The sequence below is a fragment of the Netta rufina genome (genome assembly GCF_964035555.1).
Source record: "Netta rufina genome assembly, chromosome: 5".
NCBI lineage: Eukaryota > Metazoa > Chordata > Aves > Anseriformes > Anatidae > Netta > Netta rufina.
Window position 1 is genome coordinate 53,521,204 of NC_140128.1, and position 72,089 is coordinate 53,593,292.

At 37.4% G+C, this 72,089-nt stretch overlaps 1 protein-coding gene across 1 annotated transcript; it reads left to right on the top strand.

Moving 5' to 3' along the window:
* Nucleotides 1-30,687: 30,687 nt before the first annotated feature.
* Nucleotides 30,688-39,262, top strand: DLK1 (delta like non-canonical Notch ligand 1; the record flags this gene model as incomplete). Its single annotated transcript, XM_084287225.1, has 5 exons — nucleotides 30,688-30,763; nucleotides 31,611-31,674; nucleotides 32,114-32,244; nucleotides 34,768-34,909; nucleotides 38,518-39,262. The coding sequence occupies 5 exons, from the start codon at nucleotides 30,688-30,690 to the stop codon at nucleotides 39,260-39,262; spliced, it is 1,158 nt and encodes a 385-aa protein (XP_084143351.1).
* Nucleotides 39,263-72,089: the final 32,827 nt, after the last annotated feature.

Below are 72,089 nucleotides of genomic sequence, written 5' to 3' on the forward strand. Positions count from 1 at the left end.
ATTTCTGTTACATATCTTATAGGTGGTCAAGCACTTTAATGTATATTGTTGCTTTTGAACAAACAATATGGTGGAGACTATAAATAGCTGTCTAAAGAATATATGATAATCACTGTATCATTATCAAATTGTTTACTTCAACAAAATACTAATGCTGGGATGAAAGCCAAATTAACTGTATTTAACAGTATTTACTATTCACACATTGTCTTAAATGTGTAAGATTAAAAATTGTTCTCGACTGAGCTATACTCCAAGTAGACACACTTGTATATGCAATCAAGTCCACTGCATCTGATTCATGAATGACTAAATTGGTGCTACTTACCATGAACACAGTCTCAGTGTTTTTCACATTTCATGGCTGTAAAACAGAAGAGCTTGCCACTGAAAATTCAACTAAACATCTTGATGGAGATGATGGAGAAAATGTATCCATAAGTTCAAAATTCCTGTCCAAACATTATCCTGACCAAAGGATTCTTAAGCACAGCAGAGCTCTGTCTCAGTTCCACCAGTGTTTGCTACTAAACTGTCTTGTAGAATCTGTTCATGGATCACTTTTTTTCCTTGCTTTGTTACCAGAGAAGCTTCCAGATAATGAAATATTGTGAAAACATAATGAAAAGTCTCTGACTGAAAGATATTATTCTGGTCTTGAAAATGTTGATTTCTCCACTTGATATGACAAATGCTGTGAGGTTACATCTAGCCAAGATATGAAAAAGAACAAGTCAAGTTCTCATCCTGAATAGCTAAACAATAGGAGAGCTTTAAAGTACATCTTTCACAGATGAGAGGAATTCAAAATTTGTTTGAGATGGCAAGACAGTAACCCTAGTGTCAGAAAGGACACAGCTGCTGATAGTCTAAGGATGAAGATGCATGATTACAGGCATGATTAATGTGATTATAATACATTTAATCTTAACATGCACTCAGCTGGAAGACTGAAATATATTTAGTGCATGTCAGGTTGTTTTCTATAAATGCTTGTCTTATATTTCTGTTGCTTAAATAAAATAATTAAAAAAAAAAAAAGTCATGATTTTTATGCTACAGTTAAAGATTCTTACCTTTCAACTGAAATAAATTAACATTAAATCCATGTCTAAAACGCACACACATTTAAATATGAAAATCGTAAGTTAAATATAAAGATAAAAAATATGACTTAAACCTCCAAATAGGTTTTTATGGGTGTTGTTTTATTTTTTTTTAAACTCCAGGGTCCTAACATTTTTAACTCAGCCACTAAATTTATATGACTAATTTATGGTCCAGCCTCAGCTTCAGCACACACTGATAAATATTTCCTTGACTTTAATATGTTTCAGATGAAACCCTTCTATGCTTTTTATGATTTTCTTAATATGAATAATAACTAATATATGTTATTAGTTCAGTGTTATTAAAATGTATGTGAAACAGCGAACAATTCATACCTTAATGGTTGTATTTTACTATAATCTGTTGTGTTTAATGTTATTCATTTTGTATCTTAGTTTTTAATCACGTTTGTTCGATGATATGCCCTGTTTTTCACAATAGGGATGGTTTAATTTTTGGATGTACTTATAAATTCCAGTGTCCACCATTGTTACAATTAACCTTAATCTAAGTGAGTATTTCTGAAAAATGGTTTGACCATGTGGCTACTATGTTAACATAGATGGTTTGTATTTATACTGCAGTTACCACTTTGTAAGTTGTCAGTGTAGGTTGTTTCCATATAACCACCATGCCCAGCACTTTGTGCTGTCCAAGGGACAGTAGCCCAGTTCTGAGGAATGGCTTGTTGGCAAGTCTGAGAGCAAGTAGAGAACACAAAACAGCTCCTCTTTCCAAGACAAAGAAAGTATTCATCGAAAGATCTCAACACACCAGCAGTCTAACCTTTTCATCTTTGTAATTATTGTGGGTGTTACAGAGCAGAACTGAACATTCCTTAATGAACACTCCCTTACTGACAAATGTGCCTGCCTCGTTCTTCTTGACTTTGACTCTGCCTTTTCTCTTGTATTTAGGGCAGTCTGCTTTTTGTGACAAGCCATGCATTTACTCCAGAGAAAGCTCAAGTATCAGTTAGACCTTTACGGAATGGAATAAAAGATATTCATTTGGACTAATAGCCACTTAGCATTTCTCAAGGTCTGCTATTAGCCTGGTGGGGTCCCCAGCCTACTGGGTTATGACCCTACTAGTAAAGCGCAGTCACAAGGTAACAATCAGCAGGGTTCAGGCACAGTTTAACCCCACTCTGTTCATCCACACTGCAGGGCCATTTTACGTTATCATGTTTGGTCTCAGTTCATCACTATTTGGATGTGTCACTTGAATACCTTTAGTCATGCTCTATTGTTTCTTCACCTGTAGTAATTTCTATTATGTTCTATAGCATTATGTGCTGACAAAACATGAGGAAAAAAAAAAAAAAAAAAGGCTTTTCTGAACACTGGGGAAAGCTGAAACCTGAGATTCTTTTCAGGTGATTAAAACTTCCTTCTTGTTGTACTGTGAATGAACTACTAACAAGAGTAACACTAGTACACATCTTTTCCACCTAAGAGAGCTGGTAAGTATCACTATATTTGTGAGAAAGTATTTTGCTGTAGACTTGGCAGGTTTTGCTGCGATGGTAATGCCTTCACTCTTGAGCACTGCTCCTTTTGTCAGCTCTCACTATCAGGTCCTGTAAGCAGCACAGGTACGAGTTGTGAGCTTCCTCATTCATGATGTAGTATGTACCTGTCTCCAGCAAGCCCATCCTTTACTGAGACAATAATCCACTATATTTCTTTTGTCAGTGTCTGAGAGAAGAGAATCTTTGCTCCACTGTAGCTTGGCAAGTTACCAGTTTAATCTAATAGGAAAGAGGAAAGGGAGTAAATGGAGAAGGGCGATGGCAAGCAATGGCCATCAGCAGGGCAGCAGACTTGGTTTTGTTGCTTGAACCTGGGTTTCTGGGTTTGGCTGAAGTCTGTAGTTTCAACCACTCCCTGCCTCCTGCTTCTTCCTTCTTGGCCAGAGGGCTCAATGTTCCCTCATGAACCACCTTCAGCCACACCCAAGTGCTAATTGTTTAGTAACGAAAGCATTAATTATCAGGTTATTACAATTTTAATTATTAGGAGATTGGCAGAGACTGAGGCCAGACTACCATAGATGTATTATTTTTTATAATCATGAAATCTACTTTTTGCTCATGTGAAAAGAAATAAGTTTACACGCATGATATTTAGAAGTTTTTATTTCTGTTCTAGGGAAGAGTTATGTGAAGAATCTAACATTTTCTATGCAGCCAACTTAGATTAAATATTGCATGAAAGATTTCATCTCCTGGTTTCCAAATTTGCAGGAGAAGGTCTTATCTTAACCTGTTTTTAAGATATATATGCTCAGACAAATCTTTGCCTGTAATCAAAAGATAGGCTTAGAAAATATGACTTTATAGTGGAAAAACTTATACATGGAGTAGATTTCTGTGAAGAGAAGGAGAATTGTCTGTTCTTTGTATCTACAGTGAACAGGACAAGAAGTAATGAGGCTAAATTAGATCAAAGGAGATTTAGGATAGACATTAGGGAAAACTCTCTAACAGTGATGATAATTAACCACTGAAATAGCTTACCTTGAGAGAACATGGACTCCCCATGGTTACAGCATTTTAAGGACAGATTGAAAAAGCATCTATGAGGAGTGGATTAGGTTTCCTCTTTCCTAGCTTATTGCAGGATAATGGATAATGACTTCCTGAGATCCTGCCTGGATCTGTACCAACCATTGGTCTGTGAACTCAGAATGAGATTATAAATTGATCAATGTGATTTTATAATGAATTAGATAAAGGATTAGTGATTCTGATACATTTATATACTGCAAATGATTTTACCAAATGGGTTTTTGAGCAAGGCTTGTATTGCTTATGTATCTGCTTAGGGCAGATTGCATAGAAACAAATGCACATGATGTTCTTCATTAAGATAGAACTTCTGTATTTGCAGGGGCACTAATAATCTAAAATAATAGGTGGGAAGGCTGAAATTTAGTTATCAACAATGAAAAAAAAAAACACTATTTTACAGAGATGTATCCAAGTGTATGGACAGAAGTGTTGAGTGTGATCTAGTCAGTTATATTGGGGAATATTCAGAGCAGTCATTAGCTTCCACACAAAAATCTTAGTAAGTTGTTTTAACTTCCAGAGTACTCTGGGATTTGGCTAAAGTAGATTGTCTCTTTCATACGTATTAAGACAATTTTTCCTGTTTATCTTTATAACTCTGTGGGGGATCAGTTGCACCTGCTCCCACTCACAAACAAAGCTTTTAACATTTTGCTGGTAAAATTATGTATTCATTGAATGGGAAAAAGAGCCTTTATTACAGAAAAATGTTACCTTCTGCAGAGGACAATGGATTTTCTGCCAGTAGGGCCTTTATGGCTTTGCAAAAGTAAAGTGAAGTCAGAAATAGAATGAGCTACTTTGGGGATCAGCAGTTATTATACAAGGTATGCAAGTGTGTGTGTCTAAATAATTCATTTGCAAAAAGATTGTTTAAAAGCTTTATGGAGCTGTCTTTTCAAAACAAAACAAAACAAAACAAAACAAACAAACAAACAAAAAAAAAACACTCAGCTGGAGTACAGGAGAAAGGATCCTCAGGGGTATGTAAAACTTCAAAGGAAAAGTGAAGACAAGTGGGCAGGCAGGGGAGGGAACAGTTGGCAAAAGGAAGTAGAAGGAAGAGAGTAGATGTATGTGAAAATAGAAATACAAGTGAAAAGCAGCTCCTAAGAATTCTTGAAAGAACAGATGCTCAAACTTGATGCCAAGGGTGAGTGCACGTCAGGAAGAAGTAATCCAGTAAGAATCAAGTGATTCTAAGACACAAAAACACAAAGCTAAATAGCTTAAAGAGCCAAGCCTTGAGAATGCCATTCCTTCTGGATATTTTTACAGTAGTTCTAGAAACCCTCTCCATTCAACATGTTAAACTCCAACAGGGCCGTGACTTGGGTCAATTGCAAGTGCACAATGACAGTTGCCTATAGTCATGAGAATGATTCCACTGTGGTGAACTCAACTCAAGGGAATTCCTGGCTATAGTAAGGTATTTTTCTAGCAACCCTTGTGAGGAAACTAGTTTATTTTAAGGCAGCTAGAGAGTCCAATACTGAAGTCTACGAGCTGTTTGTTGACCCTAGATATATCATTTCTATCCAAAGGCTGCATAAAATGTTAATAAGAATGTCTCTTATTTTCTGTGTAGACTAGGAAGCAGGGATTTAGGCAGCTATTTTTTTATTGCTTACTCCAGCATGCAAATGATTCCATCATTCTAAAAGCTTAAATTAAGAAATATCCATTAGAAAAAAAAAAAAAAAAAAAAAAAAAAAAAAAAAAGGAGAATCAGAATAATCAGAAAGAGACATGAAATAAACTATTCCTATGTATTTATGTGATTTCCCTCCAGGGAGTTTTTTAATTTTGAAAGATGTTTTGTGCACATAGTTTCAGGCATGTTGATATGTTTCCTTCTTTCTGTCCCTCTGGCTGGGAAGGTGTGAGCAGGAGAAGGCAAATGTAAGGATCAGGAAGAGTTGTTGGTGCTGGGCCAGAAAGGAGTGTCACAGGCTGTGTACTGAAAAATCTAACACACAAGTAGTGTCAAACAATGTGACTGCCTGAGTTCAAATAAGGGATCCAAAGTGATGTAAACATGAGGTCTCTTTGAATTATGATTTATATTGTAAAAAACCTGCTCTTAAAAATAGTCAAACACATGAGCATCGAACCCAGTAAATCTCTTGAATTGTTCTGCATCTTTTCTCACTGCTCCTTTGACCCATTGTGGCCCATGTTTTGTAAATCCCATGTCAGGATGGACTCTCAAGCAGGCTAATGGGAGACAAAGGGAAGGAGATACCAGTGGATTTTTGAAGAGGCTATGATATCATCCTAAACTACAATTAAAACATTATGTTGCCTCATCTGTCTTACAGATGCCTGGTCTTTATCTAATCCAAGTTGTAGGAGTTGACTCTGGGGAAATTTTGTGTGAACAGTAATGATGTTCAAGGTCATCCAGGCCTTGCATAAACTATGGCAAAGGTTTCTCTTTTTTCATAATCCAGCCAAACAATTACGGATGTTCTTTCTTCACTTGTATGTTAGGTCATAGGCTAAAGAAGGAATGAAATGTGTCCATCGGGTACCTCTGTTCCCGCCCTTCCTGCCATTAGTTGTACCCACTAGGACTCTTTTCCTCCCTTAGTCTTTGTATAGCTCAAAGAAGCTCCAGGTCATAGGGGAGGGCAACAGGAAATCCTAAAATAAGTTGCATACATGCATAACCCTATGCCTGCATTAAACATAAGACTATAGAGAGATATAGTAGGAAGTCATCTAATTTTCTGTGTGGACCTGATTTTAAGACATCTGTTTTTCTGCAAAGCAAATAAATTGTTAAGCATAAAGTAATTCAACTTTTCCACCCTCAATATCCCCCACTAAGAATGTGTGGAATTAATAGTTCAGTTGTTAACCATCAAATGTATTTACAGTGTATTCTAGTTTAGGACCATCAACAGGATGTACAAAGTTTCATGACTCATGTGTCATGATGTAGTATTAATTTCTTTTGTCTCTTCATGACAGTTTTACAAAACTAGTTTATAGCCCAGTTCATTCCTTTCTTTGTATTTACTTTTATTTCTTTATCCTAGATAGATAGCTGAAAGTTAAATAACTGAGGGTTCTATTTCAGAAAAAGAATGGTAATGAGATTAGAAATATTTGACTTTGCTAACTCTTCAACAAATCTTTCAGTCAGTGTTCAGCCCAAAAACTAGCATTTTAAGTGTTCTGTTCTTGGACAAGCTCATAGGACTAACTTAGACTAAAACATAAGTCTTCTAGCAGCCTTCTCTCTGGCTTGGTTGCTCATCCCTTTTCTGGTGCTTCTACATGGACCTCCTCAAGCCAAATGGCAGTATAAATCCTTACAAGCCTTCAAGACAGACCAACAAGGATAACAGCTTAGGTACCGTAGTGAATTTGCACACAGTGACTCTTTCTGCTGTGTTATTTAGCTTGTTAAACTGAGCTTCATGTATCTTTACATGCTACTGCATCTTGTATTATATACAGTAAAAGGCTTAAATTTATAGTGGAGGAAACAAGTTTTTGGAGCAGGATCTTAACATGTTTTTGAACTTACCTTAAGGGCTTGTGGTTATAACAGTCCACACACTTCAGTGAGATTTAATGAAACCTATAACATTATTTTATGTTGTCCTGACGGTTCTTTTTGTTTTGCCTTGTTTTGTTTTTATTCTACAATTTGTATAATTGTTTTAGAGAATAGGGTTGAAGAAATCATAATAGGAAATTTTACTGAAGCTATTATCCCAGCGGTAACCCAAGCATGTTGCATTTTTAAACACCAGGGAATCCCATTTAGAGCATGTGCATGTGTTAAGAAGGATAAGAATGAATTTATAGTAAGAGGTTATAATTGTCTCATACTCCTCCTAAACTCTTTTTTTTTTTTTTTTTTGTTGCAGGTGTGAGATAATATCACCTTAGACTTGGATGCCACAAATTATTTGTTGTCATAATGAACTGAAATCATTGACTTCTATAGAATGACTGAAATTGCTTTCTTACTTTATAAGAAGTGTCTTGCTTAAAGTATTGTAAAGTTGAAAAATTGAAGAGTTATTGCAGACCACTTAGATCTTCTATTAATATAAACACACATGAATACTAAAAAGTATTTCAAATCTTGGCCAAAATAAATAAATAAATAAATAAATAAATAAATAAATCTATATATATATATAAAATAACTTTGGGCCATTTTGAGGTTTATAAAGGAAATAGAAAGTTTCTGAGAAACCAGATATTTTTACTTTGTAGAAACCCATCTTTTTCCACCTTTTTCAACTGAAACTTTTAGTCATCCATAAGAGAGCTGGTTTCAAAGGTTACTAATTTGACCCATCTATACATGTATGTATAGATAGAAGTATATTACACCTTCTTGGCTATGCAGTTTTGATGTCTGCCTGCCAATGCACAGAAAATATTATTATAAGCACAATGGATTTCCTCAGGAAAGAGAGTCTATATCCTCAACAGTTTTGTGTATTTTTTGAAAGATTGTACTGAGAATTGAGCTTCTGCATCATCAAAGATTGTACTGAGAATTGAGTTTCTGCATCATCCAAGCTTTACTGTTGTAAAGGTTCCTTTTTTTTTTTTTTTTCAGAAGAATAAGTCATTAGCTATTTATGTTTCTGCTCTTCATTTCTGCATCTTATTGTGTTCATGAGCACAGAATATAGGAATGCATTGCTATATCAGGTACCTGGAGAGGAGCATACAGTTGTCCAAAGTCAACCTTTTGAAATTTTCCATAGGTGCAATAGGTAAAAAAAAAAAAAAAAAAAAAAAAAAAAAAAAAAAAGTCTGTAAAAAAATATCTGTAAAAAGTATCTGTATCTTTCCCTTTCACCCCATACCAGGATGTGACATTTAGTGGTTGCTCTCACTTCCAGCCCAAACTTCCACAGTCTTTCTGATAAGATATCTCTCAGTCTTTTGTCACACCTGGGAATGAGAGGAGCAGAGCAATGGAGGGCACTAAACAAGAAATGCACACTGGTGGTGCCAGTGCTCTCCCATTAGCTGATGTCATGAAGACAAATCCTTCTCTTCTCAACAAAGCACATTGTCACATAAAGAAAACCCATCCCTGTCATCCATAGAGGCCTCCCCAAGGCAGCACTGAACTTTTTTTCATCTCCTATCAAGCTGCATACTTCTCACAGCAGAGCCCAGTTTCTTTCTTGAGCCTTTGCAGATCCACCCTTGGGTAATGATGGGGGAACAATGGGGCTGAAAGGGATAGGGCTGGCTTAGTCAGAGCTGCCTAAGGCAGTGAAATGATGCCTAGATAAGTTTTGGTAGTGGCAATGCTGTAGTCAAGATGGCCCCTTGCTCTCCTTGCTAACAAGGACAGCAGACATCTGGCATGGTGTTGTTCTCTGCATCCACCCGCAGCAGCAGAGCTAAGGCAGAACTTTCTCCCAGCCAGAAAAGAGCCTGAAGCACACTGCAATTACAGCTTTTCCCTTTATTTGCTCACTTTATCTGTATGCTCATCTATGTGTACCTCAGAAAAGCTGGCTGAAATCAAAAGTTCACTATTACTTCCTCCAGCCACACTGCATCAGCTGATCAAATTAAAGGACAAACCTGCTGTGAAATAGAAAGTGTTCCCCACCTTATGGAGATTTCTCATAAAGGTACTGTACCAATCAGTTCGATACCTGTGGCTTCCTACTAAAAGCAAATAATATTTCACAGCAGCTACCTGAGTGCACAGGAATGTATAAATTAAGCAAAATGCTTTTTATTCACCTTTTGCTTTTAAGTGATCACTTAGTGTGCACAGAAATACAAAGGGATTTTTTTTTTTTTCCTTTTTAATGATAGTCAATGAAAATACCTAGGTTTTAGCCCCAGTATATGTGAATCTTTCCAGTAATAAAACAGGGTTAGTTTTGTACTTAACATTCAGTTTTCTTTTTGAAACGAAATTTTGTTTTGTACCCAAATCTGTCCTTGGTAGTTAGTAAAGGAATGTACCCAGTGTGAAATCATAAGCCCACTGACATCACCACCAAGATACATATTTAGTAAAAATTATTTAAATTTATAGAGAAAAATTGGATATTGAGTCATTTGTACTTCAAGAATTCTTATATCCTAGTCTTTGAAAAATATCAATTCATGAACTGCTAAGTTAGATGGGAATTATCATTTCTGAGTCCCTCTAAGGGAATTAATCTCTACAACATGTGAAGGTGTTTTTCCACCAGGCAGCAACTGCTTGTACATTGGACTTGTCCAGGGACTTCCTTACAAATTTCATTGCATTGCAGTAGAAGTCCCAGAAAAATATCTATGCCCTTGCTTTCTCTAAAATAAAAGTTGAGCTGGTAAATGATTTGAAAATCTTTGTCTTACGTGTTGAGTTGACCTTATCGCTGGAGAACGCAAAAAACTTATATATGAACCACACTGAGTAGTGTGCTGCTAAAGGGTACTTGGATGCTACATAAGAGAGCGCTGCCAGTCTGATGTTCTGGTAAAGGGCAGGAGACTGCTCTGTTTCTGCAGACCTTTTATAGGATACATACGAATATTTCTCCTAAATTATGCTTTTCAGCTGAATGACCAGATGTATCCTTTGCATATTTCTGTTTATAAAAAGTACTTATTTATCCTTATAATTATTCTTATTGGAATATATTTCTCTCTACTTCCCTAGGGGGTCTTGTATTAGGACAGAAGTATGATAACAATTTTAGTGTACTCTTATGCTGTAATCAAGTGTCTGTTTACTTTTCCCGAACTTTCTTCAAGACTTTAATAAATATACCTATGCATTTGATGAACTCCATTTCCTCCAGTATTTCCTGTAAATATCTCAAGGTGTTTTTTTTTTTCTCTCTCTTTTATTTTTTTTCTCCTACATTACAGGTTAAGATTATCCTTTGTTTCTAGTTGATATATGTCTCTGGAGCAGCCCATCACCGAATTCCAAAGAACATGAGACAAAACCTCACGTTGTATAAATTGGCTTATCTCTATCATCTCTGAAGATCACCTTAAGACTCATCTCATACTTTTTTGAATATATAAGTTAAAAGAGAGAGAGGAAGAATAGAGAGGAAATTTTCACATAAATAGCATATTAAGAAAACAGCAACAACAAAAACCTAAATGTCATAATATTTATAAACATATATAGCTTGATTTTAGCACTGGCCAAAATATCAACAGAAGAATGATGATAAAATTATGTTTTCCTCCACCAACACACCTCAACCAGTTTGTTAGCTTTTTTTTCTTTTTTCTTTTTTTCTCCTAATGTCTTATAATCAATCAGGTGAAAGAGTCTTCTGTGGCATGTGGAAAAATCTGGAGAACTATACCTCTGTCTTATGGTCTATACTGCACAAATATACCACTTAAGAAATCCCTAAGCTACACATTGCTGAAAGATAAGAAGGGATGTGTCACCACATGATATTGCCTATCCCATTTCTTATCCTATTTCTTATCCTAATGTGAATCTCTAGGCTGATCCAGCATAGCTATTTTTAATTTAAACCGACTGCTGGATTGGGAATTCACTCATTTTTAACATTAAAACACCTGAGAACATCCATGATCACCAACAGTTTTTAGACAAAGCTAAAACTGCAAAATAAAATCTACAAAACAATGAAAGACAGTTCTATTTTCTCCTACAGGGAAGCAAAAGAACAAAAAAGTTTGAGCCCCACAATACCTGATACACTGAAGGCTCTGATGAGACTAGTGTGAATTTAAGAAATGAATGAGGAAAATCAGTATGCTTTAATGATGTAGTGTATCAATGGACAGCAAGAGAATAGCTGCAAACATCTGAACTAGGGAGATGATTAGAACAGCTGTGCTGAGAAATGAAGGTAATATATATCAATATGGCTAGCGTCATATAAACTCAGCTAACTCTAAACTGTCAGAAAGCCAAAGTGTCTAAATGAGCCATAAAATCTGGTAGATTCCCCTTGAAGACAAAAAGTGCTGGATTCTTTGTCACTACAAGATCTGCTCCATGGGGGAGCCCAACTGAAAGTCCCAAATTCTCAAGCTGCCCAGCCTTGAACGTTAGAAAAAAACTAACAGCTTTATTTATTTGTGGATGCCTAATCCCTAGAAGCATTTAAGACTGGGTTGACTGGGGATTTGAGCAACCTGGTATAGTGGAAAATGTCCCTGCCTGTGGCAGGGGGTTTGGAACAAGACGATCTTCAAGGTCCCTTCCAACCCAATTTTTTCTATGATTCTGTGATAATTGACCATGGTTATTGAAGAACATTCTTCAGTTGCTGATCAGTGTGTCCTTCTATTGTCTCCCAGAACATATCACTTTGTCTCATTCCCTGTTTTCCTAATATAACATCTGTTACGCCAAGATGTTTTATAGTACTTTGTGGCTTTAAGCCCACTAAGAATGTTTCCATTTGGGAGGTGACAGCAGGTGTTTCCAGACCTTTCCTGCTAATTAGGTTGCTTGTCAGTAGGGATAGCTGTGATGGACACACCAAAGCTGTGACAGACATTAGCCATAGCTGTGATGGACAAGCTCTATTTTAGCTGCCTGTTTCTGTTGTATCTTATGATCCTTGATGGAGCTAACTGGATGAGGTAGACCCCTCTAGAACCTCTAGAATGCAGAAGAGTCCTACTTCCCAGGTATTTGCTTATGGAAACGGATTTTGTGCAACACAGAACGTGCACTAGAGAGTTGAAAGTTTCAGCTCAGAGCAGGGAGCCTGCAGCTCATGCACAGAAATAAATAAATAAATAAATAAATGAAGATCAGAGGAGCAGAGGTGAAATCTGGGACTCTAATGTGATGAAAATATATACTATGGGACAAGAAAGGATTATTTTGTGTTAGCTGCAACTCAGAAGTGTGCTCTGTTGTCTGAAACCAGTCCCAGGAGCAACAGTGTACTTGCAAAGACACTATGGCCTGGAGTTATCTTGACTATGACACAAGAACTTTAATATAGGCATATTAAGCCAAAGGTTCATTCTGAGCTGTATCTTGTCTTTGTCAGTGAGCATTCCATGGCTTAGATCCAAAGCTAGAGTAAAAATCTTTGGTGACTGTCAAAATTATTCTGAATTTCTGAGAAGAATTTATCAATTGATCAGCCTTATCCACATTTTTATTAATCTCTCAAGAGAACTGTATAAAAATTTTTAATGAAGAGCTTCCCTTAAAAATAAATAAATAAATAAACAAAAGATATACTAACTTCACACACCCAACTCCCATACACAAAACAACAACAATTTAACAGGTTGGCCTTTGCCAGTTAAATTTGTTTCAGTAGATATCTATTAGTTCCATTCTTTATTACAGTTTCTACTAATTTCCTCTATATAGTTGTTATAGAATCATAGAATATCCTGAGTTGGAAGGGACCCATAAGGATCATCAAGTCCAACTTCTGGCACTACATAGGTCTACCCAAATGTTTAGACCATGTGACTAAGTGCACAGTCCAATCGCTTCTTAAATTCAGACAGGCTTGGTGCAGTGACTACTTCACTGGGGAGCCTGTTCCAGTGTGCAACCACCCTCTCAGTGAAGAACCTCTTCCTGATGTCAAGCCTAAACTTCCCCTGCCTCAGCTTAACATCATTCTCACGGGTCCTATCACTGGTGTTTACAGAGAATAGGTCACCTGCCTCTTCATTCCCCCTCACAAGGAAGTTGTAGAGGTCCTCCCTCAGCCTCCTCTTCTCCAGGCTGAACAGCCCCAGTGACCTCAGCCACTCCTCACATGTCTTCCCCTCTAGGCCCTTCACCATCTTTGTTGCCTTCCTCTGGACACTCCCCAACAGTTTAATGTCCTTTTTGTACTGTGGTGCCCTGAACTGCACACAGTACTCGAGGTGAGGCCGCACCAGTGCAGAGCAGAGCGGGACAATCACCTCCCTCAACTGACTAGCAATGGCATGCCTGATGCACCCCAGGATACAGTTGGCCCTCCCGGGTGCCAGGGCACACTGCTGGCTCATATTCAACTTGCTGTCAGCCACAACCCCCATATCCCTCTCTGCGGGGCTGCTCTCCAGCATCTCGTCGCCCAGTCTGTACATATAGCCAGGGTTGTCCCGTTATTAGGCTTTATATACAGGCTTGTTGATTCTCCCTAACTGCTCTGGAACCATTTTTTAAAGATTGACATCTTAATGTCCCCCCGGAGTCCTCAGGTACAAATGCAATTTAAGTCAGAGGTCATATGTTTATGACCATGATTAGTGATTTAACTATTTCATCCTTGGCTTCTTTTGGATTTCATGAGTGAATATACTCAGGTCCTGATGATGTATGACTCTTCATTTCTTCAGCCTGTTCTAGCATCACTTCAGTTTTGGATGAATCTCCCGTAAAGAATGATTTTCAATATGAATATCCCTCACTTCCTCTGCAGTGAACACTGTTGCATCATAATTCTCAACCACCTCTGGAACTGCTTTGTCATCTCTGAGTTTGCCATATCCTAATCATCAGTGTACCCTACAATTTTTCTGGCAGGCTTTTTGTTTCCAATGAACATTAATAAATACTTCTTAGTAGTTTTGATTACTTTGTTGGTTGTTTTTTCAGTGTATTTTTTTTTCTTCTTTTTTTTTTCTACTTTTGTTTCTAGGCATATAAGGGTGTGTGCGCATATCTATTCCTATTCTTTTCTACCCAATCTTTTCCATGTTTTTTATTTTAATACTAATTACTAATAGTTCAGTCAATGTTCTAATAAAATCTAGTTTATTAGAGTTTAAAATCATATCAGTCTTTGGAAGATTGCTCCAGAAGAAACTTCCACAGAGTTCTGTCCAATTTTGGTCCTTCCTTAATGCTGTTCTTCCCATACATCCTATTAAAGGCTCTAATTTGATTTTTTTGCTTCTCCCAAGCAGGAGTAACCCACAGACCATCATCTGCACAGACAAGAAGGAAAAGATATGTTTTAAAGGTGTTTCAGATATGTGTTTCACTTCAGTAGATCCTGGGCAATAGAGAACATTTCCAGAATGACTCTGACAGAATTTACTTTTAGGTAGTCATTACCATTTGTTTTCAAATTTGCAAGTGAATATTTATTTAACATTTTCAAGTACTTGTTCTTTTTCAGTACTGTATCTTTCCTGTCATTGATTCTTCCACCCACCAGCTTAAATCTCAGTATAGAACACTTGTTACTCAGTTTTCTGCATGTGAGCCCTGGATTTTCAGTTGAAGAAAGTTAGAAAATTAGAAAGAAAACACAGAAATTTAGACTCTACTTTCCATGTTGATTTTCATATGTAGCATTAACAATAAATAAAATGATAATAAGGTCTCACAGCTATAGAAGAATACCTCAAAACTGCGTCACATCTGAAAGCTTACTTCATGGAATAACTAAATAAGGATATGTTATTAACACGAGACAGGACAAGTTCCAGACTCCATCCACTTCAGAGCTAGTGGCTCTAATATTATAGCAGGACAAACCCTCTGTGAGAAAAAGTCCAAAAATCAGGCGGATCATCTTTGTGACCACTTCACATGTGGGTCAAGACACAAAGTGTAACCACTTTGTGACACATGACAGTGACCACTCATGATGGCTGTCCTATGAAACTGAAAAAGTGTAGGCTCATGAGTGTGTGAGCTCAAATGAGATGATGTTTTTGAAGCAGTTCTTGGAAATAAAATTAACTGTGAGTCTTCTAATTTTCGCATCCAAATGTAACACTCATTTAAATTATTTTGTTTCCCTTCAGTCATGTATTTATACACACACAATCCACCCTCTCTCACCCTATGCATGCAGACATAAACAAATTAATTAATTGTTTACTCCAACAGCTTTTAAAAGATAGAGTGAGAGATATTTTCTTTTTCTAAATATTTGGAAGCTAGTGCTATAGGATAATTACCAGAATGATAAGAAAGAAGTCAATCTTAAAATGGGAATAAAAAGCATCATATTTTCTTGGATCCAATTGTAGGATCTGCAATAGAAATTTAATCATTCTTCACATGAAGAATGAAGGCTATCAGGAGAAAGATTTATAACTATAAGACAAATCATATGCTAAGGATAGAGGCCAAGCACTAACAATTTTCAAAACTGTGGCTTTCTAAATGAAAACCAGTAGATGTCACTGATATCTGGATGCATTTCTGGACAAATCAAAGGTGTGTTGGTACTAATTATATTAGGGAAGTCCAGAGACCATCTAGAGGTTAAATTTAGATGGCAGTACTAGGAAAAAGAAATGCAGAAAGACTAACCCGGAAAATCAGTTCTGGTCCTCTAAGTCCCACCACCTTCACCAACTGCACCACAAGATCTTGTCATAAATATGTCAAGTAATCTGTTACAGATCCACTGTTACACTGTGGTCAAGTCCTTCTCCTCAGTATCATTCATGAGCTCCTGACTTTAAAAAGTTTCTTCATCTGAGTCCTCAACTGCACAAATCTGACATTTAATTGAACTACATCTCATTTCTATCCTATTAATCTATTCACTTCCCGATGTTCTAACTTATTTTAAGAAGAACTTATGAGATCCTGACCATTTGCAACATGAGGGATTTCCTCATCACATTTCTATTTTTTGTATCAAGACCATTGCTGAAAATATTAAACAAGGTTGATCTAGAAAAATACCCAAGAGGAGCTCCATTAATCTCCCTCCCTCCATCCAGAAACTTTCCCTTTCTACTCTTCCTATCACTCTCCTTTAACCAATTTCTCATCCAATTACAGTTCTTGCACTTTAACTCCTGACTTTTCCACTAAGCTAAATTCCCATGTGACACTGATTCGCTGATATCAAGATAGATGGTCTCATTCTACTTCTGGATTTCTAGAAAATCAGTTATATGAAATCCAGTTTTTCTATCATCATCAATTTTTGGTAAACACCTCTTATCACTTTCCATTTACAATTATATTCAAAATAGAAAATCCCTTTAATAAAGAATTCCCTTAAAAATGTGATAAGAAGCTCTGCATTCCTGTAGAACAAATCAAAACTGGTGAGCAAAAATGGTGATGCAGACTAGGAAGAAACCTGCATGCAAGCCTTCATCATTTCATCTCTTGTTCTGAGTTGAATGTGTGCACAATACATTTCTTTGATGTTCTTTTAGAGTTATGCACTTTAGGCAGAAATCCCAAGAAGAGCCAAACTTGTTCAGTTAACAACACATACACAGAGGGAAGGGAGAGATCCACTCCAAGAGGGAAATATCCTGTTGCTAAGAGCTGCTCTTGTCAAAGGCACAGAGATTTGAAAAACCCATATCTCCATATCTCTTGAGGAATAGGAACAAATTACATCTGGTCTAGGTGGACACATTATATACTTGCTGCTGATTGACATAAGTTCAGGAAGAAATTAGTATGAAAATGTATATAAGTGCAGGCAAGTAGATACAGAACCAGGTACGTTAAAGCAAGATTCTTAATTTTAATTCCTAAATTCTACAGCAGTATAAATTATTATTCTCTTCTTTAATGATAATAGTAATAATAATAGTAACATAAATGTCTATAGCAAACCTTCTTTGTCTTGTAGCAAGCTGCAAAGAATCAATATATCAAAAGATATATGCTTCAAGGCATATACATGTATCTTGGGTGATGTCAATTTGAGAAGCCAATTCTTCTTTAAAGGAATAAAGCCAACTTATCTCTGGGGATAATAAGCTAGTGATGAAGTATTTTTCTTACTGCACCAGCAGAGGTAATTCCTCACAGTAGGCAGAACAAGCACTGCCTGCCCTTCTCTGTGTTAGATACAGAACAGTTTTTATCCATTATTTTAAATAAGATCTCAGACACATCTTTGCATGTTTCTTACGCATACTCACAGATGTCAGCAGCTTCTACTCCAGAGAAAATGTTTTTATTTCTGCCACAATGTGAATGTAGGTCTGCCCCTGTGACTATAAGACACCATTGTTTTTCTGTATGCCCTGTGTTTGCATTATTACATTAGCATCAGACATTAAATGATCCATCTTGAAATTTCTAATAAATAACTAAATACTCATCTATTTCATCCAATCTCTCCTAAAAAAAAAAAAAAAAAAAGAAAGAGAAAGAAGAAGGAGGGAGGGAGGGAGGGAGGGAGGGAGGAAGGAAGGGAGGAAGGGAGGAAGGGAGGAAGGGAGGAAGGGAGGAAGGGAAGAAGGAAGGAAGGAAGGAAGGAAGGAAGGAAGGAAGGAAGGAAGGAAGGAAGGAAGGAAGGAAGGAAGGAAGGAAGGAAGGAAGGAAGGAAGGAAGGAAGGAAGGAAGGAAGGAAGGAAGGAAGGAAGGAAAACAATTATTTTCAAAGAAACATAATGCTTGCAGACCTCTGTCCTCTCAGATGAGTTGCCCCTTTCACCTTGCAGAGGACAAAGTGATGCAGTGTAATGACAATGGACAGCTCCCTTATATTATGTTTTTTTAGAGTACCATCAGCCCACAGTAACCAAGCAGCAAAGCTGCTTGGAGCAATGTTCTGTGCTCGGTAACCCATTGTCATGGCAACCGAACAAATGGGTCATCCCACTCCTGCTCAATTTCATTGTTGCATAGTGTGTAAGAGAAATCACAGCACAAGCGTGAATGTGTCTTTGAGCTTCTGTGAGACTGAGCCAAGTTCCTTTCCATATCTGCCCTTGGGCGCAGTACCTCTCAGGGAGGCTCTTGGCCTACAATGCCTGCTTGGGGACATGCAGATGCTCAGGTTCTTGAGCTCAGAGGGTGAAGACCAGGGCTTTGGAGTAAAAATAATTTGCCAGAAGCCAGTAGTGGTCCTCTTTTCAACAAATTGTTGGGGAGTAGTGGGAAACAGACTGTTAAAACAAAGACAACAAAGACAACAAAGCAGGAATGGTTGAGGAGAATACTGGTGGCAGAATAATTGGGAAATGTGGGGATGTAATGTGATAACTGAGTGAGCGAGTCCTTTGAGAAGTGTAGTCGGTCTGCTGAGCACTGATTCCTTCTGACTTCTTCTGTCCTGCAATTTCCTCACTGTTCCAGTCTCATTCTCCTTCTTCATGGTTTTTCTCATTCACATTCTTTCCTCCTTTCCTCTTTCCCATTATGTTCTGTATTCTGTAACATTCCTTCTAGTGTTTCCCCTCTACTCCCATGCTCCTATTAGCTTGCATCCACCCTCCCACTCTCCAAAGCTACTGGTAGGACAGTTTCACCTTAAAATTGCAAGATACGTTATATCAAGACACCTTGGTTTTGAACAAACTAGAGCTTAATCTAGTTTATAGATATTCCAGCTGGAATTTTATGTGTGAGACATCTTCATCAATTCCTTCATGGAATTCTTCCTGTTTTCCTTATAAACATTTGCTCTTTTCCATTTGAGATACAAGTCCCCCTCCCCCCTCCCCCCTCCCCCCCCCCCCAGAGTCTGGAAAAGATAAGTGGGCTCTGAGATGGAGTCTAGAACAACATGAAGACCAAGACTATTAGACAAGAAGATAATTTCAGATGATGATAAGAAAATGACTTAAAAGCCAGTGATTAGTTTTATTCAAAGACCAGATCTGTGAACAAACAAAAAGAGAGAGGAAGGGTTCTGGCTTTTATGATAGTCCAAGATACTGGAGAAAACCTGGGACTGGATGGGTAGGCAGAGAGTTTAGAGGGAGCATGTAATGACTACCAATGTATGAAAATGCACTGGGTGAAGCTTTTCAGATGAGGAACCACTAAGGCAAGGCACAGGGAGGAGACTAAGGAGATGGCTCAGCTTCTCAGAAAGAAGTGGTACAGCTAGAGGAAAAGAAGGAGCAGGACTGACTGCATGAGGGTTAGGAAAGGAGAAAACAGGACCAAACTAGCCTAAGGAGACTAGTGTGAGAAACCCAAGAAAGGGTAACAGAGCCTGAGACAGGACCAGATATAAAATACATGTACTCTAATGAGGAAACTTGAGGCTGAAGGAATTAGCGTATGGAGAAATGGTTGGAGCTGCATCTGGGATGGATTAAAAAAGCTATAAATCTCACCATTCCTCTGCTGTCAGCAAATATAGCTAAAATTCCTCTACAAAAGGTCTCACTGCCCCACAAAGAACTTGCCTTGGCCAGCAGTTACTTCACTAACTCAAGCTGATGAGTTCTGTGCAGTGCCTCTAGATATTGCCACTTCACAGGCGAACCATTAAGATGCCATAAAAATTATGCTATGTTATGGGATATTCTTCTGCTGTTTCTGATTTTAAAACAAACAAACCACCACCACACACACTATATATATATATATATATGTAAAATATTAGCCCCACACTGCTTTTAAAAGTACATAAAACTTGCAAAGCATCAGAAATACACTCCTCTGTGCAATCTTTCCTCCGTCTGCCTATATGACTTTATTATGATGTAAGGTTTACTTAGAGGTCATGTAATGTTATTGCCACTAGAACCAGGGCTAAGTTTTTATGGAACTGACCTGTTGTGAAAATGAGCTATGGCTGAGAAAGGTGCATGGTCTACAGGACCACAGGTCAGAAGGTGTGCACAGAGGCAAGCAGGAAGAGAAAGTCTGATTTCTGCATTATGCTTCTGCAGAATTATCCTCTACTTTGCCTCTCTCCATAATGTTGTTTACAATGTTAGGCAAGTCACCAGAGCCAAGCTATTCATGTGTGGTGATTAATTATGTTTTACTCATTATCTGGGTCTCTCACTTGAGCCTGAATTGAAAAGGTGTTGAGCTTTCACTATTGCCTTTCACATCTATGAGAGCTGTGCTTTGAATATCTGATGTGCTAATATGCACTGAAAAAATGTCTTCCATTGGCAACTAAAAATGAGCAGAAAATGTTTGTTTTAATTTCTTTTGTTCCTCAGTACTCCAGATATAAAATGTATATACAAGTACTGCCTTTTGTTACAGAGAATTCTGAAAATGTGTTCATTTATGTTTATATACCTATCGGGTGTTAATATGAACAGCATGAAAAGTCTGAGAGAAAATTCAATAGCAGTCTTTAGAACAGGTTTTGAGAATTGCAGGAGATAAGGCAAAGGAAGTACATGAATAAACAAAATATTGAAAAGCTATTTAGAAGGTATACTCAGTCAGGCAGATGTGCCTTGAAAAAACCTTATGTAATGATGAGATTGTTGGTGGAATTAGAAAGCATAAACACAAAGAGTCAAATTAAGTTTGCATACAGATCTTGATTCTTGCTTTTCAGTCTCAATAATAATATAATAATTGTGCAGGTTTTGTACATACTCATACATTCCTCAACAATGACAACAACAACAACAACAAAAATAAAAATATTGAAACAATAAGAGAATGCCATTCTTTTTAGGCATGGGGATAGTGCACTTTTTCTAAATCAGTGTGATTTTGTTATTTGGGTGTTGCTGTATCCTAGTCTGTTGTTCTGCCTTGATTTTTGTGTTCTTTCACATTCTGAGTAAGAGTGTACCTTATTATATATTTATAAAATTTTCTGTATTGTCAGATTCCAGTTCTGACAGCAGCTTCCAGATCTTTAATGCAATGCTAAGTTATCATTAAATTAAATATTAAATTATCTTTGTATTGTCAAAATGACTAGTCGCCCATCAGGGAGACTGGTATTATAGAAAGGCAAAGTAAAAAGGCAGTCATTGACCTAAGGAATTTATAAATTTAAAATAAGGCACAGCTATATTAATAAGTCAAAAGCAAACTACGTAATAATAAAAAGAAGCTGTCTTATCTACCAAAAAAAGAAAAAAAAAATTTACTGTTGCTTAGTTGCTTATGCATTTATGCAAATGTAATTGAGAGCACCGTTGTATGTTTCATATTTGGCATGCTCGCCACTGCTTTCCAGAGCTGAAGTTAAAGGGACACGTATTTATTCTCCATGTCATTAGAGGCTGTTACCTGTTGTAAGCAAGATGTAAACCAGTGATCAGTTAACATATAACAAATATTTTGTTTCAATTTCCCAAATCCCTGTTGTGTCAACTGTATGTCACCATCAAAAAATAAAAATATATATATATATATATATATAATTTCTTAAGGTATCAGAAAAAGAGAGAATAAAACAATATATATATTACAGTAGTGGTGTACAACTAAATGAGACAATGAAGTTATTCAGTGTTACTGCATTATGCAAGAGAGTAGGATGCAAAAGACACGACAAATTTCTGTTTGAAGATGGGAAGATTTTAGTGGGAAAATCACACTTTCATACAAAATTCCTAAAGACTATTGTACTTAGAAGAGAAATAACACATTTGTACATGTGTTCAACATTCACAACCAATATGTAGATAAAGAAAATAATAATTTATAAAAGTCCTGCAAGTGTGAACAATTTATAGCTATCATAATTCATGGTGGCAGTGAAAAAAGGGATGTTGAAAGACAAACACACAGAATGACTATTTCAAGAAAGTAAAAGCACCCTATAACAGAATATCCATACTTCATCTTAGTTTGGGAAACAGAAAATGTACCCACTTCTGGCACAAAGAACCAATATCTCCAATGCAAGGGCAACAGGACAGGAAATTCAGATTACAGAACTCTGTACTCAGTTGCAGTTTTTAACATCATCTGATGGAGCTCTATCTCCTTTTTTTCTCTTTAATTTCTTTCGTCCTCTTTCCAAGGCTGTGTTTCATTCCAAAGGTGGCAATATAGTAAGAAGAAACAAGGATGCAGGACCATGCATACATGACTTTGCCACAAGTATGCTGTGTGAGTTTGAGGTAGTTACTTTCCTTCTCTGTGCCTCAGCTTTTCTCTCTGTGAAATGAAGTCAACAACAAACTCCTGGGCAAAAGCAGGATCTCAGTGTACTCTGCAGTGAATAAAAATACTTGTTCTTGCATGTCAAGCTATTTGTCTTTATTTGATTTGCAAAACTTCATCAGTTACATCTGATTCAGGGAAAAACAAATCACAGCTAATTCAGTCTGGCCTCGGCCATCTTCTTAATCTTCACCAGAATAGAGGTGTTTCAGTCAACAATGACAACAGTGAGATACCTGCTTAATCCATTTATAATTTTGACCTCAAACCATGCTTTATAAAACCATTCCTTTTAGTGTGCATTCTACATTAATATCTATTAAGTAAAAAATCAATGGAAATCTATCTCGAAAAGTTATAAAATAAATCCCTAAAATATATCAGGGCTGATATAGGAACTACAGTGTAAAGAATATGCCTTTTATTGTTTGAGAACTCAGGCTTCTTGACTGCAGGTTTTTTTCCAGCTTTAACAATTTTAAATATATTATTGTGGTAACATTATTGAATGCTTTTCCTTCATTTGTAAATTCTTTCCCTTTAAGCTGAGACTAGAAAGAAGAAAGATTTCCTGGAAAATTTAGAGCTCAGACATAAATGAAACTAAGGGAAATAGGTTGCATATCTTTGTGAGGATATTACATTTATAAAGGGTTGATATTTTGCCAATCTCTATTTCTCTTGTCCTCAGTACTAGACTGAGGAAAAAGGCTTCTGGCTATGGAAAATAAGACTGCTTCTGCCATGTACTAGTTTATTACTCCCATTATATGTTCTTTCTGGTTTGTGTTCTTTTTATTTCTCAAATAATTATTTTATGGCACCAATTGTTACAAAACGTTAGCCTTACATTTACAACTGGAGAAATACTCCTGAGGCAGTTTCTTTATGTGTCCCTTACACAGAATGTAAAAATGCACTGATAGAGAACAGCAGAAATGTTATCAAAACTGATCATTTCTTTTGGTTATAGAATATTCTGTAACAATTTAAATAAACCTAGACAAAATGCAAAGTAAATACAGTAAAGCAAATAGAACTTAGATGGTGTATCATTTTATAGATAGCATTATCATTAAATGGGCAATGAAAAACATTATAAAAAAGAAGTTATAAAAAAAGTAGCAGGAGAGAAACCAATGGGAAACAGTACAGAAAAAGAAAGAATTTTAAAACTTAGCAATGTTCATAATGCTGGAGGGGGGAACCAGATAAAGAACTGTGAATTGACACTAACTGTATACAAAACAGACAAAAATTCAGACAAATAAACATATATCTAAAAAAAAAAAAAAAAGTGACCAGAGAAAGGGGTTCTGGTTTCTTTGTCAGAAGACAAACAAAGTAAAAATACTGGAAAGTTTTTGCATGTGACAAGAAACTGATAGCAGACAATAAATACCCATACATGGGTGTGTATAAATAACAGCAACAGAACTGTTTTGAGTCATATACAAGAGTAAACTTTTTTTAAACATCTTTCCATTAAAATGGCTTGAAACAAGAGAAAGTACTAAGTACTTATTTTCAGTACTAAGACTGAAAATAAGAGCTTGCATCTGCAGTTAGGAAGAAAAATAATATATCCTGCTGAGATTAAAACAAAATCAAAGATCAAACAACAGCTAGATTTCTAACCGCAATAATGAGTCTAGAAGGCATGTGGATTGGTTTTTATTTGTTATTTTGCCAATCACCAACTTCTCCCTAGGTTATTGCAAGCACCTAAAGCTTTCATCAAGACCAGTTCAAAGCATTAAAAACAGCAGGCACCTCTAAGGATCAGAGCTCAGTCTGAAACTGTTAGTAGCAAAAGACTCTAAAAATTTTATACGATAAAGTTTTTTCATTATCAGAGTACCTCTTTTTTATACTGATGTATATGTTTTTGTACTGATATATGGTTTTTATGCTTGTTCATGCATTAATTTTATGTATTTCCCTTGTATCTGTCTGTTTTCCTGTTCACTATTCATATCTAGACGCCATGTGTAGAGTTATATTGATATAAAATACAGAAATCATATATAGGTAGATTCTACACACACTCAGAAACATATGGAACTGTTTTCTCTTTCCGGATCATCCATATGTGGACAGTTCTCAAAAAACGTTTGTTGGTGACTCAATTTTGAATTCCCCGATCTCAGGCATTTAATCTTCAACGTCTCACCATCATTTCAAACTCACCATGATTAAAAAATAAGTTGTTCATTTGATATATATCTGTTTCACAGCAAACTGTCTGTTTTTCTTTATAAATATCCCTTTCAGACAGAAGACAGAATAATTTATTTCATCCATTCAGATAACCATAAGAATGTACTGCCTTAACACACAGACTGTTTCTCCTTTTCTTGTTTTCTTTCGTGTATATGTAGGCAGTCCCTTCCCTGAAATGAGCTCTCAGATCTAGCTAGGATTCATACAGGAAGTAAAATTACTTTACTATCCTCAGGAAAGTCTTTAAAAATACATTTTAAAGTATAATATCACTAACATAATAGCAAAATATTCTGTTTACTCATTGACTATTAAGAATCTATGTGCGTTTTCACTGCACCAAATGTTTCACATTGCAGGAAAAGAAAACGTAATAAGGTTGTGTAAATTACCAACTGAATATTGTCTTCATGTCAAAACAGGTAAAGAAAGTTGACAAATAATGATACAAAATTCCTGGCTATATTGAAATCTGTCAGACTGTTAGGCATCTTTTAAAAATCAGAAGGATTCAGGCTTTTTTAATAGCAGTCTGAGGGGAACATTTTCTAGATTGAAAGTTGTTATTTCGGGACCAAAAGTGATGGCTTTTGAAAGGGACGTCTTGGATGTCCCTTCAAGCATTGATGGCTTTATATTGAACTTCCCACAACTGTAGTTAGCCTTTCCTTAAAGACATCTAATTATTTTTGCTCTAATCTGTTTGGCAAACTGTCATGCTGTCTGATGAACCTCAATGTTAAAGAGGATGCTGGTGAAATTAATATTTCTTCCAATTATAGTTCTGGCCATTATATCTGCCCACTACAAATATTTGCTCCTTTCTCTTTCTTGATTTCACACATTATGATGGCTATATATTGTTTTTCTCTCTTTAAGCTAAAAAGGTCCTTCTACAATTTTCTCACTTCCTTTCAAGAAATCTATTTACACCATGCTATACTTAAGTTACAGATAGCCCAGTACAATATAAAATGACAGTGATACCTTCCTAGCTCTTTGAAAAATGCCTTTGTTTAAATTTATGTTTTATTTTTTGTAACACCATCAGATAAGATCTCAGTTTTTGTTTACATTGAGTACAGAATCATGTTCCCTGAATATATTTTATTTTGTTGTTTGTAAAATAGGTTTCTTCTCCATATTCTCATCTTTTGTGCTGTTGATAGCAGAATGGAAAACGGTCTTGTTTTGTGTTTTATGTAGCAGTTTCTCAACTCTGTATTTTAGTTGCTGGGTGTATACACCTGTCACTGGAATAACTTCAAATGTAGAGTCTTATTAAATATTTCAAATTTGTACATTTGGGGCTTTTTATTTACAATATCAAAGAAGGGCTACACTATGATATTGGGGAAGGCAAAATCTCTGACCTTCCTAACACCAGGAAAGAAAGAAATTGTATTAATTTCTTGATCAAGACTTTTACATTCAGTGCAAAGCTGTCCCAGTGATGAAACTTTTGCCTCAATCTTCAGTGTCCAAGATTTCATGTAATGTATTTTCTAAAACAGCTGACAGAATTCTCTGTGCAATGGTAATTGGCTGATGGACAGCGCTGACCTAGTGCTTTGTCAATAGAGGTTACAAGGATTTTGAGCGTTGAGCAAGGGAATAGGCTTGGCTTTAACTCTTGTAAATTACTGCTGTATATTTTAGCTCTGCACACTCTGGCTACTGTTCCAATGGGAAAAATTCACCACAGCTAAAAAATAAATATTTTGGCAATCTCCTGTTAATTGTTGACTGTTGCTACTTCTGTGTGTAGTAAAATTTGTTCTGTGGAGAAAATCTTTCTGGTTTATGTGCCCTGGTACAGAAGGTGCTGCACAAGATGCCTGTCTCCACAGAGAAGTCTACATACGTTCACCTACTGACTTTTGTGAAGGCAGAAATGCATACTTGAAGTGCACATGAAGACAGTAAAAATAATTTCATCTTTTTCTTGTCAGTCTTGTGCCAGCTCAGTGTGCTATCAGCTCACTGAAGAACAGAGGTAGCAGTAGTAAAGGTGGAATGAGGGGAGAACTGCAGATAGTTGTGTAGTTGGGACACAACAACAAAAAAACAAGATTAGGAGAAAAGCAGAAAAGGATTGCAATCTCTGTTCCAACAAGCTCCTAGGCTGGCTCAGCCCATCCTGTCCAGCCACGCACAAGGAAGGGATAGACTGACATAGAGTTTGAAATAGATGAAAGGTTCCTTTCTGCACTAATGAAGTCTGATGAGCTTATTTTTCTAAGCGACAAAGCTAACCACAGAGTACAGTATGGAGTACAAACTTGTAAAACCAGCTAATATACCTTAAAACTTTGTGCCTGTGTATGTCCATGGCTGAAGAGATTCTTTCAAGTGATAAAGGATACACCTATGCAAGGATGAAATTACTTTCTGATACTCCTATTCTATTGACAAAATATTTTTGCTCTGCCAAGGACATTGCACTGCCCTGTAACTGTTGTGTTGTTGTTGTTGTTGTTGTTTTGTTTTGTTTTGTTTTTCTCTCTCTAAAATATACATAAGGGTACCCCAAATTAATTATTTTTATGTCTTTCTCCCATATGAGGTCTCAGATATAGTTTCTGTGTGACTCTATTTTTTACCCTCAGATTTTAGCTACCAGGAGTTCTCAGGGAACTTTAGGAGCTGTCATACTGTTGACTTGTTCTGTGTTTCTCATCACCGAAGCAAATTTTCTGTCTTCAGATTCTTTCAATATTGAGTCTCTCTCTGGACAAAAGGTGTTAGATTAGTATGTAAACAAACACTTGGGAGTTATGAGTACTCCTATCCAGGACAGAACTTCAAGGATTCCTTGCTGCTTCAAGGATTTCTAGTCTTTGCAGAGCTGCTTGCAAGCTGCTGAAGGTTGAAGCACTCTGTTTCTGTGTTCAATAGACAAAAGGAATTTCTTACCAAGCTTAAATTCTTAATTTCAGTGTGCTTTTTCCAGTAGCCCAGTCCTTGAACCTGTTCATTATTCATGTCTCAGGATCCATGATAGTCATGTGTTTTCTTGGTAAAAAAAATAAAAATAAAAATTATGTATATATATATAGCATAATATCTCAAATTCTGTAAAAGAATCTATGAAGATTCTCTTCTTGATTCAATTTTTGCAGTCACTGTCTTTGATGCCCTGGTTCCTATAATGAATCTCGAAGAAAATCTCACAATGTCCCAAGATTTCAATGAAGCTGCATGTTTCCTGAGGATGACAAATTGTTGGGACCCACACTCCTTAGTCTGTACTCACCACTAAAGAATTTTTAGATGAAATAGTGAATACAGTTGTTAGCACTTTGAATGATCTTACACAAAAAAATGTATGGGGTTCTTTTCTTTCCAATTTCCAATGCAAATACTTAAACAAAACAAAAATAAAAAGATTTATTCTCTCAGAAGAAATCACTAAGATCTGCCAAAACCCAATCACTGTAATTTTCAGGGACTATTGCAATGCCTGTGGAGATTTGGATCAGAGTGCTTTTGGCAGCAAACAAGCTAAGTAAAAATTATTTGCAGTTTGGTTTTCTCAGGTAGAAGAAGTAGTGAAAAGATGATGAGTCTGGATTTGCACAATGATGAGGCTTCTGTTTCGAAATTGCTTTTGGAATAGCATCAGGGCAGGTTCTGTTCCAACAGGTTCTGGTTGGATATAATGGGTAGACTTCACTCTTACAAAAAGAATTCTGACTTCTTAAAAATAAAATTTGCCTCTTGCTTTTAGATGACCCTTGAAGTAAGTAGAAAAGATGGGAAAATGGAGAATCATCCTAATTTCAGCCATCCAAGATGCACCTCTGAGGCACAGAAATGAGAAAAGTAGAGTTGCTCTAACAATAGATTACTTTTGTTTAACAGTATATCCAGGCAAAAAATAATAATAAAATAAATTAAAATAAAATAAAATGTAAAAAACATGAAAACAAGCAAGAAAAACAGAGTACAAATACTAAAATTTGTAATGGTGATTATAACACATATCACAGAATCACAGAATGGACGAGGTTGGAAGGAACCTCTGAAGATCACCTAGTCCAAACCTCCTGCCAAGCAGGATCACCTAGAGCACATCGTGCAGGATGGCATCCAGGTGGGTTTTGAATATCTCCAGAGAAGGAGACTCCACAACATCTCTGAGTTATATATAGAGAGAGAATTGTGAGGACAAGATTTTTCTAGTGATTTTTTTCATAAGAAATCAGTTTTGGACAATGCAGGTAGTGAACTCAGAAAATAGAACAAATGTGTCACTGTATGTCACACTATTATATATACAGTGCAAATGAAAACAGATAATTTGACAGTGATTAGTGTATGGATAAAATCTATGAATTCTACAGACTCACTACTCTTAAGGTCTGAAGAATAAAGAATACAAGGAGTCATTTCTTCCAGCTAAAGCATCACAGAACTTTTGTAGCCATTTTACCTCCTCAAGTTACCTCTTGGTGAAAAATATGCAAACCAATATCTAACATAAAAAAAGTTTCTGCATCAAGCAAAGAAGTTATGATCTAAGGGAAGAATAAACAACCCTGGACCAACAGCTACCAGAGTCTGTAACAACTAACTAAGAAAGTCAGGATAAAAGTAAAGTGAACAAGACTGGTAAAGAACTGGAAAGAACTGCTGGTATTTATACTAGGAAAGCACAAATTCACAGAATAGCAAAGGACTGACTAGCCATTGTTACTGCTCCACATTTTCACTTTTCTGGTGCCTTTCTGTCATCCACGATTCCCCAGCTGTGGCTGGGCACGTGAACTACAGCAAAAGCTGTGGTGACAAAGTAACCTTTTTGAAACTTTGGTAGTGTTTCAGTAATAAAACGAAAGCAAGTGGAAAAGGTATGGAGGTATTCTGTGCCTGTAGAGCCAGATAGGCAGAGTGTATCTCATGTAGCCAAACTTCTGGAGAGACTTGAAGAAGCAGTGTCTGCCTCTCACACTTTACACTCAAGCACTGTTTTGTAAACCACCCCTCATTCTCCTCTTCCTGTTTTTATCCTTCAATTCCCCCATAAAATTAAAAACCTGCATTATTAGAAGCAAACTTTTGCAACCTAAGTGACATCATTATCTTCAAGTACCAGTAAATGGGCTTTCTGAAGCTAATGTGTGCTTTTCAGTTCGTATGTATTCAGGCAGATAATCTTGAATTAGCCAATTGTAATTCCAGAGAAAAAGCAGGTGGTTCTATAGTCTTCTTACCATATTATAGTGATCTCTACTTGCTTCACATAAATGTAGATAAATTGGTAAATGAGGTCTCATGGAAATAAGCACTACAGCAGAAGCAGAAGAAAACGGGTCCCTTAAGAATCCTAAAAAACAGGCATAACTTCTTTAAAAGAAGAAAAAAAAGAACAAGAAATACCCAGTCTAATTCCATAAGGGACTGCTCAAAGGAATAATAAAAAAGATAGACAAGAGAAAGGAGCAGCCACAGAATAAAGCACAGAATTTAAATTGCCTAGTGGTGGAAGTAACGCTTTTTTTTTCTTCTTGATCTGTTCAGTATATAAAAAAGAGATGTAGTTTTGGGGGTCTTTTTTATTATTTTTTTATTTATTTATTTTTAACTTTTTAGCCTCAAAAACAGAAGATGCTTTGCCTTCCTTGCTTTTGCTGGGGTCTTTCCTGAAAAAAAAATTGGAGCTCTGATGTGCCTGACTAAGGAGAGAAGTCTTCAGAAACCCGAAGCCCTGAATTAGCTGTTTGTGAACTGCCGGAGTAAGTTTCAACGAGGTAAGAGGCGTGTTTCAAACCCCCCTGCTAGACCTCCCTCCTCCCGGAGCCTTCCCAAAAGCCTTCCCAAAAGCCTTCCCTCGCCGCAATCGCACAGGGTGCGCAAGGTGCCGGCTCCTCTTTCAGCCCTCGGAGCGCCAGCATTGAGCAAGGGTCTGCCCTGGGCAGCCTTCCTCTTCCTTCTCCTTCTTCTCCTTTCTTCCTCCTCCTCCTCCCGCCCCTGCAGCGCTGCGGGCGGGGGTGCCTCCGCCTCCTCCTCCTCCTCTTCTTCCTCCCCGGCCATGGGGCTGCGTGCCGCCGGGCTCCTCGGCTGCTGCTGCTGCTGCTTGCTGCCCTTCGTCCTCCCTGCAGCCCCAGGTACCGGCCGGGGGGCGGCGGGGAGCGGGGTGGGAAACTTGGCGGAGTTTGCTGGGGCCGGGCTAAGGGCGGCGGGGGGAGCCCACCCGCGGCACCCCGAAGCACTCGGTGCTTCCCCTGAAGTTTGCTCCGGTTGAGGGTCCTGGCTCTTTGTAGGGAGCTCGTCCTCACTGCCCGTCTGAGGGGTATCTCCCCTGCCCCTCGTGGAGGGTGTCAGTGGTGGCATCATACCGCTGAACGCGCTTGGTGCTGATAGTTGGAAACGGCAAAAAAAAATAATGAGACTGAGACCTCTTCTTTGTAATTCAGTTATTCTTGTACTATTTAATCAAAGTGACGATTTCTTTTTTTCATCTGATGTAAGGTTGAAATGAATTTAACACAAGTAAGTTGTTTTACACGGATTTTTTTTTCTCTGACTAAAGATATTTCTGAGTTTTAAGTAGTTCTAAAATAATACAACTGGAGTTGCATGTTGTGAAATTGTATCTATAGATTTGCTCTGAAGTTTCTATTTTCAAGTAGTGTATAGCAGTGTTTTACTTCGCATATGCTACCATGTTTTACTATGAATCCTTTTGCAATCCATTCTCTACATCATTCCACTCACCCTATAGAAACACTATGTAACATGCTTCTGATTAGGTTCACTTAACATTTGGGAAACTTGAAATACATATTTTCATACCTGTAACAAAAACTATCAGAATACTATGCAGTCTGGTTTCTTTTAAAACACCAATAATGTGTAGAGGACACTATATATATATATATATATATATATATATATATATATATTTCTGAGTGCTGATTTTTCTATTTTGATATTAACAATCTCTTTTTCTAGGTGTGAACTGTAAAACTGGCTGCCACCCAGTGAATGGATTTTGTGAATTTCCCAGTGAATGCAGGTAAAAAAATCTGTCAGACATGCTTGTTAGCTCAGGAACAGACTTCTACATTAATTTATTGTCCTTGTAAAATAGACAGAAACTGAAACAATTTGTCCTCTGAAAATATGGTACTGTAGTGAAGCAGCACTCTATTAGCATACAGTAACTGGAGTTGTAGAGCTTAGACATCTAGATGCTTTTTTAGCCTAATTATTCTAGTAAGACTTTACATTGATTAACATTTATTAACTTTTTGTCGCTGAATTATACAGTTTTCTTCAGATGAACTGCTTCTAGTATCCTGGAAGCACTGAAGGTATCTTTTTGTTCCAATGTGCTGCATAGTCCAATTTTGTATCTGAAAGTTTATTTATTTTGCCTTGAAAAGCAGAACATCCTTGTAATTATGTTTATTAAAAATAAACTATGCCTCTATCTTGTCTTTTATCTCTTTCAGGTGTCAGCCTGGTTGGCAGGGTGCTTTTTGTAATCAGTGTGTACCTTTCCCTGGGTGTTTGCACGGCAGCTGTGCCAAACCCTGGCAGTGCATCTGTGAGGAGGGCTGGGTTGGCAGCCTCTGTGACATAGGTTTGCACGTCTTTTCTTATTCTTGAGCTACTGAGGTGAAACAGCCCCATCTGGTGATGGAGACTTGCAAAAGTCCTTCTGGATAACTATTAAAAAATACTCTGGACAGCAGCATGTAAACCTGGAGTTTCTATAATTTAGACAAAATAATGCAGTGTCTTTGGTAACTGGGCATATGTGCAAGCAGCACATAGCTTCATAATTTTTTAAATATTGACCATTGTGGACAATGTTCACCAAAAATAAAAATAAAAATAAAAAAAACAAACAAACAAACAAAAAAGAAACCTGCTCAGTCCGGAAACTATTACTTTTTGCAATGCTCAGTGTTACCTCAGAGTCTTCTTTGCCAATTTGCATTTAGATCCCCATGAAGATGTAGCAAGAATTCTCAGCCAAAAAGAAATAATCATCTTTTCATCTAGAGGCACAAATTATATTGGAAGTCTTTCATCTCAGTGGATTTATTTACTCTAAATAGAACAAGGTATCAAGAGTCCTAGTTTCCTTGCCACTGGAAGGTTGTTCTACTGACCCATGAAAGCACTTTAACCAAAAATGGGGTTAATTGCTCAACCACTGATCTCCACATCCTTTGCCAAAAGGTTGTGTTGGTTTTGGTTTCCTGGCTGTATAAAGTCATTACAGACTGCTATAACTCGTTAACAGGTATCACTAAATGAAACTTGATCAGGTTAGGAAAAAGGACAAAAGGACAAAATGATGGTTCCCATTCATTTGGCGACCATTGTTATATACACATAACTATCTTTTAAATATGGAAGTACAAACCTATCAATATTTACCATGCAATATGAGATTCCTTGCCTCCCTCTTCTAATACTGTATTTTTGTGTGTGATGACAGGAGGCCAAAACCATTATAATTTCACAAACAAGTGTCATTAATTGACATTTTGTAGCTACAGGAAACAATTTTTAGCTTCAGGTGTGTAATGAGATAAGCCTTGTTAGAAAGCTACATTTATATTGTTTCTGTGGAGGCTGACATAAGGTCATTAGTTTTGGGATTTGCTTGACATGCTTCATTTTTGCTGCTATAGAAAGAGTAATATTTGCCAGGGGGTTTCTGGCATAGCCACTGTTTTAATGTTGCCAGCTGTCAGCAAATACCAACGCACCAGGATAGCAAAACCCAGATATAGGTCCAAAATTCATTTGGCCACTGCTGTTAACTTCTGAAATTTCTGTAAAATATAGATACGGTCTCAGCACCTTATTTGCTTGCTAAACACTAGAGAAAAAGAGGTAACTTTGAATGGTGGTGTTCTCTTTCTCCATTTTCTAGGAGAGTTAGTGTATAATCTCCTTAGTATGGGTTATGGAACTTCCTTTCGGTAACTATTTGAGGTTATTGAGTGGTTTGCTAATGCCTCTGACTATGTAGCCTTTATATTTACCATAGGGTATCTGGTTTTCAGCTCAGATGAAGAATGACATACCTTATAATTTATAGGCTTGCAGATTATAGGTTGTGTTTGATCCACTGTAAATATGTAGACCAGGATTAGTGGTATCATTTATGACTATTATTGCAACCACTTGGACAGGCATGGCACTTAAAGAGAGAAATTGGTGTTGATGCTGATGATTAACCTCTTTGCCACGGGCTGCACCACCGGCCTGCCTGAAAGCCACGGTATCTTATCCTCTGGAGGTTGTCTTATAATGAGAACAGATGAACATATTAGAAAATAGAGTTCATTATCCAAGGAAGATTATATTTAAAAGCTAAGGTTATTGAAGTGTTTTGTTGTGGTTAAAATTTTGCAGTAGCTCATGATATCATCTACCTTTCATGTTATGCTATGGGAACTAGAATATAAATGCCCTTAAATCTTTTTCATCTTTTCAGAAAATGTGTTTGTGCACAGAAGTGTTAGAGACATCATATAACTTGCAGCCAGCTCCTCAGTGCAGCTGCTCCATTAGTTTGCTAAAATATGCACTTGTTTGTTTATTTAATTTTAATTATTTTAAAAAATTACTAATCGTTCAAGTGGGAAGTCGCTCAGCAGGGAAACAGTAAAGAAAATTAGATGTGTGACTTTGGGTGAAAACACACCATACAGCTCTCTATTCTGGTACAGTTATGTAAGGGTTAGATGCAGCCAAGCCAAAAGATGAACTCTTGAGAGACTTTGTAATCTGCTGATCTCTGTTGTTATGAAATGTTTGTTTATAAACACATAATGATGGGTTGTTGGGCAGGGAGAGGGGAGAATTCCCTGTTCCGTTTTACTTTATCAGAATTCTGTTTATGGATAAGCCAAGGCTGTAAGAGGATGACTATGCCCCTTAGAAGTTCTTTCTTCAATGCAGGATGAACGATAGATAAAGATACATGTACATTTTATTTAAACTATTCTTTACTATTTACAGATTCTTTCTCCTAACTTTATTTGAGCCCTGATTCTGGTCATCTGCTGACAGTTCAGCTTTCATTTTATTCAAAAGTGTTTTAATACAACTAAAAAAATATTTTTTGTTTGTTTTTAAACAGATATTCACCCATGTTCTGCAAAGCCCTGCACCAATAACTCAACATGCATAGAGACTGGTGATGGAGGATATATTTGTCTTTGTGCCCAGGGATTTACAGGAAAAAAATGCCATCTCAAAAAAGGACCTTGCATTATTAATGGGTAAATATTGATTTCTGGTGTGAATTTAAAATCTACATTCCTACTGAACATTCTTCAGATTTCGTAGCTAAGTGAAGATATCTCTACGCTAAAATATGTAGTTCTTCTGCTAGGACAATTATTTAGCTACTGATATTTTTAGCAAACTTTGCAAATCTGTTCTGTTATTCTGTAAAAAATTACACATTAAAAATATGAGTTCATGTGTATAATTTGAGTACTAAACGTGATAGTTTGCACGCTTTGTTGTGATGAATTTATGCCTTGCCATGATTTTAGTAAGTAGTAACCTGCCATCACATGTTCTCACCTCTAGTGAGATCACCTCTAGAGGGATAACTTTATGCAAAATCAAGGTACAGTAATACAAACCATAACCAACCCACAAGCTTTCTGCACAAAATCACCTAGTTCACCAGCCTGTCATTTTCTTACCATACATAAGATGGTATGTCAAGGGTTTACTGAGGGAGATAATCTCAATTCTATGAGAAGAGGATGTGGGAGGGGATTTCCTTCCATTCTCTAAGAGAAGTAAGATGTTAGAACAGTGTTGGGAGCAGGTTGAAGGTGATATTTCCCCTCTGCTCAACATTGGTGAGAAACATTTGGAGCACTGGGTTCAGTTCTGTTTTCCACTACGTGAGGATGAGGTCATACTGCAGAGAGTACAGCACAGGCCCGTGAAGATGATGAAGGGACTGGAGCACCCCTCCTATGAGGAGAGGCTGCGAGAGCTGGATAATTTAGCCTGGAGAAGAGCAGACTGTGGGATCTTCTCCATGTGGATAAATACCTTTGTGATAGTACTCTCAGTTCAAACTGAATACTCATTAAATAGTTTGGAAATCATGGAAAAAAAAATCATAACAAAACAACATTCTTGAAACAGCAATTCCTTTTCTCTAGGAAGTTGTGTCTTTATGAGGAAAATGAGCAGAAGACAGCTGTAGTGGAAAAAAAAAAATGTTCTCACTATAAGCAGTACATGTCTATTAATATTTTATAGTCTGCTGGAGAGTGCACCTCACATCCTGGGAAGAGACCTTATCATAAGAGGTCATCTCACTTTCATCCCACTTCTGTATCCTACCTCTCTGTATCAGTGGCATAGTTAAAAATGTTGATATTACTAAATACTGCCACTGGTTCCTAAGTTAATATTCATAGATAGCACCAAGCCAATTCACAAATCAAAGTAATTTTTCTGGTGTCTACAGAATCTACCAAGTGTATCTGTGTTAGAGATATCTGTGTGATGCTTTGAAGATCTGGTCTCAAGCAGAGAACCAGAAGGTGCTTTCTGAAATGAAGGCAGAGTATTTGGAAAGCAAAGAAGTGGTATGTCCATGTTTCCATAATAAGTCCTTCATGCACCACCCTTGCTGAACATGCCTTAAATGCATGTTAAATATAAATATTTTTATTATCAGTTATTTACAGTTTATTATCAGTTACTTAAATATGAAGTAACTGACTGTATTCAAGGAGATTACTAATATCATTCACTTAAACATATTAAAAAATAGGTAAATAATTAGTAAATTATTATTAGTAAATAAATAATTCATTTTCAAAATTTTTCATGTTTCCTCTAAGCAGTTTTTATTTTTTTATACTTATGAGAAAGTGTAAAAAAATCATTTTATATAAAAATTAGGCAAAAAATCATTTTGTGCTTACATTCTCCAGCAATTTCTTCCAATTTCCCTGCAAATTCCCTACATTTCTGCAATTTGACCTGCAAGTGAGGGTTCCAATTTCTGCATATTGCCAGATCCAAAACAGTTAGTCTGATTTTCCATGAAACCTCTAAAGCCGAGAGAGTGTGCTAGACTCTCCAAGATAGATCATAACCATTCAATAACTCAAGGACTGTACAGCTACAGGTTCCATATTTTTCTTATAGCATACAGAGAGGCTGGTGATTGTAGCAAAGCTTCTCATTTGCATGAGCACCTCGTGTTCTCACCAGACTGGCCCAGTAAGTGCTATATCAAAGTCTAGCGACAACTCATTTTGCTTTCATAATACAGTTTCCAGACTTCCAGTGCGATCTTTTGGTAACATTTTTTTCCAGGTAACAGTTACAGTGAAGGACAATATGAGAGGACAGAGAGGGGTTTGTGTGTGTGTGTGTGTGTGTGTTAGTAGTGAAAAAACAGGCAGATGACCTCTTTACCACAGTAGTCTATCTCTCCTTATGAGTGCCCACCAATTGTTTCAAACCGCAGAAAACCCGGAGTTGCTCAGGGTGGTCTGTACAATAGCTATTCCCATGGAAACAACTGGGCACTTGAGTAGCTCAGCCTTATCCCACCAGTGCTCAGGGGCCATTTGTAGTCAGGCGCTTATTTTCCTTTCACTGTTGCCTCACTCAAGGCATCAACAGATTTCTTAAACCTCTGTATCCCAATATAAGAATCTGTAATGGCCACTGACAAATGTGAAATGTCAGCTTTCACAAAGCTGTAGATGTTCAGTACCTCTAGGGCTTTCCCCTGGAAATGTAACATGTAAAAAATGCTTGGACTTTTCAGCTGTATCCTGGTACTGTGCTGTATGTCTTTAGAGATTTATAGTTGTTAGGAAAACTAGTCAAATAGGCTTGTAGTCAGCTTTGTCAAGTGTAATGCTGCCTCTCATTACCTCAGATCCATTTTTAAAAGGTAAGTTTTAAATGCTTTGTTCATGTACAGTGAATTGCCATGAAAGTGGCTTTGATCTTTACTTGTAAACACATGACCCCAGACCCTTTTTCAGCCAACAAGGCCAGTTAAAGGACTACATCTGCTTTGAATAGCTCCACTGAATTAGCAGCTTTTGTGCTTTTCTGTCAGTAGATGGCCCTATCTTTTGGCCATACACCTGGTAAGGCACAGTTACATTGCAAAGATGAAAAAAAAAAAGTGACTTGACATCACTTAAAACATAGTACCAGGCTATTCATAATTAAGTTCTCAAAAGGTTTGGAAACATTTGGTTTCCTCATCTTGTTCTCACATTACAGCTGCTTTGCTAATGCTGACACCATCTCATGTATATTTTTAATTTTTTTTTAATATTTTTTTCAAAATCCTTTGCTCAACAACAGTTTGCAAAAAATTATCTGTTTATCTTTGCATTTTTTGTATGTCATGGAGCAACATAGAGGCAATACAAAAAAAATCCACTCTGCCGATACAATATGGAGACTGTCTTAAGAATAATCAGGTGGAAAAGAAAATCTTGCTGCTAATGTCATTGTTCAGTCTTGTCCAAACAGTTGCTCAGCTAAATAGCTCTAAGCTTATGAAAATGTTAGGAAACATAATTTGGAAAAATATTTGAAATAACTTAAAATCACTTCACAGCTCTTCAGGTTGGATTTATACAGTGGTGTATTAATTCTGTCTGAAGGGTTGGCAGAAGATATTATAATCTGTATTGACAAAGCTGTTGAATAAATTCATTCTTGATTCAACTTGACCAATTTAGTAGATTTGCATTATTTTTTTGCTATTCTGAAGAAAACCATTTCCTTTTATTATACAAAGGGTGTCCTAATAGCTTCTTTCCTTGGACTGTGATTCAGTTCTGTGTATGTATGTGTTTGTTCTCTATTCTAGCTCACCCTGCCAGAATGGAGGAACATGCATCGATGACAATGGTTTTGCACCCCATGCTTCCTGTCTGTGCCCTTCTGGTTTTGCTGGCAACTTCTGTGAAATAGATAGAGATGACTGTGAATCCAACCCATGTGAAAATGGAGCAACGTGTACAGATATTGGTGCGGGTTTCAGCTGTTTTTGTCCCCATGGCTATACGGGAAAGCTCTGCAGCAGCCGTGTCATATTCTGTGCAAGTGGCCCATGTGAGAATGGAGGGACATGCAGCGAACACCCACAGGGAGGATTTGAATGTATCTGTAAGCCAGAATTTGTTGGTGCAACCTGCAAACATCACAGCAAAAACACAAGTCTCTTTGGAGTGAATACAGGCGCAAAGCATATGCAGAATTACAAGCTACCCCCAAAAGCTCATCACAGATCAGTGCATCATCAAGAACAAGAAATCCTGAAAATAACAATGAAAGAAACAATCCAAAATGCAGATCCCTTGCTCAGTAAAAGCCAAGTGGTATGTTTTGTTGTACTGGGCTTACTTACATGTCTTGTTGTCTTGGGTACAACTGGGATAGTATTTTTTTCAAAATGTGAAATGTGGCTTGCTAATGCGAAATATAGTCATCTCCTACGCAAGAAAAAGAACTTTTTTCTGAAGTCTAGCAATGGGGAAAACCTCTCTGTTAATATTATCTTCCCAGAGAAGATCAAATTGACTAATTACACTAAGAACTACACTGCCATCTAGGCCCTTGAAAACAAAAACAACTTGCAGCTTTTCATAGCAATATGAAAAATAGATTGAACTTGTTACCTGTGGTTGGCCTTAATATTTGTGGGTGCATTTGGTGTAACTTGTGCTGAGTGATAATGAAGAAAATTTTAATGTATATGTATTGCTAAGAATTTTTTCATTCCCCCAAATTAATGTAAAAAATAAAAAAAAAATAAAAATAAAAAAAGACTAAAAAGATCAGGGAATGTTAATCTGATTTACTTTCAAGGCAGCTATGTTTTGTAAAATAAAATGTAATATACCACTGGAACTGTTTTGCAGCTTTTTTGTCTTGTGCTTAGTTTATTTGGTAAATATAGTACCTGTAAATTAATCGATTATGCTTTATTATTTTATTATATTTTATTTTGAATAAACAGCAGATAAGGGCTCTACTGGTTTAATTATTGATCTGTAAATTCTATACTTCAGAAAACTTGTCATAACTGTCCCTGTCTAATTCTTCTTCCATCTATGATAAACAAAACATTAGCAATTGGGATCAACAGGAGCAAACTTGCGCTGGTATCTCACCTATCCAATCAGTTTTGTTAATTTTGCACACCTATAAGGTAAATTACTCTTCCTATAGAATCTAGTAAGTCTTTGTGATATTAATTTCAGGTTACAGGTCTCTATTGCTTTGGATGGTGCCTCCATAAATTGTTTATCTACCAACATATTAAAAATATGTTTAATATCTTCGGTCAAACTTTCTGTATAGAGCCCTGGTCAAGATTTAAAAGGATCTGATTCCGATCTTTCCAGACATACTTCTCAAAGAACTCTACCAAGAGAAGTATCTTTCATGCTGGTGTTGTGAGGAGAAATGAAAAGATAGATGTCACCTGAAAGAGGATGTTGCTTTAAATTCTTCATTTTTTCTTTTTTTGTATTATATTTCATGGAGTGGACAAGATTTCAAGAATGAAAAGCATCCCTGAGAACAAGGAAAAGACACAATATTTGCGTGGGCCTGAGGGCACTAATAGGTCTTAACATCCCTGAGCACTCCCACCTGGGGCCTCCACCCACTCCCTGCACATGGTCCTTTTTCAACTCAGCCCAGGGTTATTGGTCCTGGTTTGAGCTTTGTTGCAGGAGTGGGGGTCTCCACCTCTATTTCTGTTCCCGGATGAACCTCAGACTTGCCCTGTAGGTAGCCAGCCCATCTGTGGGATTGACCCCTTGTGCTTGTGTTGCAAATTGTCTCCAGATTTGCTTTCAGACCTATCCCCTGAATGGACCTTGGACCTTTGCTCCTCACATATCTCCTTTTGCTGTGTCTGTGACTGTCAATAGATTACAAGGACCAGTTCTGCCCATGTGTTTAGCACTGTTTGGACCTTAAAAAATAAAAAAAAAATTCACTTTGAATGTTGATACCTTCATATGTCTGTAGGTGCCCTTAAGGAATAATTTACTTCCTCAGCCACCCCAGATAAGAAGTTTCTTAGCAGATTCTAAGCTGTCTGGTAAGTAAGGTATTCCCAAATCCATAAATAGCTGCTCATACAGCTTGCCATTTTTTTCTCCCTATTTTCTCTCTCGCTCTCTTTTTTTTTTTTTTTTTTTTTTTTTTTAAATACATGCATTATTGAAGTACATGGCATAGGACATTACCATGGGTTTTTTTTTTTGGTGATACATCTCTCAATTGTTATGAGTAATAAAGCAAGTTTGCATCATTGCTGGTAATATTGGCTGGTATCATATCTTTGCAACATTTTGCAAAGAAGAGAGCTAGCAGGGAAAATGATATTGACATGCTTTTTTTGGAAAGTGCTGGCTTATAAATAACAAGATGAAAAATTTTTAAATAAACTGATACTCCCTCTCAAAACTATTGTTGGGAAGATGAATGTTCATCAAAACCAGGAACTTTTCAACCAATGATAGCAAAGATGAGTTAGAAATCCAGATGAAAGTGAAACCAGGTATGCAGTATCAAATTTGAAGCCATAAAACTTGAGCTAGTGGAATTTACAAGTTTCTTTTAAAGCAATATATTTTAAACTTGTATTTCAGGGTTTTATTGTTTGTTTTGTTTGTTTCTTGTGATCTATTCTGTGATAGAACTATTTTAGTATCAATTTGGATATAATCAGAAAAGTTGGATAACTTGAACCTCACAGCTTTGATTCAAAATCAGTCAAAACACTAGATATCCACTAGGAATCAGTGTTCAGATTCCAGACTGATGTCAAAATAGCAAAACTTTCAGTTTTATGTGTCTCTTACCCAGCTGCCTGGTCTAACAAGGCAGTAGCAGAAGTGTGGCTGAAGTATATCTGTTTTTTCCACCCTTAAACTTCTGTTGAGTAGTTGAAGCATATTTTTTGTGTCTTCTCTGTCCTGCAGTGCACCTACAGTTTGTCACTCCGCTGTCTTTTCCTGTTATTTCTGATGCCATAGCCGTCTGTTAAGGTACTCAGAAGTGTTGCGTTGTGGTTTTTTTTGTTTGTTTGTTTGTTGTTTGTTTAGTCCATTCAAGTTTTGTTAGAAGTTATTTAAAAGTTCTATTCACTATAAATGTCAAGCTCTCTGGGAGAAGGTAAAGAAAGTGTTCAAAGCATTTCACAGTTTGCATTGCAATATTAATATTTTTTTTGTTCAGCAGACTAACATGTTTTGTTCAGGATCCACTAGGGTGTTAGGCTAAGAGCAAAGGCAAAGAGCATACAGTCTTCAGTTATCTACATGTACAATAAAAAACAGAATACGAAAATATTTTGGTAGATCTGTGATACCTCAAGATTACCAACAACTGAGATTGAATCAGGAAATTTGGTTTAAGTGTAGCAAGCCCTTACCTCAGTCATAAGTCAATATTGTATTTACACTTATTCTTAAATCTTGAGCTATTTCTCTGAAAGCAAATGAGGTGCAGACAAAGCAAAGCAAAAGTAAATGTAGCATTCTGTTTGTTAAATTTTCCTACTATTCTACATGGGGAAAGTAAGTGTAGAGGCAATAATAGTGCAAACGTAACTATTCTTGCAGAGGTGCTGACTTGGTCACCTATGCCATCCTTTGGAAACTATGCCCAGTCATTTCTTGTGGAGTAGCTAGATAGCCATCTAACACCAGCTGTGATCCTCTGAACAGTTAACGAATAGCATTAGCTACTAAATTTAGAAAAAATACAGGTATGCTTGATCGAGTTGACAACATTCTCACTGAAAACACACTATACAAGAAAGTACTTCAGATACAAATGAATTATTACAACAAAAAAGATACAAAAAAGATAAGTTATTAAGTATTAATACTTAATAACTGTAATTAGAAGTTCTGATGTACCAAAACTGAACTGTATTGCAAATATTCAGAATTGCAAATTACATCTGAGCAAATACCAACTCTAGTGGTATGTTCTTACTGAAGCAATTTGACTGTTGAATATTTTCTCGTTTTCATGTCAATTCACTGATATGCTTACCTTTAAACTTTCTTCATCTAGCAATTTAGCATCTGTGATTAATTCTGACCTGTATATTACTTACCAGAATTCAGTAAAAAGAAAGAACTTAATGGTGTGAAGTGAAAACTTCATTAGTGCAAAAATAGTGATGGAAATTACTGTGCTTCAAAAATATGTTTCTCACCCTTAAGTCTAAGGGTGGCTTTCACATTAAGAAACCTAAATTTTGGAGTTTGCCAGCTAAACACCTAGGCTCCCGTTACAGTCCATAGAGAGCTAGTAACTGGTGTCTGTTGCAGGCTGGAGAACTATTCTGCTGAACAGAGAGTGTTTTGTGATTCAGCGTATAGGTACCCAGTAGCCTATACTTGCAGACCTAGAGGTATCTAGTGTTATTTGAAGCATTTTCAGGCTAGACACTTGACCTAACTGGGCAATGCACAGCAGAAAGACTCGTCATATCTGTCAGACTGGTCTGGATGCCTTAATGCACAACAGTTTATTGAATGTCTCTATACACCTAAGGGCTCAGTGAGCCAAGCAATTCTCTATACTCTGTGTCAGCTCTGTGTACCATGCCTATAATGGGAGCTTAAGCCCCTAGTACACATGTAAAATCCAGTCTTGTGTGTCTGCTTGCTCCGGAGGTGACCCATGAACCTAGAAAGCTCACAGAGCCAAACTTGTTGTGAAGGAGAGTGAAGCTAGTGCCATTTCAGTAAACAACTACCAAGGCACAGTTACATGCTGGGGAAGCATGTCAGAGTCCAATGAAAAAGATGGCTCAAGCTGCAGGGGGCTCCTGGGCAGAGGTACCCTAGGGGACAGGATCTAAGCAGGGCAGATTTGTGCATATTTGTATGACATTATGCCAATGCATTGTGAAAATAAACTGTGAAGGCAATACCTTATTTCCTCATTTAGCCCAATCATCCTGGGTTTAGCTTTGCCTTAGGTATTAATGGGGTTCTCATGTCACCCTTGCTGTGAGCAGCTTTGCTGTGGTTGTCACCTATGCAGCTGTGCACCTTTCCACTCCTTGTCAACAGAGGCTTCATCAGCCCTTAACAACTCACTCCACTTAAGGCTACAACAAAGCTTCAAGTAACTAGCCTTGTGTTTAAAATACAGGATGCAGGAAATTATAATAATTCATATTTATGAACTGCCACATGATGTTTCGCCACGGTAACCTTGTTGGCAGCTCTCCCAGCACAGTATATATCCTCATTTATAGACAGGAGATCCTCTTTGAAGAGGTCAGTAGCTCACCATGTAAAAAACTGATTTCAGCTCCTGGCATCCTTTTTATCATTGGTAGTGAAGCAGTATAAGAGGCTGCTCTTGTCCTGCTATATTCTCTGAAGTAGAAAAGTCTTATCTAAAACATGAAAGGCTGGAAAAAAATAATAACTGTAATTATTTTCTGGAATGGAGAAGATAAACATATGTATGGGAATCTGTCACATGCATATAATGAATAGCTCTAAGGTCTGCTCACTACAAAAGTGACGGAGACCTGGAGTGATAAGGGAGATTTAAGTTTAAGAAAGCTACAGTATTTGCAACAAGAGCCTGCAGGTCTCTAAAGAAAGAATTTTAAAATAAACTTTCCTCAGAAGCACTGATATGGAGACAAAGAGCACTGATATCACTTCGATTTTGTGTTTATTCTACATATTTGTCATTAATGAGACACAGAACAATGTGTCTATGAAGCCTGTTGCCAGAGGCACCAACCTGTATTGCTGTGTCTCACCCTTGTGATTTCTTAATGCTCTGCCTTAGTCAAGTAATGATGTCTATGAGCCTCAGACCCTGCTTCTGCCTTATTGCCTATAAATAAATAAATAAGGAAAACTAGGCTGAGGGACAGGATAGGAGAGTTTGCACTCATCAGTTAAGGACAGTGGCTTCCTCTTCTCCCTAGCCTATAGCTGAATACAGTAAAAAGTATTTTCATTTTGTTTATCTCTTTTTAAAAAATCTTAGCCTTTGTTCCTGATAAATTAACAAAAAAGACCCATAGATGCTCCACAAAGATAAGGCTCTTAGAGCCAGGTTGGGAACGTTTGTTTGTTTTCTGTTTGTTTTCTGTTTGTTTTTTGGTTTCTTCTTCTCTCTCTCTCTTTTTTCTTTTTTTTTTTCTTTTTTTTTTTTTTTTTTTGTGTGTGTGTGTGTGGCCATGGAGTGGGAGAAATCTTGTTGCTGTATAAGTAGAATTTATGAAGTAGCAACCACCAAACTCTGGACCAGGTTGTCTGACAGATAATACATACATGGCTTGTCTTTTTACTGCTGTTTTTGATATCTGTTCATGAACCAATAAAGTATGTATTGCTTTTGATTAATAAGTATTCTATTTGTAAATACTAAACCATTTGCTGATGATATCTCCACAACAGTACAGTTGGTCTTTTCTTGGCTGATGATCTGAGCTCTGTTTTTAAATAAATATTTAGATCCAGATGGACCACGGTATTCCTACTTAAAGCAGATTTTCAGATTTTGAAGGTAAAGAAGTGTTTATGACCTGGCTGTAGGAATGTATACAAACCATCACAGAAGACAGTGATCCATATTGCACTGCTTGAATAAGATAATTTTCAAAATTACGTCCTTCCCTCCTTCCCTCTCCAGGTTCTTAAATTTGTCTGTGCCTTGGCAAAATTTATTTACCATTGCAGCCTTAAGGGCAAAACAACTTGCTGCAGATATAGGTCTCCTTCCCCCTCTCTCCCCCCAGGGCTTTCCTGGCAGGACTATGTGTATATGCATCCAAAGCACACTAAATTATTGCACACGTACTATGCATACACTGTTGATTTTCCAAAACACATCTCATTTGCTACGCATTTCTTGTGAATGAGCCATGGACAAATCTTGCATTCCTGAATGTCACACAGCCTAGGAAAATATCCAGTTCTGCCTGGCTTAGGTGAAAGAAGAGTCTTGAGAGAAGACTTGTGGTTGCTCAACCCAGATTGGAGCCAACACTTGAGGCTCATGAAGACAATCCAGCTTTGCTGCATCTCTGTAGCCATAATTGAGACCAAGCCCAGAATCCGTACTGTATATCAGATTTTTCTCTTATAACATCAAGAAATATTTTGATTTTTTCCTAATTTTCTTGTAGAAAATGAGGATATGTTTGTTTAAAAGCTTTGCAATAGGAAAAACAATGCTATATAAAGAGGAGTATCTCAATTTCAAATACAAACTGAACTGTTCCTCTGGGATTTGAAGAAAAATACTAATCAATTTTGGTCACTATCTCTAAATCTCAAAAAGAAAGCCTTTTTGCCTTTGGTAAGGCAGCAGGCCTTACCCATTTCCTAAGTCTCACATCTGAGTCAAGATTTCAGACAAATTAATGGGAATACAATGCAATTTATAGTCCTTATCCTTAGAAAGCCAGACAAATTTTGCAGGCACAGGGCAAAACTCTTATCATTGTGGTCTATCACAGGCAAGTCTGAGATTCAAAGAAGCTGGAACAGGGAAGTGGTATAATAATAATAATAATAATAATAATAATAATAATAATAATAATAATAATAATAATAATAATTAAAAACAAAACAAAACCAACAAACAAACAAAAAAAAAAAACGGACTAAACCAGCCTTAAACAGAAGTTTTGGTTAGACCAAAAATGTTATAATAATTTGCCTCATTAAACTTGCAAAAACAACAGCAAACTGATTTAATCTTGATCTCTGTATCTACCTTCCTCTTTCAGAATAATATCCTCACTATTAGTTGTCACCTTCTGCTATGTATATCCACTTGATGGCAGCATTTGAACACAGAACCACCCAAAGCTCTTCAAGAATGTCTGCATTTTGCATCAGGAAGTTCATAACTCAACTCCAGTGACTGGTGATGGGAAAAGGGCAGAACAGGAAAACCTGCCCGTGATTCTTCTCTTACAGGTAACTACTGCTCATGACCTGGTGAGCTGCAGCAAAGCCAAAACCACAGCTGCATTTGCAGTGGAAGCCAACAGTGTTACCCCAGCAGAATTTCTGGTCTCCATTGGAACTGGATTGGAGAGTAGAGACCTGACATCTACAAATAGGGATAATGGTACTTTTGGAAAGACTCCGTCAATAAGAATATTTTCTTATATCAATCAATCTTCACCCGTCATATATGAACATATACGTATCTACATTTTTGTACATAATGATGGGTTTTGGTGCCCTTCCTGTAGTATGTAAAATTCACACGTTCTTCTAAAATGCACAGAGATTTTGATAGACTGAACACAAACAGTATGTACTTTAAAATCAAAACTGCGTGACTGAAGATAGTCTAAATGTACAGACACTGATATGAGATAAATGATGAAAGTAAAACAAAATATTTTATACTAATTCAGGTATGTTAAAAGTTTTTTTGTACACTATACAGTTCTAGCCTCTCACATTTTATTAATTTGTTTGGGCTTTTTTTTTCATCCCCAAAGGACATGCACAGAAACTTTGTAATGTCATATTCATTCCCATACTACACATGCCATGTGGTAAAATTTTGATTTGTCTACCTCTGCCTTACTAATGTTGAAAAGTGTTCAAACTAGAAGGGGGAAAACACATTTTAATTTTAAATACTTTTTTTATTTATTTTTTTTTTTTTTTGTAACAATTTCAAGACAGAATTTCAATCAGTCTTCTAGATCAGTAGCAGACATCTCACAACTTTCTAGGAGTTGTACTTCTCAAATATTTCCAGCAAGGAATGGTTAATATTTTGACAGGCTGGATATATATGGAGTTCTTTGGACTCATTCCATTCTACCTTCCAGTGTTTAAATTACTGGAATTGTTTCAACAGTCCTGCATCTTATCATGGGGCAAGTGCAAGCTTTTAAGGGATTTGAGTCTCAACTCTCACCGGTGCCTGGTTTTCTTCCTAAATAATGGGATTTGGAGGACTGAGGAGATCTGACTGATCTGATGGTTGGGAACCTGGATTGCTGAGAGATATAAGAGGCAGTCTGTTTGCAGGGAGTGTTGGAGCAATCCCTGTAGTTTTGAGTCTGAGAAAGAATTAGTGGTGGCTCCTTGCTGAGGAAGAACAAAGATTCCTGAAGCTTTCATCTCTGGCTTCCAGGCAATTGCGTGTGGGCTTAGTGGTGAGAGAGACCCATAAGGGAACCAAGTCTGATGTTGAGCCCTGTCTGGAAGAGTTTCTCTTTAGACAACTGTAGAGTTGCTATACTATTCAGGAGATGAGCTTGTCAGAGAAGACCTTAATTTGTGCTTTAGTATAGAACATGTGAAAAGTTGAGGGACCTAGGGGGGAGAAGCTGTAGCCTGATCAGTTTTGCTCTCCACAGGTGTCTGCAGGCCCTGTGAGCACTCATCTGAAGAAGAGAGAGTACCCACACTTCATGCTCTCTCCTTGGGTTGTCTAACACTTTCAATGAGACCATAACCATTACCCAGGGATGTTTTCTTCTTTTTGAATATCAATAGCAGAATTCTTTGTCCTTTTGATATTTTGCTCATTCCTACCCAGCTTCTACATTGATCTTTGCTAGACATTTTCATTTTTTCTATCCTAAGTCATGACCTTCAAACACACACACACATACACACGCACACACAGGTGTCCATCAGTGAAAAGGGGTGTGAAAATCTGAGGTTATCTCCTGGTTCTAAGTCTTTCTTTTTTCTCCAGAGAAGCCAACAAGAAAGGTTAGAGATGGTTAGCTCTATTGGCCAAGTTCCAAGATTAAGAAATGTGACATGCATGGCTTTCCAGTAGCTTCCTCCAGATTCTAAGGAGGGAGATCCAGGGTCATCACATCTACTGATGCCTTTGCAGCAGTATTATATTAGGAGTAAGGGGGCTTGTTTTTTGCTATACATACTAGTGTCTCAAATTGATCTGTCACTGAAACCAGTAACATGCCCATTTATATTAAGCATCAATAGAGCTTAATTGATCAGAAAGCAAATGGAGCAGTGGTAGAGCACTTGGCTAGGGAAGAACATGTCCCAGATCAACTCATCCATAATCAAGAAACAACTTTAGGAAAGGACTTCATGTGTCCTATTTTGTGGAGATGCAAAAAGGGAGAAGAAAAAGGAGAAATAGCCTAGTTTAAAGAGACAATGGAATGGTGAGTCCAAGCATTTGCTTTGAGGATGTGAAGTAAGACACTGTGGTGGGACAGTCTCCACAGAGCCCCAGGACAGAAGAGGAACGAAGGCCACCCAGTTAACCTGGAAACAATGGACCTCAAAGGCCTTGTCACTCTAGCAGGCGCGACTAGCTTGAGGCAGGGGAGGAAATCTAAGTAGGTGGCATAGCTAGAAGAAGCTGGGAATTCAGTCTTTTTTCTTCTCTTCTGCTCCCCACCCCCTTCCCCCATATGTGCAGCTTAGATCTGTGATACTCTATACAATTGCTTACATGTAGTAGGGTATGTGTGACCACGATGAGATGAGGGGAAATTGTCCATCCTATTGCTGGTGAGTGTCCACAGTTCATCTCGAAATTTAAAGAGAGGTAAGAAGTGAAGAGGTTGAAATGAGGTTGATGGAAGTTCATGTTAGTTCAGCAAAGATGCACCTAAGTGCTTGGGGTGTTGGTAGGCAGTCTGTAGCATGATGATGCCTATAGTTAAGCAAAAAAAGCATTGGTCCACTGAGTAGGACTGTGATGTAATTCTTTCAAAAAGCCAATTGTAACTTAAAAGGATTCCTTGCTGTTCATTTTTCCCTCCAGTCTTTGGAATAATTTGATATAGAAAAGGACAAAATGTTATTAAATCCTGTGGTACAAATGTTGGAGCTTTAAACTATCAGCCTAACTAGGTCTTCAGATGGAGTCATGTAATAAACACTTACATATGTTCTGTCTCTTGTGGGCAGTGCTGAGTTTGCAACTGAGCTAGTTTCCACTGAAAAATTTCCAGCTAATGCTGCCCACAAAGCTCTGCCCAACCAACATTCATGTTTCCTCTACAGAACCACATTTGCCATAAAGCTACGGTGAACCCAACAGATTATGTGCAAGAGCTGTCTCTCGTTGCCTCCAAATCTCCACATTTTGTCTAGGTATAAAGGATCAGTTTGAAACATGGATAGTATGTGCTAGAATGTTTGTAAGGTGTTTTAGCAAGCCATGGCTGTGGCAGTGAGCAATGCTGTGACTAGATTGTGACTAGATGGTGCACTTGCCATGTGGTATATAGAAACTGCAAATAGAATGGTAATAGTTGTTCTTCACACAGGTATTTGTGAAAGCTCAGGTAGTGATTATTATGTGCATGTCTGTCTTCATCTTCAGGGAAGGATTATTTCAGCTGTGGGATAAGTGGAAACTCTGGGGTTTGAGCACTCAAGCCATTAATAACATAAATTCAGTACAACAACAACAATTAAAAAAAAGGCAGTATTCCTGTCTATATATCCAGAAAGCCTTATTCACTATTATTTATATTGCCTGGGTTGCAATTATACTGTATTTAAACTTGTCTGACAATCCTCTTTCTAGGAGCCCGTGCTGGGGTTGCAATAGCAATGTCTGATGCAAATCATCTATGCTCAGGTTTCCCATGCTCAGTGTCTGGCTCAAGCTAATGTTGTTTTAAGTCTCAGCAAAAAAACAACTTGGTTTCCAAGGATGAGAATAGATCGTCTCTTCTGCTTTTTATTTTAAAAGTAATAATCTGACACTCACATTGAAGCTTAGCAGTACTATTCTGAAGGTTGCTCAGAAGAATTTCATGACCTTTTAACATGAGTTTTATTGGGGTGCCATGAATTTCTAGATATTAACGCAATAGTTAAAGCAAGTGTGAGGGGAGAAAATGCCAGATTTATTGGAAATAACTGATCCAGATAAAAGTCAAGCCTTTTAAAAGTAGTACACTTCCTGCGGGCCAGAGATCAACCCTTCCAAAGCCTCAGAGCTTCTGGCTAAAATTTATTCTCTCATAGATAACAAGTTATTGTGCCTTAACTGGCCCTGGTTACAAACTGTATGAAGCTGCCCATCCTGACACAAATAAAAAATTAATTTGACTTGTTTTGTCTTTGAGTTTCAGTGAACTCACAATGCTTTGATTTTGCTGTGAACTAACAGTTGCACACCATTACAGGATGCAGCTGGCCACAGTGATCTGTTATCCTGAAGAAGTGTATAAGTCTCTATGCTTGGAGTGTGACGGACCTCAGGTTCTTGCTCTGAATTCCTTCCAGTGGCAGAGATGGGCATTTTAGAACTGTTAGAGTGAAGTTATTGTTTATTCAAAGCATGTCTGAAATCGTTCCTCAAGAAAAGGGCAAGTAGGAAGAAAGTACATGTGCAGTGTGATTCAAATTTTTATTTTATTTGTATTTTTTTTTTTTATCTTTTTATGTGTGTGTCTGTGTCTGGGTAAAGATTTCAGGATAAAGATCCTAGTCTGAAATTAGAACTGAAACTGGAGCTATAGAGGGCCTTAGGGTTGCATTCTCATTTGACATGACTTCATTTTTCTCAAAGTTTAGTGAGAATATTGTGTGATTTCTGGGATTGTAAGATTAGTGCCTCAACAAAGCAGCATGCATCACACATATGGCAAACTTTTTTTGCCTTGGCACAGATCTATTGGTGTGGCTTGAAAGGTTCAGCTGAAATTAAGAATCCTGCAGTTCATTCCTTCTTCCAGAATGGTCAGAGTTTTGTTTGCTTGTTCGTTTTTAACAAGTGTACTCTGGGAATCAATTTCTACTTGTAGTGTTGCATTTAGATACAAAGGAACATGAGAAGCAGCGAATTACACTCTTTCATTAATGTTGAAATGTGTAACTGATTTGTTTAAAATATAAAAAAATAGAGTACCAACTTTTCTTTAAAACAGCATTAATGGCAAGTTAGGCTTACTGTATTTTATTATACCAGGTCCTCTCCAGAGCATCTAAGTCCAGAGCATCATTGTCACTGAGACTTGACAGTGGTGGAGAGATGAAGGTTTTCCTTTGGTGCAAGTATTTCAGAAGAATATATCACCAATATCAGTGCAAATGCTGGATGATATGACGGGTTTAGGCTTTGAATTGTGTTTTCCTGTGAAAAACACAGATGTAAATACTTTTTTTCATTTGTACCAAATGGATTTATTTCTGGTCTAAACTTGTGACTGATTTATGTAAATCCCACATTAGTGTGCAATAGTTTTGACTCTCATTCCAAATTCTGGTCCGAGTTTCTTTTTAATGAGTAGCATTTAAATACTTACGGAATAAGCTCTTCTATTAATTACTGTTACCTCATTCTTTTGGTGCTCCTGTGACAGGTAAGTATTATTTTCCTTAAAGTTAAAGGACTGCTGCTTTGCTGGGGTCCAGAACTCTGGCTCTATTTTCTGCAGCCAGACCCCTAGATTATTACTAGGTCCTCAGCCTTGGGACATACTCTTCCATGGGCTTTGTTCACTCCATGCAGTTGTAAGGGAACTACTTACTGTCTGTCCTCTGTGGAAAAAAATCAAGCTTGATCACTCTTGATCTACTGCCTTTAAGCTGCTTCTTTAGTCAGCACTTCTTGACTGTTGAAAGATATTTGTTCCAAAGTGAAGATTTGAAATTTCAGAAGTATAATTCCTGTTTTTCCCCTTTGTGTACTAGTTTTGTGTCTGTGGTCAGATGGTAAAATACAGTCACAACAACCAGAAGTATTGCTTGCAGCTGAGTAAACCCTCTTCAAACTTACCAAACCAAACGAAATGGCGTTATGTTTTCCAGCAGGAGTATAGACTTTGTTAGCATAAAACAGTCAAATGGTAGCTGATTATATATGTATTTACCAATGCAGGAGTGAGTTTGAGCTGGTAAAGCATATGTGCTGAGGAGGCTGAAGAAGGAGAAGGTTTCATAGGGGCAGGGAGGTTACTTTAACTGGCATGTTATGACAGCCATGCATTCATTACTTTTCTGGGCACGGCCCTTTGTTCTAATGCCTCACTGTATGTGTTAAATCCTACGTAGTGCTGGAGCTCTGTAGACTCAACGTACAGTAAAAAAAATAAAATGAAATAAAATAATCCACCCATTAGCATCAAGCTGAACATTAACCTGCATGCTCAGAAGCACATAGAGCAAGCACTTTACTGGATGGTGAGAGCAGCATAGCTGTGATTGCCCAACACTTCCTCTGAGGCTGTGAACTCCTTCCCTTGCTTAGGTCAGGGCAGCAACACAATGATGTCGCTGTGCTAGTTCTGCTTCCAGAGAATATGTAGCCAGCACCAGCAGTCCCCCATGCCACCTGGTACTGTGGTTTTACACAGACCTGCATACCTAGGAATCCTGAGTCATAGGGCTTTCACAAAAATCCTACTCTAAAAACTGTCCTACTGAGCCAAAGCAGGGTGAACCAGAGAGAAAGACCAGGAAAAATAAATAAATAAATAAATAAATAAATAAAATAAAACCTGTTCTTTCTCATGTTTGCTTTTAAATTCCCCTCCCTTCTTTTTTTTTCACAACTTCATCATTTAAAGTAAACCAAGCCAGTAGTAATTAAATCTGAAAATCTGTGAAGAAATCTGTTCACAGGTACTGGTATCATGAAAAATGCAAAGTAAGACATATCTGTTTTGACTGCCAGTAGACTGCCTTTACCTACGTGATAAGACTTAAATGGTGCAAGCTGGGAGGAAAGTGTATTCCTCATTGTGTGGAAGCAGCAAACACTAGTGGAAGAGAGCACTCTTGAAGAAAAAGAACTCTCCAGTGCTTAACAGTTTTGCAGATGACTGGGAGGTCTGCTAGGGAAGAAAAAAATGGAGGTGAACTTGGATACAGTGCCTATATGAAAATATGTCATGGTTATGAATTGTAAATTGATGCACGTGAAGTAGGAATACTATTGCATGTCTCCACGTTCGTATGAAGGTTGCACAGTCAGAACTCAGTTCTGCCTCATTCTTTAGTCCGAGAACTCATTCATTTCAGCTCCTCTAGGACATAGAATAGAGTTCTATGTTAGTGTTTGCTTTCTGCTACAACGAATCTTTAAAATTACATACAAAAATAAATTTATTTTACTAACAGAGAAAGTTTGTAGTGATGATAAAAACAAAGGAAAGTCAGTATTGATATTGCATTCATTCAGATGAGAGTGGAATATCAATTACTCTCATTCTTTTTGGACCAGATCTTGCAAACCTTTTTACTGGTGTTACAGAAAAGGTCATGAAAGACACCAGTTGCATTCACCACCTGTAGGGAGAGGATGCCAGTTTGGACATCCACAAACTGTACCAAACCTTTCTTTGAACTCAGATTGGCTTTTGGTTTTCTTTGGTCACTATGTTTTATTTTGGTGCCAAGAGCAAGAGATACAGCAGAAGAAAATTAAAAACACAAACTGCTTTTTGTTGATCTCTATCCTGCTCTTGTAGTCCAGAGATTTGGCTGAGTATCCAAGCATCTGGATGCTTCCTAAAAGCATCTTCACAGTTTTCAAAGTCTGTTCTTTCACAAAGCAGCCTCTAATGGATTGTGCACCATTCTATAAATAATAGTAGCATGTGTATATATATGCACACATACCAGTTACACTGAATCTACCTGAAAACACGGGTCACCGATCCAAAGAAAGTGATTTCTCTAGTTCTTTTTTTCATTTGCAAAAAGTCTCAGATTGGCATTGTTCCCACAGAATAACTTGCTTTGCCTTCTAAAAAGCTATAAATTTTCATTTGCTGTAACTTCAGGCTTGACTGCCTGGTGCATTTGGAGAAAGGGGCAAGAACATACTGGGAATTGTATTCAAAAAGCATACATGAACAAAATGAACGAAAATTATATATAATAATATACAACTTCATAAGAAGAACTTGAAGAAAAAGTGGATGTTTCAGCACTCCCCATCTCTCATTCTATTTAAAACTATTTAGCAATATGTTCATTCTCTGGACAGAGGGAGAAGACACATTATTTAGGGAATGGGTGGTTATCTGATTTCACTGACATTTATTGAACATCAGAATCACAACAGAGTTCGGACAAGAACTCTTGGCAGTAATTGCAGACATACAAATTCAGTGCCTAATACTGATGACATGAAACAGATTTCCATGTCTGTATTGCTGAAACTTCAAAACAGACTCAGAGCTGAGCCTCTTTCCATTGGTACGTATCTGGTGAACAAGCAGAACAATCTTAGCAAGAGCAAAAATGAGATCTTGTGCAAGTCTACAGACTACAGACTTTATTTCAAGAATCCCCATATTAGTTTGTCCTCATTGAAGGGCAGTTTCTGGTTCCACATTACTACCAAACAGTATATACGGTCTATTTACTACCGTCTTGTTCTGCAGGAAAAATTCTGTCTTACAGGAACATATTTTTTTCTCCTCTGGGTTACTACATATTTAGAAGTACAGGCAGAAACAGGCAGAAAGGAAGAGGTATGAGGAAAAGCTACCCTCCCCTTTACACTTAGTGGTTCTTCACCCATAGATGGTCACCAAAGTCTTCACTCTCTCCAGTCTTGACTCTCTTATCCTTCATTTAAGACTAATGGAAGGTAAGAATATAAATGTGTAGTTTGTTAAGGTCTCGGCTTAAGTATTCCTATTTGTCTCCTGAATCTGTCTAAATGGAAAGCACCTAAACTGACAGCAAGATAGAAACGAAAAACAACCCATGTCCTTTCCTGAAACCCTATTAATTTCTATTCCACAGTACCTGCAGACCAGCATCCTACTCTCCAGGGCTGCTGTAGGTGATCTCAGGAATTCAGGCCAGTGTGTAAAGTAAAGGAATGGCAGACCTTAAATTCTGAGCAACACCAACACTTTCTGAAGCGGGGCTGTGAGAAGGCATGGAGGAGCTGTAAGAAGGGACTAGACAGTAATATTATGGCTTTCTGGATGCAATAAAACAAGTGATTGATTTACAGCCGATGGCCAGAAACACCAATAATAAGGAATATTCCAGAGGAAACCTTGTTCAATCACCCCAGTTCTTGCAATAGGAAATTCTAGGTGTAACTTCTGAAGGCTGAGCTCCTGCAAAACTGCAAATCTTCTGTCATAAACTTAGACTAGAAATGTACTTGGTAATGTGGAGCTATTTGTGCCATCTGGCAGCTGTCAGCTTTCTCTATTCACTTCCCCCCTACTAATGCAAAACCCAGAAACTGGACATTTTACATTTCGCTACGTGAAAAGGTTGGTGTCTAGAGGCTTTTTAAGGCCAAACCATCGCACTCTTCTTATGCCTGCTATCTGGGCATCCATTGCAAACATTAATAATGACTTACCCTGCTCAGCAACAACCCTTCTTCCTCTAATATTTCTTTATGGTAGTGTATCTTCCAAGAACATTGCATATGTCCTCTTAAATACCTGAAATTCACCTCATACACTGCTTCAGAGGATTTAAAAAACAGCTGGTGTTTATCTCTAAGCTATCTCCATTTTTAGCTGCAGTTAATTGACCTCCATCATTATTTTTTTTTCTTTTTTTAATCAAAGATAATGTTTTCTTTTTTTATATTTTTTTTTCTAGAACATTTACAGCTATTCTCAAATCTTTTTTAGTCATTGCTGACACTTCTATAAGCCACCTGTGACATGAAATGATTAATTTGTTTCTTCTCCATTTCTGTTATGTCCTGTGAAGAGAAGCACTGGGTCAGGAAGGACCTTCAGGTGTTCGAGGAGAGATGCCTTCCCCAGAGGGCAGTGCAAAGGCAGAGTCTCGGGGACAAAAGGGTATGGTCAAGAGGCAGGCAGGGATAGTCACAGCAAGTAGCCAGGAAATTGCCCTGCAAACAGACTGTGAGAGTGCCAAGGAGGCAGTGCATAGTCAGCAGCCAGACCTTCATGGTGAGTAAAAGAAACAATCAGAAGAGACCAAAGGAGTCTGTGCAGAGGTTGAACTGATGGAAACTAAGCCTGGAAACAAGGTTGTTCCAAAAAAAAAGAGACAGATAGCAAAGGCATCTTGGTTTATAAATGCCTTTAATCTGTCTAGATTTCTTTATGTCTAAAAGTTGGACATCATTAAAAACATGACTTTTTCAGATTAAAGTCTTTTGCCTTTGTGGGGGTGCAAGCTATAGGGAAATAGTCTAGATACACCCATCTTCAAGTTCTGGCTGTTGTGGGCATGGTCCTGCTTTGCACTGCAAGAATAAACAACAGCGCAATTTCTCTGGTGGCATTGACTATTGCAGGCTTGATGTCAGATCTGTGAAACATGCCAGCATTTTGATATAGCAATAAAAAATAAAGCATGAGGAGCTGTGCAGAACAACATGCTCTGAATCGACATTTCATTCCTGGGATCATCTCTGCCTATTAAAGATTCTCTGGTTCTGCTCTCTAGAGACAGCTGTAAAGTCAAAGGCTTTTGATGTTCATAACAGGAATTCAAGTCTCGTGTATTTCATAAATAAAGTGGCCTTACAGCACCTTTCTTTGCCCTAAGGTCCTCGACTACCCGGAGAGTGCAGCTCAATGCAAAACCAAGCTTGCTCTACTGACAGAAGAAATCTCACTGTAATTCTCTGCAGCTACACATTCCAGATGGGAAAAGAGTAGGACAAACTGTAGCAAATAAATCTATACTGCTTTTCAACAGAAAGGTAAGATGGTGCATAAACCTTACTTTTTTGAGTTTTGTGCCTTTAGATTGGAACTAGTGTTCGTGGAGTGCTCCAGACTGGTGAGATTTTGTGCATCGGGATGTCACAGTGCTGTGAGCATGCATCGTAGGCAAGTGGCTGCCAACCCTCACAACAGTGCCAGCTTCAGAAATGAAAGATGTTAGTGGGGGTGCTGCTAACCACACATCTTACGTTCCAAAAAAATAACATATTACCTGGGCGAAGTCCATCTGCTGAAGCTGTAAAAATTCTGAGCTCTCAAAGGCCATAACAAACCTCACTGTGGAAACTTGATTCTCCACTTTTCAAAGAAATTTTCCCTGTTCAGCACATTGCCAAATGTACAAGGTTCTGGCTTTACAAATTTCTGTAGGTTCTTTCTTGGTTCCATTTTACTGTTATCCTGTTCCTCAAAGACATCAGGTTACCTCTGCTTGTAACATTTGCCACTTTGCCATTATTACTTGATTTCTGAGTAGCCGTTCTCCAGATATTGCTGTGTGATTGTAATGTAGCATTACCTATACCATGCAACCAAGATCAGGATCCTGTTGCAACGCAATTCACGGAAATGGAGCAGGAGGCAAATCACTGTTCCAAAAGCTTATGAAGAGTGAAGGGTAAGAAAATGGGAAGATCTGTACAAGGGGAATCAGATTTGGTTAAAAAAATCACCAATTGGGAAAAAAATCATAGCTGGATAGTAAGGGCTATTGTCTTATACATAGAGTCTGGTGGCATAACCTCAGCCTTATCTGCTAGTGTGATATGATAGGCTTGTAAGCATCCCAAGGGTTGGCTGCATGTAGCATTATTTGACCCAAGACTGTGGATGTGCCAGCACTGATTCCAGGACTCTCCTACAACCCTCTGGGATTGTTTCCTCAAAAGCAACACTAAAAGAATTCAGCTTGATAGAAACTATTTTATTCTGTTTCATATGTTTGCAGCTCCTACCTCCCAAGAATCTGTTCAGCTTGCTAAAAAATGAAATTGCTACAGATGGATATTTCTTTCAATTACTGTAAAAACATGTAACAAAGCCTCTGGCATGCCAAAAACCAGGCATCAAAGCTCAAGAGCTTACATATTCTATTAAGTGGTTTAATACTGTAGAGAAGAACAGAAAAAAATACAGTGTTCTGTCCCTTATGGCCTTCTTTAGGAGACCTCATGGAACCAAAAGGTTGCAGTTTTCCTGGTCTTCCTGCTCTAATATTAAACCACTTAATAGAATATGTAAGCACTTGAGCTTTGATGCCTGGTTCTTGGCATAGCAAGTACAGTTCATACTGTTTTGATGATTTGGGGTGGTCTGTGGGAGATTATTTTCCCCTCCTGTTGAGAAACCACAGGAAACACAGGCTTGGCACACAGACTTTTCCTTCTTGTCTTGAGGTATAGCTTGTTGGTACTTTCCCTTGTACTACTACTTGTTACCTCAAAAAACTTTCATTCAAAGGAAATAGATGCAGCAAAGGTATGCAGGTGGGATCAGAACTCTAACTCTGCAACAGAAATTTTCTATTATGTGGACCTATCTGGGGCTGTAGTGTGTGCCACACATAACACCAGCAATGTGAAGAAAGCTGAACATTACCACAGACCTGAGATGTTCTGGGACTCAGTGCAAAATAGGCCATCACATATATGGCAGTTTGAGCAGACCAAGAGGCTGTTTTATCATGTTGCCATCTACTGACACGCTCCTGTGCTTGCTCTAAGTCCTCTAGAACTAAATCAGGGAAAAGGCACCCAGAAAACTATATTCTATTCATTTATTTTTCCAGGAATAGATGTATCCAAATTGGAACTAAGCAAGAGTAGGAGGTTCTGCTCCATCGAAAACTGTCTCAACCTTTATTGGAAAAGCTGAGATGAAAATAATAAATAATACTATACTTAATTTGGAAACATTCACCTTTAACTTTTTTTTTTTTTTTTTTTTTTTTTTTACGGTCTTGTACATTTACATTCATTTAAACTTTGATTTGTTTAGCAAATTACTTTGTTGGCTTGAAGTTCTGGGACCTAGTGCCCAGATTCCACAGGACAGATCTCCATCCATGTGACTCCCATATTGTGCCACACGGCTCAGAAGTAAATCAGTATATTGCCAAAGGAAAAAAAAAAATCCTCTAATTTGTATGAAGAACATAGAAAAAGACAATGCTGAACAGTAGGTCAAAACTGCACTGCAGCAGAGGCAATCATGTTGTAGCAAATCACTTGATTAATATGACAGAAAGGGGAAACAGCGTGTTATCTTTATGGGGCAATGGACAGGATGGAAATGAAATGTAGAATTTTATTGGACTTAAATATTGTAGGCCAGTTTGAAGGGGGACAGGAGGAGAGTGGGAAAAAAAAAAAAAGTTTAGTTTAAGTAAATAACATCATCAATATTTTGAGGCAACATCAAATGTTCTTACAAAATCATCAACCTTACAGAAATTTCATCTCACTTGCAAATAACATTGTTTTATCTATTTTTTTTTCAAAACTAAGCTTTATAATAAAATAAATAAAGTTTTATAAATAAATAAATAATAAATTTTGATAATGATTTCAGTACTGTCTTTGGTCCATTTCTCCCTTTAAGGTTGGATTCTTCTCTTGCTTTTGCTGTTTTTGTATCAGAATAACTTTAGGCACTTGGACACCTAACAAAGACACAGTCTGGTATATGGCCTGAAAATATGCCAGTCACTTCTAATTTTAACAGAAGGAATAGCAAGAATTTCCTAAGTCCTGCTCTCTCCCTCCACCAGCTCAATACCAGCCTAATTGAATCGCTCTTCAAATGTTTTGTGAATGTTATAATGAAATACTCTGGCTCTGTACTAGAAGTGGAAGCATGTTCTTAAGATTTGTTTCTAAATTTAGAATGGATATTGTGAGGGATTTAAAATCTGATTTAATAGCAGTAGAAGAGGCTATTGAAAAAGGTCACCAAAATGCTCATCTGAACTTTGATAACCCATGTTCCCCTCATTAACATGAGGATAATTCAATGTTTGTGAAGTTTCTTTCCTTCCTTCTCCCAGCTGCCATTTAGACCAGCTCTTACCTTATGTGTGTGTTGATTTGGAAGTGTTTTAGCTTAGTTCTTCTGATTATATACAACAGCAAATATTTAAAGCCTCATACATCATCACTAAAGCTTTTCAAAACTGTTCTACCTAATTCTTGTCTGTGACAGAAAATATCTGTTAAAATCACAGAATCTTAGAATGGTTGAGGTTGTCAGGGACCTCAGGAGGCCATCTGGTCCAACCCTCTGCTCAAGCATGGCCACCCATAGCAGGCTGCCCAGGTCAATGTCCAGATGGTTTTGAAGACCTCCAAGGAGGGAGACTCCACAACCTCACTGGGCAATTCGAACCAGTGCTAAGTCACCCTCACAGTGAAAAAGTGTTTCCTGATGTTCAGATGGAACCTCTTGTGTTTCAGTGTTTGCCCAGAGCCTCTTATCCTGTCACTGGGCACCACTTAGAAAAGCCTGACTCCATCTTCTTTGAACCCTCCCTTCATCTATTTATATATGGTGGTAAGATTCCTCCTGAGTCTTCTCTAGGCTAAACAATCCAAACCCTCTCAGCTTTTCCTCATAACAGAGATGCTGTAGACCATTAAACACCCTCACTGGACTATCTTCAGTATGTCTTCCTCATACAGGAGCCCAGAACTGGACACAGTACTCCAGCTGTGACCTTGCCAATGCTGAGAAAATGGGAAGGATGATATCCCTCAAACTGCTGCCGATGTTTTGCCCGGAGGCAGCTCAGGATGCCTTTAGCCTTCTTTGCAGCAAGGACACATTGTTGGTGTATATCCAACTTGCTGTCCACCAGGTCCTCTTCTGCAAAGCTGTTTTTCCAGCTGGGTCACTCCCAGCATGTGCTGGATCCTATGGTTGTTCCTCCTCAGGTGCAGGACTTTGCACTTCTCAAGTTGAACTTCATAATGTTGTCAGCCCATTCCTAAAGCCTTTCCAAGTTCCTCTAGGTGGCAGTACAACCCTCTGGGATATCAGCCACTCCTCCCAGTTTTGTATCATCTGCAAACTTGCTGAAGGTATGCTCTGCCCCAACATCATTATAGAAGTTGGTAAATAGGATTGGACTAGTATTGACCCATACTGTGCAGCCTATTGTTCCTTGGGTCCTCCTTCTTGCCCTTCTTGAAGATGATAGGAACAAATGTTTTTCTACATCAATTCCACTTCCCCGTAAAACTCAAAGAAATTCCCTGGCCTTATGCAGAGATGAGACCTGCAGAAGCATAGTATGTATGCCTAGCACAGGGAAGCCTTTCATCCTCTTTCACAATCAGACAGGTAGAAAAGTTGATTCACACTTTCTACTGGATAGAAAAATTAGTAAGATGCCATAGCCATCTGAATATACTCCATAAGAGTATAACAGCTATGGTGACAAGGCTTCAGAAATGGCTTACATGCATATGGTATAGAAAGCATGTGGCAACTTGAACTTCTGGGATGTATCTCAAAGCAGATTTAGTGGCACAATCATGCTCAATATAAGTATTTTCATGCAGCGATTAGTATCAGACAAATCTTTAAGCTGACAGAAAAAGTCATAACTGTATTCAGAAGCTAGAAGATTGATCCTGAGGAACAAACAACTATGATCTTTTGCTTAAATGAAATGAGTAATCTTTGGAACAATGTTCCTTAGTGTTGAAATGTATTTCTCATACCTTTAACGTCAACAAAAGCTTGATACCTGGTTAAAGGGAGTATCCTCAATGATAATCACTTATCTATATTTTCAAACAGGAACTGGAAATAGTATAAGACGCTATGCTGGTAGTATCTTATTCTGTAAGTTTAAAATGTAATAACATATTCTTTAAAAAAGTTTCCTGTAAGACACTTAGGGATTTATGTCTTTCAAGATAATTTAAACTTTGAAAATGCTCAGTATGATAGGACTGTAATAGAATAATAAAGACAATTAAACATCAGACAAGATATTCAGTGTATATTTTAGATTTCATTGCATTTTAGTATATTTTCTAATGTATGTATTAAAAAAATAATAATAATAATCTGTGTGCACAGAATCACAGAATTGAAGGGGTTGGAAGGGACCTCAAGAGATCACTGGGTCCAACCACCCTGCCAAAGCAGGTTCCTTAGAGCAGGCTGCCCATGTAGGCATCCGGACAGGCCTTAAATATCTCCAGAGAAGGAGACTCCACAACTTCCCTGGGCAGCCTGTCCCAGTGCTCGGTCACCCTCACCGTGAAGAAGTTCTTTCACATGTTGGTGCAGAACTTCCTGTGCTCTATCTTGTGGCCGTTGCCCCTTGTCCTGTCCCCACAAACCACTGAAAAAAGGTTGGCCAAATCCCTCTGTCTCCCACACCTCAGGTATTTATACACATTGATGAGATCCCCTCTCAGTCCTCTCTTCTCCAGGCTGAACAGCCCCATGTCTCTCAGCCTCTCCTGACAGGGAAGACGCTCCAGGCCCCGTATCATCTTTGTGGCCCTCCACTGGACTCTTTCCAGGAGATCCCTGTCTTTTTTTGTACTGGGGAGCCCAGAACTGGACACAGTACTCCAGGTGAGGCCTGACCAGGGCAGAGTAGAGGGGGAGGATCACCTCCCTTGACCTGCTGGTCACGCTTCTTTTAATGCATACCAGGATCCCATTGGCCCTCTTGGCCACGAGGACACACTGCTGGCTCATGGTCAACCTGTCGTCCACCAGGATCCCCAGGTCCTTCTCCTCAGAGCTCCCCTCCTGCAGGTCATTCCCCCAGCCTGTACTGATACTTTGGGTTGTTCCTTTCCAGGTTCAGGACTCTACACTTGCTCTTATTAAACCTCATTTGGTGTTGTTGAGTGATAGTTCTGGTTATGACTTTCTGGAAGGCTTATAGCCATTCATGTATATTGGCTTATTATAATTGCTGTTTCATTATATTAATGACTAAGCATAAATGTTTTAAATCATAACCTAGCAGCTTTTATGTTTGATTTACCTGCATTTTAGACACACTAATACTTTTTAATAAAGCTTTGCATTTCAAGGTTATAGGACTTTCATGGAGAAGCCCTCAAAGAAATTTGCAAATTCCATTCACAAAACCCTGTGGATAAAGATTATCCTTATTGTAGAAGATCAGTAAATTAAGGAACCAAGTTTCAATAATCCGCTTAAGATAACTGTGAAGTACAACCTTCAGTTATTAATTTTAGCCCTTGTTCTAGTCATATCCTTCCATATTCTTATTTATTTTTCCTGAAGGAATGTCTCAAATGAAAAGTGATGTCCATTCATAAAATCTATAGAGGTCAGCTTGAAAGAAGAAATTTGGCCAGGCAGTGTATGCTTTTTAGAATGAAAAGGTGATGTTTTCAGAAAGTATTTCTGACATCCATGAGCATCTACTAAGTAAACTGCTCCAATCCTCTTTTATTTAATGGCTCTTGTACAAACAACCAATTGGACTTGTCTTTGACATTGAGTTCAACAGTGCTACATCTAAAGAGCGTGATACTGGGAGGAACAATCTCTTCCCCAGCAGGATGTCCCTCCAGGTGTTGTTCAGAACTGTCCAAGGCTCTTTTGTAGACACTTACTTCTCACCTGCCATTTCAATTGGTCCTTTTAGTGTACTTTTCTCTGGTTATTTATAAGGATAAGAAATAAAGCCTGTCTGACATGCCCTTGTGAAGCGATGCCTTTGTGTTCAGCCCTGCTCCACTGCAAATCTGCCTGACTTTTCCTGCTGTTTAGGCTAAGAACTGGAATACTTTCATCAATGCAATTTTCTAGGGTATTTGCTCTTCTTGTCTGTGATGAGTGCACATTGATCAGGCTATACTGACAGACTTTAGTGAATGAATAAGATTTACATTCCAGTCTAAATGTATTGTTTGGTTATATGTAAGTCCCATTCCCTTTTAGTTCTTCACTTGTTCAGATCTCATGTTTTTCACCTGCTAGTTGCTATCAATTTCTTTTTGTTCCATCTTAGACAGTTATTCTTAAATTAAATTTTATTCCATTCACTATCATGTCTTCCACTCTACTGCATCTGAGTAGAGGGACTTAAGAATATTAAAGCTTGGCAATGTCCTACTGTGATTAGAAGGGGGTAGGGGGGTGGAGTAGTACCTCATCTTTTGACAATGGATCTCAGCCTGCTAGGTCTTTAAACACACCAAAGCACAAACACTGTCCAGTAGTACTGCTTTAGCAAAACCTTATGTATACACATGTATATAATTGGATAAAACATATGTTGATCGTAACATATTCAAAAGTGGCATGGTAACCATACCTTGTAATGTTTGCTAAGATTATATAGATAGATATCCCAAACATAACATTAGAACTTTGTCTACTGAAGCAGTGCCCTAAAGTACTGTAACTTTAAGATGTCCTTAAATAACTTGCAAAACCAGCCTAGAAAGAATAAAGATCAGATAGTGAAAAAATTTCTATTATGTAAGACATCAGTATCCTTTTAGTCTAGCCTTGTTTGTGGCTGCAGCTGAAACAAAAGAACACATATTTCCAGAGAAAGGAAGTAAAAGAATAGATTATGATGTAGAAATGCAGCAAGACTAATGGGTGGGTGGTGGGTTTTTTTTTGTTTGTTTGTTTGTCTGTTTATTTTTGTTTATTTTTTTTTTTTTTAACAGCTGAATTGTTGTGCATGAATTTTGGTATCTAATATCATAGGTTCAATAACTGTTATGTGCTGAAAGGCTTCAGGACTGTATTCTTAAATACGGATGGACTGTTAAATCATATTATTGGGTATTCTAAATCTTTACAGAAACATCAGCCTGTTCCTACGACTGTTTTTATGTTATTAGGAGTATTATGTAATGGCAAAATGCTCCGAGTCCCTAAGGCAACACAGAGAATATTTCATATTAGCTTCCAAGACATCCTGTAAGAGACATATTCTGTCTCCTACACTCCTGCGTAGTACTTCAGTCTCCAAATGTTACTTCCAAAATCAATGGACAAGTCATATAGCCCTGACTTGACAAAACACAGAAAAGCAATTTAAACTAGCTAGTTTAGTGTGCTGTCTTCCAGAACAGACTTCTGGTTGCATGATCAGAACAATTCTTTACCTTTGCACTTGGCCTCTCATACCATTCTATCATACTCACAAGAGTAAGGTATATTACAGCACTGCTGTAAGCAGTAGTAATTACTCTGGGGTCCTTATAGTCTGTTTCTGCCTGGTAACTTCTTGCTTTTTTGTTTTTGTTTTTTTCCAGTTTCTTGGGATACAAACATGTTTAGTGCTGTGATTTGGATCATCAGAGTGTAATGTTGGTCATAAAGAAGTAAATAATAATGCTCAGTTGTCTGTGTACTCTCACTCAATAACTCACTGTATTCAGTCTTACTGTCCTTCTACAAACACATGTGAGTCTGTCCTGTGATAAATTAACTCTGATGTCATGAACTGTATAACATACCAGGCATTTAAATATTATAATCAGAACCCAGATTTCTGTTAATAGCACTACACATTGTAGAAAGATGACATTCAGAAGATCTGAAAGATGGAAACTCCTGCCTAGTAGGAGATGAAGAAATGCTTTGGCAGAAGGCAAATAAAGAAATTACATGTTTTCTTACATTAAGGAAAATCTTAAGAGTTGTCAAAGAGCTGAAAATAGAGAATCCCTAAGTTACACTAAACTTTTCTCTTATAATTCCTCCACTGTCCAAGATGAACCATTTGAAGGTCCAATTAGTCCCTTAATAATCATGACTGTTATCTAAAGATGAATAAACCATCTACAGAAAATATTGCAATCACAGACACAGCTGTTACCATATGCTGAAATTTTCTTACATGACCTTGGTTGCTACAGTACCTGCCAGCTGAAATAAGACATGGAAATATTACCAGCTTCAATTAGACTAGCAAGCTGTTCTTTTCCCAAGGCTGTTCAGCCACTTTAGCCATTAACATAAAACACAAAACAAGATGTTATTACAAATTTTGACTACCCATTCCTAAGTTGAAGAGGTGAAATTCTGGAAAGAATTTCAGTTCATCGTTATTAATGTGACTAAAAATAGTAAATTCAAGTACTTGGTTTCAAAAGATCCCCAATTATCTGTTGCTTCTAGAAATGGAATCTTAAGCTGTAGGGATGTGGGAAGCAGAAAGGCCCTGGAAATGAGCTGCCTAGTGCTTTTGGGTTTATTTAGAACAAAGACACAAAAGGGGAGGGAAGGGGGGGGGGGGGGGGGGGAGGGTTGGAGTTCAGCATGTTTTTTCTTTATTCAAGAGGTAGGAAGTATGTGACCTTGTGCTTGTGTGGGGTTTAATGTCTACCATGAGGTCTATTTCTAGCAACCTGAGACATTTTAATAAAAATAATCCTTTAAAACCTTTCCAAATCTAAACTTCCAAACATGTATTTGTAGTAAAGTGGTGCCAGCTTAATTATGTATGTCTTTGTCAAGTAGTAAATATTTTAATCTTCTGGAACTTTTATGTTCACCATTCTAATTCGTACATCCCTTTCTGTATTATACCAATATCAAAATGCTGAATTTTGATATAAATCTTAAATCAAACATAGGGCAAACATCCTGCTTTTTTATAACAAGTCTAATGACACCAGTGTAATTTCTTACGCCAGGAAAATTATTTTGTCTTTAATTGGTTGAATTATCCATTCAGTTTAATATAATGTAATAAAAGAGTAAGAGATGGAGAGAATGAAGAGTATGGGTTGAATTAAAGTGCCTGCAAGCATTCCCAGACCTATTTTGTTTTATAGATTTAGTTCAGTGTGAGATATCAGTATTTAAAATTCAGTTTATCCAGTAATTTTTGTAGGATGACTGGTCACATGGCCATTTTCTGCTCCCAGAAAGCTGGAACCAATTCTCTAAAGAGATTTGTGGTCAATATAATGATTCTTTTGACTCATTTTCCATGGGCATTCTCTAATATCTTTAAAAACTAATGTTTCTGCAAACAATTATTAAAGTTATTCATTACAGTAGGGATACTGGAATTTTTCACGGGATGCCTAGTCATGATTTGTGGCTTTTCATTCCTTTTATCTATCTGTTAAACAGAATCACCTGAAGTCAATGGGACATAAAACATATATCTACAACTATTTCCATTATCTACAAAAAAATTATGTTATTTCAGATAATAGTCAATATTGTCTGAAAAAGCAGATCATTTACCCAGTGTGCAATTCTCACACACTCAGGAGAGCTATTGTTTTTATTCAGGCCTGGGTACTCAGTGGGTTTTCCACTAATCAAGCACATCTAATGCCAGTTTCTTCATTACATTTATACATTAAATTAATGCATATTCTATCAGTCTATATAATACATATTCATTATAATCTACATGAGTTGCTTAATTATGTGGCATCATTCTTCATGGCTCCCTTTCAGGCCCTTCTGTTCATGTCTTCCTTTCTTTGGGGGTCTTTGGTGGTCCTTGATAGTCTTCTCTTACAAAGTACCCTAACCTCTTTTATCCATGCATGGTCACATGTCACCTAATGGAAACATAATGGCTACTTTATCTCACCAACTTTCCTTTGTTCCTTCCAGAAGGAGCATTTGTCCTTGATCAAAGGCAGCCTAGGTTAAACATTAAACATCATGTACTACATAAATAATATTTGATTAAAGGAATGCTCGATTAAACACAGACAATACCTCTTCTCATCCAAGGGAGAGTTTGTCCATACCAATTATCTCCCCCCTTTTTGAGTCTTAATTTGTTTTAACACCTTTAAGTCTCAGTTCCTTTCTTTATATCTCCTTGGGATGCAAAGAGGTACAATTTAAATCAGAAAATTAGTGACTATAATCATTAAAATTATCAACAAAATAATCACAAATAGCTATTTAAGCTACCCCATATTAGGGAGCCATGAGGATAACCAAGAAAGATCCAATCCTTCCTTTTTCAGAAACTTTGGAAGCCAATGCCTTTAATTACTGATTTATTTTTAGAGCTTAAAACAATACATCCTTTTGAAATCCTCACAATCATAATTTTGTCTTAATAGTAAATAATCTATAATAGCCTATATATTATATAACCTATATAAATAACTATAAATAACCTATATAGTTAATACTCTAATCTAAATTGCCTGATTCTCCAAAGTAGTTTCTCAAATCTGTGTCATTTCAATTCAAATAGATGCTAAAGCCTGTAAGGGAAAGTTTATATCCTTCATCAGCACACAGGCAATATTTTTCAAGGTAGGGTAATTCATGACTATTTGTATTTATCCAGGAGTTTAAACCTTTGTCCACTTCATCTGGATTTCTTGTCGTAATTTTCTAATATGTTGCTTAATTGTTTGATTCATCCTTTCTATTTTCCCACTAGACTGTGGTGTCCACAGAGCGTGTAAATCCCATCTAATCTGTAAAAAATCTGAAACTTCTTGAATAACTTCTGCTACAAAATGTGGTCCCCTATCTGATGAGAATCCCTCAGGGACTCTGAATCTAGGTATTATTTCCATTTAATAATACTTTTGCTACTTCCTTAGCTTTGTTGGTGTGACATGGAAAAGCTTCTGGCCGGTCTGAAAAGGTGTCAACAATTACCAATAAATATTTATACCACTCACACTTGTATAATTCTGAAAATCAATTTGCCAATAGCTCCCAGGTACAAAGTATCTTTTTGCCTTCCCTGGCAAAGGTCTTTTATGAAATTTTGGATTATTTTTCAAAGAAACCTCACATCCCTTTGATGATTTTTAACATAATAATGCCTTTTGCATATGTTTTGACCATTTCTACTAGAGCTTCAGCTCCCATATGAGTGGTACAACGTATTCTTTTCATGACCTTTCTTATTACTTGAGGAGTAACTATGGATTGTCTACCTGGGGTTTTCCACCATCCTTCAGAAGTCTTAATACAGTACAAGAAATCAGATAACACCTTCTTTTTCTATGTATTCAGCAACCTTGATATCAAAAGTTATTTCCTGAACTAAGGTTGTTATTTCTGTAAGTAAAGCAGTTCTTTTCATGATTTCATCAGCTATTTCCTTTGATTATGTCAGTCTGTCCTAACTGATGTGCATTTCAATGTATCACTGCTATTTCCTTTGGTTTATTAACTGCTTCAAGCAACCTCAAAATCTCTTAGCTATAATTTATAGGATTCCCTCCTGATGATAGCAATCCTCTCTCTTTCCAAATTGCACCATGTGCATGTGTTACTCCAAAAGCATACTTTGAATCTGTATAAATGCTGGCTCATTTTCCTTCTGACAGTTCTAAGGCTCAGGTCTCTTCAGGTGGATGAGTTCAAATATGTTCCAGTCCAATGAGAGCCTCCAACTTCATAGGGTACTGTTTTCTTATTTATGGCTTGACTCCTGGCTTTAGCATTATTTTTACCAGTTCAGCAGATTTGCTTTTCCAGGTTTCTCAGTTGCCCATATGAAAGGGCATCCTTTATTTCTGTTTGATGATTCCTTATTCTTGCTTTCCAGTATCTTAAGGAATTCTTGCACTATATACATTTGCGCCTCCCAGGCATTATTGTGTGGGATGTGAATTCTCATTTTGTTTTCATCAAAAGCTATTTGTGCCCCAAATTTATTTAACATGTCTCTTCCCATCAGAGGCACTGGGCATATAAAAACTCATACATTTTGCTACTAACTTTACAATTAATTGGCTGAAAAAAGAGTCTGACTTCTTGTTTTCCTGTTGCTCCAACTACAGTTATGGAATATTTACTCATGGGTCCCTTACAGCTGTTCAATACAAAGTTGCTCCTGTATCAACTAGAAATTTGATTACACCACTCCCCACCTTAATGTCAACCAGCTGGGGAAATCAGTTCCTCAACCCCCAGTCACCATCAACCTGAGTCCTCCTCCACAATCCTAATCAATTCCTCTGGTACAGGGTTGTAGTGGGAATAGGAAGCCGCTGTCCTTTTGGACGTTTATTTTTCCAATGTCCCTTTTCCTTGTAAAGACACACTGATCTTTTGCCAGTGGAATCCTAATGTCTGATCCTCAACCTCTTCCGCACCCTGGTCCTTCTTTAAAACCTCGTCCCCTAGATGGAGCCTGAGCCCTTGCAAAGGCAGCTGCTAGTATTGCCTCATTTTGTTTCCTGACTTTTAGTTTTTCCTTTTTTCTTTTCCTTTTTTTTCAACTTCTTCTCTATTATTATAGATCTTATACTCAATGGTTAAATGCTAAATATCAGGTACTACATAAATGATACTTGATTAAAGGCATGCTCAATCAAACATAGACAGTACCTCTTCTCTTCCAAGGGAGAGTTTGTTCCATTACAGCAATATGGTCTACAATAAGATACAGTCCAGATTCTCATTAAGCAGGGGAATAAGAGGAAAATAGAAGTAGCCAGTCACAGAAATTCCCTGGCTTCTACCACCATCACAATCTCCTTTTTTCATACAGCATGTTTGTGATTCTCTTATTTTCCTTACCTACTCAATAAATACTCATTCTCTGCTTCAGAACCTCTTTAAAGTATGTTTCAAGTGTCACACAAAGGAAGCACATAATGTCTGTACCATTACTGGATTAACAGCTCATTCATGCAATGAATCTGACCTACCTTTTTCCAGGTCTGTGTTCCAGGGCCACAGGGAGAGCACTGAAGAAGTGTAAGGACCTTGTGCATCCTGCTAAACAAAACAGTCCTAGTCAATAGATAATGAACAATTAATGGGATATTGCTAGTCATGTTTTATAGTAAGGGAAACCCAAACTTAGTGAGGACAATGGAAGTTTTGCTACTGTATTGCAAAAGCCAAGACTTTCCTCACTACAATTACAATGGAATTATGTTGACATACACTTCAGAATGCTTATAATTATCACTAGTTCATATGACTGAAAAACTCAAAACTCAATGTATGAATCCAAATTTTTACAGTGCATATAGAAGAATTAGTGTTTGTATATATGCCCATGTACAAACAAGTGTATTGAAGTTAGAATATTAGTCATATTTAAACCCTAGAATTATATGAATTGGTAGTTATCTCTTACACAGCAAACTCAAAATGCAGTTACTTTGTCATTGCAATTCCAGTGCTCTGTACCCTTATAGCAAAGTCCATTTATCTGGTTTGTTAGTCCTTTGTAGAACTCAGTACATGCCCCCTCAGCAGAACTAAATAATGTCTAAGTCAATAATCACCTGAGGCAGCCTAAAGTGACTTTCAGTTAGAGAGGAAAATAGTTTTGTATAATTTTTGTATATGTTCTAATGCTTTCAGGGAGGCAGAACAGAGAAAAAATAAATAAATCCCCAAATAGTTTCCAGACATAGATAAACTACTTTTCAGCAGTGTTTAAGAGATGGCTGTCTGTGGTAGCACAGGACTAGGATCTGAGACTATACAGTCATTTTCAGTCTTATGTTTCTAACTGTTGACTGATGAGAAATCTTTATGTAATGGTTTTACATCTGTAGTTTATCAAATTCCTTTTATCAATTTCATGGGAGAGGAAAAAAATATACCCAGTTATAATTTAAAGAATTTAGACCCTTGCAAAATCTGCATGTCATTTATTTGAACAGGCATATTTGGAACACTTCAAACCATGTATTTTTTTCAGGGGCCATACATATTTTCGGTTGATAAGTGATTTATGTTCTTTCTGTCCTGCTTATGAGAGCACAGTGTGCTCTTCACCAGCATCTGTTTGAAAAGCAGTACACTAGAAG